Here is a 72,089-nt window from a genome sequence, read left to right as displayed (position 1 = left end):
CCAGCACGGGGATATTGAGTTCTATAAGATAAAACCATAAACATGTTTGTCTGAGTCTTCTATCAAAAGTTACAGCGATTTATATGAAGTTGTTCAAAAACGCTTTATTTCGCCAAGACAATGCGTTTCTCACTGTTACATGCATTTGAATGGGAAACTCGCCTGAGACAAAGTATAGGTTTTCATTATGTGAATAATTTTAAAATCTTAGCTCAAACGGCTGCAAAACCTGTTTGCCCAGCACAGGGATATTGAGTTCTATAAGATAAAGCCATAAACATGTTTGTCTGAGTCTTCTATCAAAAGTTACAGCGATTTATATGAAGTTGTTCAAAAACGCTTTATTTCGCCAAGACAATGCGTTTCTCACTGTTACATGCATTTGAATGGGAAACTCGCCTGAAACAAAGTATAGGTTTTCATTATGTGAATAATTTTAAAATCTTAGCTCAAACGGCTGCAAAACCTGTTTGCCCAGCACGGGCATATTGAGTTCTATAAGATAAAGCCATAAACATGTTTGTCTGAGTCTTCTATCAAAAGTTACAGCGATTTATATGAAGTTGTTCAAAAACGCTTTATTTCGCCAAGACAATGCGTTTCTCACTGTTACATGCATTTGAATGGGAAACGCCTGAAACAAAGTATAGGTTTTCATTATGTGAATAATTTTAAAATCTTAGCTCAAACAGCTGCAAAACCTGTTTGCCCAGCACGGGGATATTGAGTTCTATAAGATAAAACCATAAACATGTTTGTCTGAGTCTTCTATCAAAAGTTACAGCGATTTATATGAAGTTGTTCAAAAACGCTTTATTTCGCCAAGACAATGCGTTTCTCACTGTTACATGCATTTGAATGGGAAACTCGCCTGAAACAAAGTATAGGTTTTCATTATGTGAATAATTTTAAAATCTTAGCTCAAACGGCTGCAAAACCTGTTTGCCCAGCACGGGCATATTGAGTTCTATAAGATAAAGCCATAAACATGTTTGTCTGAGTCTTCTATCAAAAGTTACAGCGATTTATATGAAGTTGTTCAAAAACGCTTTATTTCGCCAAGACAATGCGTTTCTCACTGTTACATGCATTTGAATGGGAAACTCGCCTGAAACAAAGTATAGGTTTTCATTATGTGAATAATTTTAAAATCTTAGCTCAAACGGCTGCAAAACCTGTTTGCCCAGCACGGGCATATTGAGTTCTATAAGATAAAGCCATAAACATGTTTGTCTGAGTCTTCTATCAAAAGTTACAGCGATTTATATGAAGTTGTTCAAAAATGCTTTATTTCGCCAAGACAATGCGTTTCTCACTGTTACATGCATTTGAATGGGAAACTCGCCTGAGACAAAGTATAGGTTTTCATTATGTGAATAATTTTAAAATCTTAGCTCAAACAGCTGCAAAACCTGTTTGCCCAGCACGGGGATATTGAGTTCTATAAGATAAAGCCATAAACATGTTTGTCTGAGTCTTCTATCAAAAGTTACAGCGATTTATATGAAGTTGTTCAAAAACGCTTTATTTCGCCAAGACAATGCGTTTCTCACTGTTACATGCATTTGAATGGGAAACTCGCCTGAAACAAAGTATAGGTTTTCATTATGTGAATAATTTTAAAATCTTAGCTCAAACGGCTGCAAAACCTGTTTGCCCAGCACGGGCATATTGAGTTCTATAAGATAAAGCCATAAACATGTTTGTCTGAGTCTTCTATCAAAAGTTACAGCGATTTATATGAAGTTGTTCAAAAACGCTTTATTTCGCCAAGACAATGCGTTTCTCACTGTTACATGCATTTGAATGGGAAACTCGCCTGAGACAAAGTATAGGTTTTCATTATGTGAATAATTTTAAAATCTTAGCTCAAACGGCTGCAAAACCTGTTTGCCCAGCACGGGCATATTGAGTTCTATAAGATAAAGCCATAAACATGTTTGTCCAGTCTTCTATCAAAAGTTACAGCGATTTATATGAAGTTGTACAAAAACGCTTTATTTCGCCAAGACAGTGCGTTTCTCACTGTTACATGAATTTGAATGGGAAACTCGCCTGAAACAAAGTATAGGTTTTCATTATGTGAATAATTTTAAAATCTTAGCTCAAACGGCTGCAAAACCTGTTTGCCCAGCACAGGGATATTGAGTTCTATAAGATAAAGCCATAAACATGTTTGTCTGAGTCTTCTATCAAAAGTTACAGCGATTTATATGAAGTTGTTCAAAAACGCTTTCTTTCGCCAAGACAGTGCATTTCTCACTGTTACATGCATTTGAATGGGAAACTCGCCTGAGACAAAGTATAGGTTTTCATTATGTGAATAATTTTAAAATCTTAGCTCAAACGGCTGCAAAACCTGTTTGCCCAGCACAGGGATATTGAGTTCTATAAGATAAAGCCATAAACATGTTTGTCTGAGTCTTCTATCAAAAGTTACAGCGATTTATATGAAGTTGTTCAAAAACGCTTTATTTCGCCAAGACAATGCGTTTCTCACTGTTACATGCATTTGAATGGGAAACTCGCCTGAAACAAAGTATAGGTTTTCATTATGTGAATAATTTTAAAATCTTAGCTCAAACGGCTGCAAAACCTGTTCTGTTTGCCCAGCACGGGGATATTGAGTTCTATAAGATAAAGCCATAAACATGTTTGTCTGAGTCTTCTATCAAAAGTTACAGCGATTTATATGAAGTTGTTCAAAAACGCTTTATTTCGCCAAGACAATGCGTTTCTCACTGTTACATGCATTTGAATGGGAAACTCGCCTGAAACAAAGTATAGGTTTTCATTATGTGAATAATTTTAAAATCTTAGCTCAAACGGCTGCAAAACCTGTTCTGTTTGCCCAGCACGGGGATATTGAGTTCTATAAGATAAAGCCATAAACATGTTTGTCTGAGTCTTCTATCAAAAGTTACAGCGATTTATATGAAGTTGTTCAAAAACGCTTTATTTCGCCAAGACAATGTGTTTCTCACTGTTACATGCATTTGAATGGGAAACTCGCCTGAAACAAAGTATAGGTTTTCATTATGTGAATAATTTTAAAATCTTAGCTCAAACGGCTGCAAAACCTGTTTGCCCAGCACGGGCATACAGAGTTCTATAAGATAAAGCCATAAACATGTTTGTCTGAGTCTTCTATCAAAAGTTACAGCGATTTATATGAAGTTGTACAAAAACGCTTTCTTTCGCCAAGACAGTGCATTTCTCACTGTTACATGCATTTGAATGGGAAACTCGCCTGAGACAAAGTATAGGTTTTCATTATGTGAATAATTTTAAAATCTTAGCTCAAACAGCTGCAAAACCTGTTTGCCCAGCACAGGGATATTGAGTTCTATAAGATAAAGCCATAAACATGTTTGTCTGAGTCTTCTATCAAAAGTTACAGCGATTTATATGAAGTTGTACAAAAACGCTTTATTTCGCCAAGACAGTGCGTTTCTCACTGTTACATGAATTTGAATGGGAAACTCGCCTGAAACAAAGTATAGGTTTTCATTATGTGAATAATTTTAAAATCTTAGCTCAAACGGCTGCAAAACCTGTTTGCCCAGCACAGGGATATTGAGTTCTATAAGATAAAGCCATAAACATGTTTGTCTGAGTCTTCTATCAAAAGTTACAGCGATTTATATGAAGTTGTTCAAAAACGCTTTCTTTCGCCAAGACAGTGCATTTCTCACTGTTACATGCATTTGAATGGGAAACTCGCCTGAGACAAAGTATAGGTTTTCATTATGTGAATAATTTTAAAATCTTAGCTCAAACGGCTGCAAAACCTGTTTGCCCAGCACAGGGATATTGAGTTCTATAAGATAAAGCCATAAACATGTTTGTCTGAGTCTTCTATCAAAAGTTACAGCGATTTATATGAAGTTGTTCAAAAACGCTTTATTTCGCCAAGACAATGCGTTTCTCACTGTTACATGGATTTGAATGGGAAACTCGCCTGAAACAAAGTATAGGTTTTCATTATGTGAATAATTTTAAAATCTTAGCTCAAACGGCTGCAAAACCTGTTCTGTTTGCCCAGCACGGGGATATTGAGTTCTATAAGATAAAGCCATAAACATGTTTGTCTGAGTCTTCTATCAAAAGTTACAGCGATTTATATGAAGTTGTTCAAAAACGCTTTATTTCGCCAAGACAATGCGTTTCTCACTGTTACATGCATTTGAATGGGAAACTCGCCTGAAACAAAGTATAGGTTTTCATTATGTGAATAATTTTAAAATCTTAGCTCAAACGGCTGCAAAACCTGTTCTGTTTGCCCAGCACGGGGATATTGAGTTCTATAAGATAAAGCCATAAACATGTTTGTCTGAGTCTTCTATCAAAAGTTACAGCGATTTATATGAAGTTGTTCAAAAACGCTTTATTTCGCCAAGACAATGTGTTTCTCACTGTTACATGCATTTGAATGGGAAACTCGCCTGAAACAAAGTATAGGTTTTCATTATGTGAATAATTTTAAAATCTTAGCTCAAACGGCTGCAAAACCTGTTTGCCCAGCACGGGCATACAGAGTTCTATAAGATAAAGCCATAAACATGTTTGTCTGAGTCTTCTATCAAAAGTTACAGCGATTTATATGAAGTTGTACAAAAACGCTTTCTTTCGCCAAGACAGTGCATTTCTCACTGTTACATGCATTTGAATGGGAAACTCGCCTGAGACAAAGTATAGGTTTTCATTATGTGAATAATTTTAAAATCTTAGCTCAAACAGCTGCAAAACCTGTTTGCCCAGCACAGGGATATTGAGTTCTATAAGATAAAGCCATAAACATGTTTGTCTGAGTCTTCTATCAAAAGTTACAGCGATTTATATGAAGTTGTTCAAAAACGCTTTATTTCGCCAAGACAATGCGTTTCTCACTGTTACATGCATTTGAATGGGAAACTCGCCTGAAACAAAGTATAGGTTTTCATTATGTGAATAATTTTAAAATCTTAGCTCAAACGGCTGCAAAACCTGTTTGCCCAGCACAGGGATATTGAGTTCTATAAGATAAAGCCATAAACATGTTTGTCTGAGTCTTCTATCAAAAGTTACAGCGATTTATATGAAGTTGTTCAAAAACGCTTTATTTCGCCAAGACAATGCGTTTCTCACTGTTACATGCATTTGAATGGGAAACTCGCCTGAAACAAAGTATAGGTTTTCATTATGTGAATAATTTTAAAATCTTAGCTCAAACGGCTGCAAAACCTGTTTGCCCAGCACGGGCATATTGAGTTCTATAAGATAAAGCCATAAACATGTTTGTCTGAGTCTTCTATCAAAAGTTACAGCGATTTATATGAAGTTGTTCAAAAACGCTTTATTTCGCCAAGACAATGCGTTTCTCACTGTTACATGCATTTGAATGGGAAACTCGCCTGAAACAAAGTATAGGTTTTCATTATGTGAATAATTTTAAAATCTTAGCTCAAACGGCTGCAAAACCTGTTTGCCCAGCACGGGCATATTGAGTTCTATAAGATAAAGCCATAAACATGTTTGTCTGAGTCTTCTATCAAAAGTTACAGCGATTTATATGAAGTTGTTCAAAAACGCTTTATTTCGCCAAGACAATGCGTTTCTCACTGTTACATGCATTTGAATGGGAAACTCGCCTGAGACAAAGTATAGGTTTTCATTATGTGAATAATTTTAAAATCTTAGCTCAAACAGCTGCAAAACATGTTTGCCCAGCACGGGCATATTGAGTTCTATAAGATAAAGCCATGAACATGTTTGTCTGAGTCTTCTATCAAAAGTTACAGCGATTTATATGAAGTTGTTCAAAAACGCTTTATTTCGCCAAGACAATGCGTTTCTCACTGTTACATGCATTTGAATGGGGAACTCGACCGAAACAAAGTATAGGTTTTCATTACGTGAATAACTTGGAAATCTTAGCTCAAACAGCTGCAAAACCTGTTTTCCCAGCACGGGGACCTTGAGTTCTATAAGATAAAGCCATAAACATGTTTGTCTGAGTCTTCTATCAAAAGTTACAGCTATTTATATGAAGTTGTACAAAAACGCTTTCTTTCGCCAAGACAGTGCGTTTCTCACTGTTACATGCATTTGAATGGGGAACTCGACCGAAACAAAGTATAGGTTTTCATTATGTGTATAACTTGGAAATCTTAGCTCAAACAGCTGCAAAACCTGTTTTCCCAGCACGGGGACCTTGAGTTCTATAAGATAAAGCCATAAACATATTTGTCTGAGTCTTCTATCAAAAGTTACAGCTATTTATATGAAGTTGTACAAAAACGCTTTCTTTCGCCAAGACAGTGCGTTTCTCACTGTTACATGCATTTGAATGGGAAACTCGCCTGAAACAAAGTATAGGTTTTCATTATGTGAATAATTTTAAAATCTTAGCTCAAACGGCTGCAAATCCTGTTTTCACAGCACGGGGACCTTGAGTTCTATAAGATAAAGCCATAAACATGTTTGTCTGAGTCTTCTATCAAAAGTTACAGCGATTTATATGAAGTTGTTCAAAAACGCTTTATTTCGCCAAGACAATGCGTTTCTCACTGTTACATGCATTTGAATGGGGAACTCGACCGAAACAAAGTATAGGTTTTCATTACGTGAATAACTTGGAAATCTTAGCTCAAACAGCTGCAAAACCTGTTTTCCCAGCACGGGGACCTTGAGTTCTATAAGATAAAGCCATAAACATGTTTGTCTGAGTCTTCTATCAAAAGTTACAGCTATTTATATGAAGTTGTACAAAAACGCTTTCTTTCGCCAAGACAGTGCGTTTCTCACTGTTACATGCATTTGAATGGGGAACTCGACCGAAACAAAGTATAGGTTTTCATTATGTGTATAACTTGGAAATCTTAGCTCAAACAGCTGCAAAACCTGTTTTCCCAGCACGGGGACCTTGAGTTCTATAAGATAAAGCCATAAACATATTTGTCTGAGTCTTCTATCAAAAGTTACAGCTATTTATATGAAGTTGTACAAAAACGCTTTCTTTCGCCAAGACAGTGCGTTTCTCACTGTTACATGCATTTGAATGGGAAACTCGCCTGAAACAAAGTATAGGTTTTCATTATGTGAATAATTTTAAAATCTTAGCTCAAACGGCTGCAAATCCTGTTTTCACAGCACGGGGACCTTGAGTTCTATAAGATAAAGCCATAAACATGTTTGTCTGAGTCTTCTATCAAAAGTTACAGCTATTTATATGAAGTTGTACAAAAACGCTTTCTTTCGCCAAGACAGTGCGTTTCTCACTGTTACATGCATTTGAATGGGGAACTCGACCGAAACAAAGTATAGGTTTTCATTACGTGAATAACTTGGAAATCTTAGCTCAAACAGCTGCAAAACCTGTTTTCCCAGCACGGGGACCTTGAGTTCTATAAGATAAAGCCATAAACATGTTTGTCTGAGTCTTCTATCAAAAGTTACAGCTATTTATATGAAGTTGTACAAAAACGCTTTCTTTCGCCAAGACAGTGCGTTTCTCACTGTTACATGCATTTGAATGGGGAACTCGACTGAAACAAAGTATAGGTTTTCATTATGTGTATAACTTGGAAATCTTAGCTCAAACAGCTGCAAAACCTGTTTTCTCAGCACGGGGACCTTGAGTTCTATAAGATAAAGCCATAAAAATATTTGTCTGAGTCTTCTATCAAAAGTTACAGCTATTTATATGAAGTTGTACAAAAACGCTTTCTTTCGCCAAGACAGTGCGTTTCTCACTGTTACATGCATTTGAATGGGAAACTCGCCTGAAACAAAGTATAGGTTTTCATTATGTGAATAATTTTAAAATCTTAGCTCAAACGGCTGCAAAACCTGTTTGCCCAGCACAGGGATATTGAGTTCTATAAGATAAAGCCATAAACATGTTTGTCTGAGTCTTCTATCAAAAGTTACAGCGATTTATATGAAGTTGTTCAAAAACGCTTTATTTCGCCAAGACAATGCGTTTCTCACTGTTACATGCATTTGAATGGGAAACTCGCCTGAAACAAAGTATAGGTTTTCATTATGTGAATAATTTTAAAATCTTAGCTCAAACGGCTGCAAAACCTGTTTGCCCAGCACGGGCATATTGAGTTCTATAAGATAAAGCCATAAACATGTTTGTCTGAGTCTTCTATCAAAAGTTACAGCGATTTATATGAAGTTGTTCAAAAACGCTTTATTTCGCCAAGACAATGCGTTTCTCACTGTTACATGCATTTGAATGGGAAACTCGCCTGAAACAAAGTATAGGTTTTCATTATGTGAATAATTTTAAAATCTTAGCTCAAACGGCTGCAAAACCTGTTTGCCCAGCACGGGCATATTGAGTTCTATAAGATAAAGCCATAAACATGTTTGTCTGAGTCTTCTATCAAAAGTTACAGCGATTTATATGAAGTTGTTCAAAAACGCTTTATTTCGCCAAGACAATGCGTTTCTCACTGTTACATGCATTTGAATGGGAAACTCGCCTGAAACAAAGTATAGGTTTTCATTATGTGAATAATTTTAAAATCTTAGCTCAAACGGCTGCAAAACCTGTTTGCCCAGCACAGGGATATTGAGTTCTATAAGATAAAGCCATAAACATGTTTGTCTGAGTCTTCTATCAAAAGTTACAGCGATTTATATGAAGTTGTTCAAAAACGCTTTATTTCGCCAAGACAATGCGTTTCTCACTGTTACATGCATTTGAATGGGAAACTCGCCTGAAACAAAGTATAGGTTTTCATTATGTGAATAATTTTAAAATCTTAGCTCAAACGGCTGCAAATCCTGTTTTCACAGCACGGGGACCTTGAGTTCTATAAGATAAAGCCATAAACATGTTTGTCTGAGTCTTCTATCAAAAGTTACAGCGATTTATATGAAGTTGTACAAAAACGCTTTCTTTCGCCAAGACAGTGCGTTTCTCACTGTTACATGCATTTGAATGGGAAACTCGCCTGAAACAAAGTATAGGTTTTCATTATGTGAATAATTTTAAAATCTTAGCTCAAACGGCTGCAAAACCTGTTTGCCCAGCACAGGGATATTGAGTTCTATAAGATAAAGCCATAAACATGTTTGTCTGAGTCTTCTATCAAAAGTTACAGCGATTTATATGAAGTTGTTCAAAAACGCTTTCTTTCGCCAAGACAGTGCGTTTCTCACTGTTACATGCATTTGAATGGGGAACTCGACCGAAACAAAGTATAGGTTTTCATTACGTGAATAACTTGGAAATCTTAGCTCAAACAGCTGCAAAACCTGTTTGCCCAGCACGGGGATATTGAGTTCTATAAGATAAAGCCATAAACATGTTTGTCTGAGTCTTCTATCAAAAGTTACAGCTATTTATATGAAGTTGTACAAAAACGCTTTCTTTCGCCAAGACAGTGCGTTTCTCACTGTTACATGCATTTGAATGGGGAACTCGACCGAAACAAAGTATAGGTTTTCATTACGTGAATAACTTGGAAATCTTAGCTCAAACAGCTGCAAAACCTGTTTTCCCAGCACGGGGACCTTGAGTTCTATAAGATAAAGCCATAAACATATTTGTCTGAGTCTTCTATCAAAAGTTACAGCTATTTATATGAAGTTGTACAAAAACGCTTTCTTTCGCCAAGACAGTGCGTTTCTCACTGTTACATGCATTTGAATGGGGAACTCGACCGAAACAAAGTATAGGTTTTCATTATGTGTATAACTTGAAAATCTTAGCTCAAACAGCTGCAAATCCTGTTTTCCCAGCACGGGGACCTTGAGTTCTATAAGATAAAGCCATAAACATGTTTGTCTGAGTCTTCTATCAAAAGTTACAGCTATTTATATGAAGTTGTTCAAAAACGCTTTATTTCGCCAAGACAATGCGTTTCTCACTGTTACATGCATTTGAATGGGAAACTCGCCTGAAACAAAGTATAGGTTTTCATTATGTGAATAATTTTAAAATCTTAGCTCAAACGGCTGCAAAACCTGTTTGCCCAGCACGGGGATATTGAGTTCTATAAGATAAAGCCATAAACATGTTTGTCTGAGTCTTCTATCAAAAGTTACAGCGATTTATATGAAGTTGTTCAAAAACGCTTTATTTCGCCAAGACAATGCGTTTCTCACTGTTACATGCATTTGAATGGGAAACTCGCCTGAAACAAAGTATAGGTTTTCATTATGTGAATAATTTTAAAATCTTAGCTCAAACGGCTGCAAATCCTGTTTTCACAGCACGGGGACCTTGAGTTCTATAAGATAAAGCCATAAACATGTTTGTCTGAGTCTTCTATCAAAAGTTACAGCTATTTATATGAAGTTGTACAAAAACGCTTTCTTTCGCCAAGACAGTGCGTTTCTCACTGTTACATGCATTTGAATGGGGAACTCGACCGAAACAAAGTATAGGTTTTCATTATGTGTATAACTTGGAAATCTTAGCTCAAACAGCTGCAAAACCTGTTTTCTCAGCACGGGGACCTTGAGTTCTATAAGATAAAGCCATAAAAATATTTGTCTGAGTCTTCTATCAAAAGTTACAGCTATTTATATGAAGTTGTACAAAAACGCTTTCTTTCGCCAAGACAGTGCGTTTCTCACTGTTACATGCATTTGAATGGGAAACTCGCCTGAAACAAAGTATAGGTTTTCATTATGTGAATAATTTTAAAATCTTAGCTCAAACGGCTGCAAAACCTGTTTGCCCAGCACAGGGATATTGAGTTCTATAAGATAAAGCCATAAACATGTTTGTCTGAGTCTTCTATCAAAAGTTACAGCGATTTATATGAAGTTGTTCAAAAACGCTTTATTTCGCCAAGACAATGCGTTTCTCACTGTTACATGCATTTGAATGGGAAACTCGCCTGAAACAAAGTATAGGTTTTCATTATGTGAATAATTTTAAAATCTTAGCTCAAACGGCTGCAAAACCTGTTTGCCCAGCACGGGCATATTGAGTTCTATAAGATAAAGCCATAAACATGTTTGTCTGAGTCTTCTATCAAAAGTTACAGCGATTTATATGAAGTTGTTCAAAAACGCTTTATTTCGCCAAGACAATGCGTTTCTCACTGTTACATGCATTTGAATGGGAAACTCGCCTGAAACAAAGTATAGGTTTTCATTATGTGAATAATTTTAAAATCTTAGCTCAAACGGCTGCAAAACCTGTTTGCCCAGCACGGGCATATTGAGTTCTATAAGATAAAGCCATAAACATGTTTGTCTGAGTCTTCTATCAAAAGTTACAGCGATTTATATGAAGTTGTTCAAAAACGCTTTATTTCGCCAAGACAATGCGTTTCTCACTGTTACATGCATTTGAATGGGAAACTCGCCTGAAACAAAGTATAGGTTTTCATTATGTGAATAATTTTAAAATCTTAGCTCAAACGGCTGCAAAACCTGTTTGCCCAGCACAGGGATATTGAGTTCTATAAGATAAAGCCATAAACATGTTTGTCTGAGTCTTCTATCAAAAGTTACAGCGATTTATATGAAGTTGTTCAAAAACGCTTTATTTCGCCAAGACAATGCGTTTCTCACTGTTACATGCATTTGAATGGGAAACTCGCCTGAAACAAAGTATAGGTTTTCATTATGTGAATAATTTTAAAATCTTAGCTCAAACGGCTGCAAATCCTGTTTTCACAGCACGGGGACCTTGAGTTCTATAAGATAAAGCCATAAACATGTTTGTCTGAGTCTTCTATCAAAAGTTACAGCTATTTATATGAAGTTGTACAAAAACGCTTTCTTTCGCCAAGACAGTGCGTTTCTCACTGTTACATGCATTTGAATGGGGAACTCGACCGAAACAAAGTATAGGTTTTCATTACGTGAATAACTTGGAAATCTTAGCTCAAACAGCTGCAAAACCTGTTTTCCCAGCACGGGGACCTTGAGTTCTATAAGATAAAGCCATAAACATATTTGCCTGAGTCTTCTATCAAAAGTTACAGCTATTTATATGAAGTTGTACAAAAACGCTTTCTTTCGCCAAGACAGTGCGTTTCTCACTGTTACATGCATTTGAATGGGGAACTCGACCGAAACAAAGTATAGGTTTTCATTATGTGTATAACTTGAAAATCTTAGCTCAAACAGCTGCAAATCCTGTTTTCCCAGCACGGGGACCTTGAGTTCTATAAGATAAAGCCATAAACATGTTTGTCTGAGTCTTCTATCAAAAGTTACAGCTATTTATATGAAGTTGTACAAAAACGCTTTCTTTCGCCAAGACAGTGCGTTTCTCACTGTTACATGCATTTGAATGGGGAACTCGACCGAAACAAAGTATAGGTTTTCATTATGTGAATAACTTGGAAATCTTAGCTCAAACAGCTGCAAAACCTGTTTGCCCAGCACGGGCATACTGAGTTCTATAAGATAAAGCCATAAACATGTTTGTCTGAGTCTTCTATCAAAAGTTACAGCGATTTATATGAAGTTGTACAAAAACGCTTTCTTTCGCCAAGACAGTGCATTTCTCACTGTTACATGCATTTGAATGGGAAACTCGCCTGAGACAAAGTATAGGTTTTCATTATGTGAATGATTTTAAAATCTTAGCTCAAACAGCTGCAAAACCTGTTTGCCCAGCACGGGGATATTGAGTTCTATAAGATAAAACCATAAACATGTTTGTCTGAGTCTTCTATCAAAAGTTACAGCGATTTATATGAAGTTGTTCAAAAACGCTTTATTTCGCCAAGACAATGCGTTTCTCACTGTTACATGCATTTGAATGGGAAACTCGCCTGAAACAAAGTATAGGTTTTCATTATGTGAATAATTTTAAAATCTTAGCTCAAACGGCTGCAAAACCTGTTTGCCCAGCACGGGCATATTGAGTTCTATAAGATAAAGCCATAAACATGTTTGTCTGAGTCTTCTATCAAAAGTTACAGCGATTTATATGAAGTTGTTCAAAAACGCTTTATTTCGCCAAGACAATGCGTTTCTCACTGTTACATGCATTTGAATGGGAAACTCGCCTGAAACAAAGTATAGGTTTTCATTATGTGAATAATTTTAAAATCTTAGCTCAAACGGCTGCAAAACCTGTTTGCCCAGCACAGGGATATTGAGTTCTATAAGATAAAGCCATAAACATGTTTGTCTGAGTCTTCTATCAAAAGTTACAGCGATTTATATGAAGTTGTTCAAAAACGCTTTATTTCGCCAAGACAATGCGTTTCTCACTGTTACATGCATTTGAATGGGAAACTCGCCTGAAACAAAGTATAGGTTTTCATTATGTGAATAATTTTAAAATCTTAGCTCAAACGGCTGCAAATCCTGTTTTCACAGCACGGGGACCTTGAGTTCTATAAGATAAAGCCATAAACATGTTTGTCTGAGTCTTCTATCAAAAGTTACAGCTATTTATATGAAGTTGTACAAAAACGCTTTCTTTCGCCAAGACAGTGCGTTTCTCACTGTTACATGCATTTGAATGGGGAACTCGACCGAAACAAAGTATAGGTTTTCATTACGTGAATAACTTGGAAATCTTAGCTCAAACAGCTGCAAAACCTGTTTTCCCAGCACGGGGACCTTGAGTTCTATAAGATAAAGCCATAAACATATTTGCCTGAGTCTTCTATCAAAAGTTACAGCTATTTATATGAAGTTGTACAAAAACGCTTTCTTTCGCCAAGACAGTGCGTTTCTCACTGTTACATGCATTTGAATGGGGAACTCGACCGAAACAAAGTATAGGTTTTCATTATGTGTATAACTTGAAAATCTTAGCTCAAACAGCTGCAAATCCTGTTTTCCCAGCACGGGGACCTTGAGTTCTATAAGATAAAGCCATAAACATGTTTGTCTGAGTCTTCTATCAAAAGTTACAGCTATTTATATGAAGTTGTACAAAAACGCTTTCTTTCGCCAAGACAGTGCGTTTCTCACTGTTACATGCATTTGAATGGGGAACTCGACCGAAACAAAGTATAGGTTTTCATTATGTGAATAACTTGGAAATCTTAGCTCAAACAGCTGCAAAACCTGTTTGCCCAGCACGGGCATACTGAGTTCTATAAGATAAAGCCATAAACATGTTTGTCTGAGTCTTCTATCAAAAGTTACAGCGATTTATATGAAGTTGTACAAAAACGCTTTCTTTCGCCAAGACAGTGCATTTCTCACTGTTACATGCATTTGAATGGGAAACTCGCCTGAGACAAAGTATAGGTTTTCATTATGTGAATGATTTTAAAATCTTAGCTCAAACAGCTGCAAAACCTGTTTGCCCAGCACGGGGATATTGAGTTCTATAAGATAAAACCATAAACATGTTTGTCTGAGTCTTCTATCAAAAGTTACAGCGATTTATATGAAGTTGTTCAAAAACGCTTTATTTCGCCAAGACAATGCGTTTCTCACTGTTACATGCATTTGAATGGGAAACTCGCCTGAAACAAAGTATAGGTTTTCATTATGTGAATAATTTTAAAATCTTAGCTCAAACGGCTGCAAAACCTGTTTGCCCAGCACGGGCATATTGAGTTCTATAAGATAAAGCCATAAACATGTTTGTCTGAGTCTTCTATCAAAAGTTACAGCGATTTATATGAAGTTGTTCAAAAACGCTTTATTTCGCCAAGACAATGCGTTTCTCACTGTTACATGCATTTGAATGGGAAACTCGCCTGAAACAAAGTATAGGTTTTCATTATGTGAATAATTTTAAAATCTTAGCTCAAACGGCTGCAAAACCTGTTTGCCCAGCACGGGCATATTGAGTTCTATAAGATAAAGCCATAAACATGTTTGTCTGAGTCTTCTATCAAAAGTTACAGCGATTTATATGAAGTTGTTCAAAAACGCTTTATTTCGCCAAGACAATGCGTTTCTCACTGTTACATGCATTTGAATGGGAAACTCGCCTGAAACAAAGTATAGGTTTTCATTATGTGAATAATTTTAAAATCTTAGCTCAAACGGCTGCAAAACCTGTTTGCCCAGCACAGGGATATTGAGTTCTATAAGATAAAGCCATAAACATGTTTGTCTGAGTCTTCTATCAAAAGTTACAGCGATTTATATGAAGTTGTTCAAAAACGCTTTATTTCGCCAAGACAATGCGTTTCTCACTGTTACATGCATTTGAATGGGAAACTCGCCTGAAACAAAGTATAGGTTTTCATTATGTGAATAATTTTAAAATCTTAGCTCAAACGGCTGCAAATCCTGTTTTCACAGCACGGGGACCTTGAGTTCTATAAGATAAAGCCATAAACATGTTTGTCTGAGTCTTCTATCAAAAGTTACAGCTATTTATATGAAGTTGTACAAAAACGCTTTCTTTCGCCAAGACAGTGCGTTTCTCACTGTTACATGCATTTGAATGGGGAACTTGACTGAAACAAAGTATAGGTTTTCATTACGTGAATAACTTGGAAATCTTAGCTCAAATAGCTGCAAAACCTGTTTGCCCAGCACGGTGATATTGAATTCTATAAGATAAAGCCATGAATACGTATATCTGAATCTTCTATCAAAAGTTACACCGATTTATATGAAGTTGTGCAAAAACGCTTTATTTCGCCAAGACAGTGCGTTTCTGACGATTACATGCATTTGAATGGGGAACTCGCCCGACACAAAGTATAGGTTTTCATTATGTGTATAACTCTAAAATCTTAGCTCAAACAGCTGCAAAACCTGTTTGCCCAGCACGGGGATATTGAATTTTATAAGATAAAGCCATAAATATGCATTTCTGAGTCTTCTATCAAAAGTTACAGCTGTCTTTATGAAGACCATGAAAAACTCTTTATTTCACCACGTTAGTGCGTTTCTCGCTATTACATGCATTTGAATGGAGTTCTGGCCCGAAACAAAGTATAGGTTTTCATTATGTAACTTGAAAATCTTAGCTCAAATAGCTGCAAAACCTGTTTGCATAGCACGGGGATATTGAATTCTATGAGATAAAGCCATAAATATGTATTTCTGAGTCTTCTATCAAAAGTTACAGCTGTCTTTATGAAGACCATGAAAAAGGCTTTATTTCACTACGTTAGTGCGTTTCTCGCTATTACATGCATTTGAATGGAGTTCTCGCCCGAAACAAAGTATGGGTTTTCATTATGTAACTTGAAAATCTTAGCTCAAATAGCTGCAAAACCTGTTTGCATAGCACGGGGATATTGAATTCTACAAGATAAAGCCATGAAAACGTATATCTGAATCTTCTATCAAAAGTTACACCGATTTATATGAAGTTGTGCAAAAACGCTTTCTTTCGCCAAGACAGTGCGTTTCTGACGATTACATGCATTTGAATGGGGAACCCGCACGACACAAAGTATGGGTTTTCATTATGTGAATAACTTGAAAATCTTAGCTCAAACAGCTGCAAAACCTGTTTGCCCAGCACGGGGATATTGAATTTTATAAGATAAAGCCATATATATGCATTTCTGAGTCTTATATCAAAAGTTACAGCTGTCTTTATGAAGACCATGAAAAAGGCTTTATTTCACCACGTTAGTGCGTTTCTCGCTATTACATGCATTTGAATGGAGTTCTCGCCCGAAACAAAGTATAGGTTTTCATTATGTAACTTGAAAATCTTAGCTCAAATAGCTGCAAAACCTGTTTGCATAGCACGGGGATATTGAATTCTACAAGATAAAGCCATGCATACGTATATCTGAATCTTCTATCAAAAGTTACACCGATTTATATGAAGTTGTGCAAAAACGCTTTCTTTCGCCAAGACAGTGCGTTTCTGACGATTACATGCATTTGAATGGGGAACCCGCACGACACAAAGTATGGGTTTTCATTATGTGAATAACTTGAAAATCTTAGCTCAAACAGCTGCAAAACATGTTTGCCCAGCACGGGGATATTGAATTTTATAAGATAAAGCCATAAATATGCATTTCTGAGTCTTCTATCAAAAGTTACAGCTGTCTTTATGAAGACCATGAAAAACGCTTTATTTCACCACGTTAGTGCGTTTCTCGCTATTACATGCATTTGAATGGAGTTCTGGCCCGAAACAAAGTATAGGTTTTCATTATGTAACTTGAAAATCTTAGCTCAAATAGCTGCAAAACCTGTTTGCATAGCACGGGGATATTGAATTCTACAAGATAAAGCCATGAAAACGTATATCTGAATCTTCTATCAAAAGTTACACCGATTTATATGAAGTTGTGCAAAAATGCTTTATTTCGCCAAGACAGTGCGTTTCTGACGATTACATGCATTTGAATGGGGAACTCGCACGAAACAAAGTATAGGTTTTTATTATGTGAATAACTTGAAAATCTTAGCTCAAACAGCTGCAAAACCTGTTTTCCCAGCACGGGGACCTTGAGTTCTATAAGATAAAGCCATGAATACGCATATCTGAGTTTCCTATCAAAAGTTACAGCTATATATATGAAGTTGTGCAAAAACGCTTTCTTTCGCCAAGACAGTGCGTTTCTGACGATTACATGCATTTGAATGGGGAACTCGACCGAAACAAAGTATAGGGTTTCATTATGTGAATAACTTGGAAATCTTAGCTCAAACAGCTGCAAAACCTGTTTTCCCAGCACGAGGACCTTGAGTTCTATAAGATAAAGCCATAAATATGTATTTCTGAGTCTTCTATCAAAAGTTACAGCTGTCTTTATGAAGACCATGAAAAAGGCTTTATTTCACCACGTTAGTGCGTTTCTCGCTATTACATGCATTTGAATGGAGTTCTGGCCCGAAACAAAGTATAGGTTTTCATTATGTAACTTGAAAATCTTAGCTCAAACAGATGCAAAACCTGTTTGCCCAGCACGCGGATATTGAATTCTATAAGATAAACCATGAATACGTATATCTGAATCTTCTATCAAAAGTTACACCGATTTATATGAAGTTGTGCAAAAACGCTTTATTTCGCCAAGACAGTGCGTTTCTGACGATTACATGCATTTGAATGGGGAACTGCCCAAAACAAAGTATAGGTTTTCATTATGTGAATAACTTGAAAATCTTAGCTCAAACAGCTGCAAAACCTGTTTGCATAGCACGGGGATATTGAATTCTATAAGATAAAGCCATAAATATGTATTTCTGAGTCTTCTATCAAAAGTTACAGCTGTCTTTATGAAGACCATGAAAAAGGCTTTATTTCACTACGTTAGTGCGTTTCTCGCTATTACATGCATTTGAATGGAGTTCTCGCCCGAAACAAAGTATGGGTTTTCATTATGTAACTTGAAAATCTTAGCTCAAATAGCTGCAAAACCTGTTTGCATAGCACGGGCATATTGAGTTCTATAAGATAAAGCCATAAACATGTTTGTCTGAGTCTTCTATCAAAAGTTACAGCGATTTATATGAAGTTGTTCAAAAACGCTTTATTTCGCCAAGACAATGCGTTTCTCACTGTTACATGCATTTGAATGGGAAACTCGCCTGAAACAAAGTATAGGTTTTCATTATGTGAATAATTTTAAAATCTTAGCTCAAACGGCTGCAAATCCTGTTTTCACAGCACGGGGACCTTGAGTTCTATAAGATAAAGCCATAAACATGTTTGTCTGAGTCTTCTATCAAAAGTTACAGCTATTTATATGAAGTTGTACAAAAACGCTTTCTTTCGCCAAGACAGTGCGTTTCTCACTGTTACATGCATTTGAATGGGGAACTCGACCGAAACAAAGTATAGGTTTTCATTACGTGAATAACTTGGAAATCTTAGCTCAAACAGCTGCAAAACCTGTTTTCCCAGCACGGGGACCTTGAGTTCTATAAGATAAAGCCATAAACATATTTGTCTGAGTCTTCTATCAAAAGTTACAGCTATTTATATGAAGTTGTACAAAAACGCTTTCTTTCGCCAAGACAGTGCGTTTCTCACTGTTACATGCATTTGAATGGGGAACTCGACCGAAACAAAGTATAGGTTTTCATTATGTGTATAACTTGAAAATCTTAGCTCAAACAGCTGCAAATCCTGTTTTCCCAGCACGGGGACCTTGAGTTCTATAAGATAAAGCCATAAACATGTTTGTCTGAGTCTTCTATCAAAAGTTACAGCTATTTATATGAAGTTGTACAAAAACGCTTTCTTTCGCCAAGACAGTGCGTTTCTCACTGTTACATGCATTTGAATGGGGAACTCGACCGAAACAAAGTATAGGTTTTCATTATGTGAATAACTTGGAAATCTTAGCTCAAACAGCTGCAAAACCTGTTTGCCCAGCACGGGCATACTGAGTTCTATAAGATAAAGCCATAAACATGTTTGTCTGAGTCTTCTATCAAAAGTTACAGCGATTTATATGAAGTTGTACAAAAACGCTTTCTTTCGCCAAGACAGTGCATTTCTCACTGTTACATGCATTTGAATGGGAAACTCGCCTGAGACAAAGTATAGGTTTTCATTATGTGAATGATTTTAAAATCTTAGCTCAAACAGCTGCAAAACCTGTTTGCCCAGCACGGGGATATTGAGTTCTATAAGATAAAACCATAAACATGTTTGTCTGAGTCTTCTATCAAAAGTTACAGCGATTTATATGAAGTTGTTCAAAAACGCTTTATTTCGCCAAGACAATGCGTTTCTCACTGTTACATGCATTTGAATGGGAAACTCGCCTGAAACAAAGTATAGGTTTTCATTATGTGAATAATTTTAAAATCTTAGCTCAAACGGCTGCAAAACCTGTTTGCCCAGCACGGGCATATTGAGTTCTATAAGATAAAGCCATAAACATGTTTGTCTGAGTCTTCTATCAAAAGTTACAGCGATTTATATGAAGTTGTTCAAAAACGCTTTATTTCGCCAAGACAATGCGTTTCTCACTGTTACATGCATTTGAATGGGAAACTCGCCTGAAACAAAGTATAGGTTTTCATTATGTGAATAATTTTAAAATCTTAGCTCAAACGGCTGCAAAACCTGTTTGCCCAGCACAGGGATATTGAGTTCTATAAGATAAAGCCATAAACATGTTTGTCTGAGTCTTCTATCAAAAGTTACAGCGATTTATATGAAGTTGTTCAAAAACGCTTTATTTCGCCAAGACAATGCGTTTCTCACTGTTACATGCATTTGAATGGGAAACTCGCCTGAAACAAAGTATAGGTTTTCATTATGTGAATAATTTTAAAATCTTAGCTCAAACGGCTGCAAATCCTGTTTTCACAGCACGGGGACCTTGAGTTCTATAAGATAAAGCCATAAACATGTTTGTCTGAGTCTTCTATCAAAAGTTACAGCTATTTATATGAAGTTGTACAAAAACGCTTTCTTTCGCCAAGACAGTGCGTTTCTCACTGTTACATGCATTTGAATGGGGAACTCGACTGAAACAAAGTATAGGTTTTCATTACGTGAATAACTTGGAAATCTTAGCTCAAATAGCTGCAAAACCTGTTTGCCCAGCACGGTGATATTGAATTCTATAAGATAAAGCCATGAATACGTATATCTGAATCTTCTATCAAAAGTTACACCGATTTATATGAAGTTGTGCAAAAACGCTTTATTTCGCCAAGACAGTGCGTTTCTGACGATTACATGCATTTGAATGGGGAACTCGCCCGACACAAAGTATAGGTTTTCATTATGTGTATAACTCTAAAATCTTAGCTCAAACAGCTGCAAAACCTGTTTGCCCAGCACGGGGATATTGAATTTTATAAGATAAAGCCATAAATATGCATTTCTGAGTCTTCTATCAAAAGTTACAGCTGTCTTTATGAAGACCATGAAAAACGCTTTATTTCACCACGTTAGTGCGTTTCTCGCTATTACATGCATTTGAATGGAGTTCTGGCCCGAAACAAAGTATAGGTTTTCATTATGTAACTTGAAAATCTTAGCTCAAATAGCTGCAAAACCTGTTTGCATAGCACGGGGATATTGAATTCTATGAGATAAAGCCATAAATATGTATTTCTGAGTCTTCTATCAAAAGTTACAGCTGTCTTTATGAAGACCATGAAAAAGGCTTTATTTCACTACGTTAGTGCGTTTCTCGCTATTACATGCATTTGAATGGAGTTCTCGCCCGAAACAAAGTATGGGTTTTCATTATGTAACTTGAAAATCTTAGCTCAAATAGCTGCAAAACCTGTTTGCATAGCACGGGGATATTGAATTCTACAAGATAAAGCCAAGAAAACGTATATCTGAATCTTCTATCAAAAGTTACACCGATTTATATGAAGTTGTGCAAAAACGCTTTCTTTCGCCAAGACAGTGCGTTTCTGACGATTACATGCATTTGAATGGGGAACCCGCACGACACAAAGTATGGGTTTTCATTATGTGAATAACTTGAAAATCTTAGCTCAAACAGCTGCAAAACCTGTTTACCCAGCACGGGGATATTGAATTTTATAAGATAAAGCCATATATATGCATTTCTGAGTCTTATATCAAAAGTTACAGCTGTCTTTATGAAGACCATGAAAAAGGCTTTATTTCACCACGTTAGTGCGTTTCTCGCTATTACATGCATTTGAATGGAGTTCTCGCCCGAAACAAAGTATAGGTTTTCATTATGTAACTTGAAAATCTTAGCTCAAATAGCTGCAAAACCTGTTTGCATAGCACGGGGATATTGAATTCTACAAGATAAAGCCATGCATACGTATATCTGAATCTTCTATCAAAAGTTACACCGATTTATATGAAGTTGTGCAAAAACGCTTTCTTTCGCCAAGACAGTGCGTTTCTGACGATTACATGCATTTGAATGGGGAACCCGCACGACACAAAGTATGGGTTTTCATTATGTGAATAACTTGAAAATCTTAGCTCAAACAGCTGCAAAACATGTTTGCCCAGCACGGGGATATTGAATTTTATAAGATAAAGCCATAAATATGCATTTCTGAGTCTTCTATCAAAAGTTACAGCTGTCTTTATGAAGACCATGAAAAACGCTTTATTTCACCACGTTAGTGCGTTTCTCGCTATTACATGCATTTGAATGGAGTTCTGGCCCGAAACAAAGTATAGGTTTTCATTATGTAACTTGAAAATCTTAGCTCAAATAGCTGCAAAACCTGTTTGCATAGCACGGGGATATTGAATTCTATAAGATAAAGCCATAAATATGTATTTCTGAGTCTTCTATCAAAAGTTACAGCTGTCTTTATGAAGACCATGAAAAAGGCTTTATTTCACCACGTTAGTGCGTTTCTGGCTATTACATGCATTTGAATGGAGTTCTCGCCCGAAACAAAGTATAGGTTTTCATTATGTAACTTGAAAATCTTAGCTCAAACAGCTGCAAAACCTGTTTGGCCAGCACGGGGATATTGAATTCTATAAGATAAAGCCATAAATATGCATTTCTGAGTCTTCTATCAAAAGTTACAGCTGTCTTTATGAAGACCATGAAAAAGGCTTTATTTCACCACGTTAGTGCGTTTCTCGCTATTACATGCATTTGAATGGAGTTCTCGCCCGAAACAAAGTATGGGTTTTCATTATGTAACTTGAAAATCTTAGCTCAAATAGCTGCAAAACCTGTTTGCATAGCACGGGGACCTTGAGTTCTATAAGATAAAGCCATGAATACGCATATCTGAGTTTCCTATCAAAAGTTACAGCTATTTATATGAAGTTGTGCAAAAACGCTTTCTTTCGCCAAGACAGTGCGTTTCTGATGATTACATGCATTTGAATGGGGAACTCGACTGAAACAAAGTATAGGTTTTCATTATGTAAATAACTTGGAAATCTTAGCTCAAACAGCTGCAAAACCTGTTTTCCCAGCACGGGGACCTTGAGTTCTATAAGATAAAGCCATGAATACGCATATCTGAGTTTCCTATCAAAAGTTACAGCTATTTATATGAAGTTGTGCAAAAACGCTTTCTTTCGCCAAGACATTGCGTTTCTGACTATTACATGCATTTGAATGGGGAACTCGACCGAAACAAAGTATAGGTTTTCATTATGTGAATAACTTGGAAATCTTAGCTCAAACAGCTGCAAAACCTGTTTTCCCAGCACGGGGACCTTGAGTTCTATAAGATAAAGCCATGAATACGCATATCTGAGTTTCCTATCAAAAGTTACAGCTATTTATATGAAGTTGTGCAAAAACGCTTTCTTTCGCCAAGACAGTGCGTTTCTGATGATTACATGCATTTGAATGGGGAACTCGACTGAAACAAAGTATAGGTTTTCATTATGTAAATAACTTGGAAATCTTAGCTCAAACAGCTGCAAAACCTGTTTTCCCAGCACGGGGACCTTGAGTTCTATAAGATAAAGCCATGAATACGCATATCTGAGTTTCCTATCAAAAGTTACAGCTATTTATATGAAGTTGTGCAAAAACGCTTTCTTTCGCCAAGACATTGCGTTTCTGACTATTACATGCATTTGAATGGGGAACTCGACCGAAACAAACTATAGGGTTTCATTATGTGAATAACTTGGAAATCTTAGCTCAAACAGCTCCAAAACCTGTTTTCCCAGCACGGGGACCTTGAGTTCTATAAGATAAAGCCATGAATACGCATATCTGAGTTTCCTATCAAAAGTTACAGCTATTTATATGAAGTTGTGCAAAAACGCTTTCTTTCGCCAAGACAGTGCGTTTCTGACTATTACATGCATTTGAATGGGGAACTCGACCGAAACAAAGTATAGGGTTTCATTATGTGAATAACTTGGAAATCTTAGCTCAAACAGCTGCAAAACCTGTTTTCCCAGCACGGGGACCTTGAGTTCTATAAGATAAAGCCATGAATACGCATATCTGAGTTTCCTATCAAAAGTTACAGCTATTTATATGAAGTTGTGCAAAAACGCTTTCTTTCGCCAAGACAGTGCGTTTCTGACTATTACATGCATTTGAATGGGGAACTCGACCGAAACAAACTATAGGGTTTCATTATGTGAATAACTTGGAAATCTTAGCTCAAACAGCTGCAAAACCTGTTTTCCCAGCACGGGGACCTTGAGTTCTATAAGATAAAGCCATGAATACGCATATCTGAGTTTCCTATCAAAAGTTACAGCTATTTATATGAAGTTGTGCAAAAACGCTTTCTTTCGCCAAGACAGTGCGTTTCTGACTATTACATGCATTTGAATGGGGAACTCGACCGAAACAAACTATAGGGTTTCATTATGTGAATAACTTGGAAATCTTAGCTCAAATAGCTGCAAAACCTGTTTTCCCAGCACGGGGACCTTGAGTTCTATAAGATAAAGCCATGAATACGCATATCTGAGTTTCCTATCAAAAGTTACAGCTATTTATATGAAGTTGTGCAAAAACGCTTTATTTCGCCAAGACATTGCGTTTCTGATGATTACATGCATTTGAATGGGGAACTCGACTGAAACAAAGTATAGGGTTTCATTATGTGAATAACTTGGAAATCTTAGCTCAAACAGCTGCAAAACCTGTTTGCCCAGCACGGGGACCTTGAGTTCTATCAGATAAAGCCATGAATACGCATATCTGAGTTTCCTATCAAAAGTTACAGCTATTTATATGAAGTTGTGCAAAAACGCTTTCTTTCGCCAAGACAGTGCGTTTCTGACTATTACATGCATTTGAATGGGGAACTCGACCAAAACAAACTATAGGGTTTCATTATGTGAATAACTTGGAAATCTTAGCTCAAACAGCTGCAAAACCTGTTTTCCCAGCACGGGGACCTTGAGTTCTATAAGATAAAGCCATGAATACGCATATCTGAGTTTCCTATCAAAAGTTACAGCTATTTATATGAAGTTGTGCAAAAACGCTTTCTTTCGCCAAGACAGTGCGTTTCTGACTATTACATGCATTTGAATGGGGAACTCGACCGAAACAAACTATAGGGTTTCATTATGTGAATAACTTGGAAATCTTAGCTCAAACAGCTGCAAAACCTGTTTTCCCAGCACGGGGACCTTGAGTTCTATAAGATAAAGCCATGAATACGCATATCTGAGTTTCCTATCAAAAGTTACAGCTATTTATATGAAGTTGTGCAAAAACGCTTTATTTCGCCAAGACATTGCGTTTCTGATGATTACATGCATTTGAATGGGGAACTCGACTGAAACAAAGTATAGGGTTTCATTATGTGAATAACTTGGAAATCTTAGCTCAAACAGCTGCAAAACCTGTTTGCCCAGCACGGGGACCTTGAGTTCTATAAGATAAAGCCATGAATACGCATATCTGAGTTTCCTATCAAAAGTTACAGCTATTTATATGAAGTTGTGCAAAAACGCTTTCTTTCGCCAAGACAGTGCGTTTCTGACTATTACATGCATTTGAATGGGGAACTCAACCGAAACAAACTATAGGGTTTCATTATGTGAATAACTTGGAAATCTTAGCTCAAACAGCTGCAAAACCTGTTTTCCCAGCACGGGGACCTTGAGTTCTATAAGATAAAGCCATGAATACGCATATCTGAGTTTCCTATCAAAAGTTACAGCTATTTATATGAAGTTGTGCAAAAACGCTTTCTTTCGCCAAGACAGTGCGTTTCTGACTATTACATGCATTTGAATGGGGAACTCGACCGAAACAAACTATAGGGTTTCATTATGTGAATAACTTGGAAATCTTAGCTCAAACAGCTGCAAAACCTGTTTTCCCAGCACGGGGACCTTGAGTTCTATAAGATAAAGCCATGAATACGCATATCTGAGTTTCCTATCAAAAGTTACAGCTATTTATATGAAGTTGTGCAAAAACGCTTTATTTCGCCAAGACATTGCGTTTCTGATGATTACATGCATTTGAATGGGGAACTCGACTGAAACAAAGTATAGGTTTTCATTATGTGAATAACTTGGAAATCTTAGCTCAAACAGCTGCAAAACCTGTTTTCCCAGCACGGGGACCTTGAGTTCTATAAGATAAAGCCATGAATACGCATATCTGAGTTTCCTATCAAAAGTTACAGCTATTTATATGAAGTTGTGCAAAAACGCTTTCTTTCGCCAAGACATTGCGTTTCTGATAATTACATGCATTTGAATGGGGAACTCGACTGAAACAAAGTATAGGTTTTCATTATGTGAATAACTTGGAAATCTTAGCTCAAACAGCTGCAAAACCTGTTTGCCCAGCACGGGGACCTTGAGTTCTATCAGATAAAGCCATGAATACGCATATCTGAGTTTCCTATCAAAAGTTACAGCTATTTATATGAAGTTGTGCAAAAACGCTTTCTTTCGCCAAGACATTGCGTTTCTGATGATTACATGCATTTGAATGGGGAACTCGACTGAAACAAAGTATAGGTTTTCATTATGTAAATAACTTGGAAATCTTAGCTCAAACAGCTGCAAAACCTGTTTTCCCAGCACGGGGACCTTGAGTTCTATAAGATAAAGCCATGAATACGCATATCTGAGTTTCCTATCAAAAGTTACAGCTATTTATATGAAGTTGTGCAAAAACGCTTTATTTCGCCAAGACATTGCGTTTCTGATGATTACATGCATTTGAATGGGGAACTCGACTGAAACAAAGTATAGGTTTTCATTATGTGAATAACTTGGAAATCTTAGCTCAAACAGCTGCAAAACCTGTTTTCCCAGCACGGGGACCTTGAGTTCTATAAGATAAAGCCATGAATACGCATATCTGAGTTTCCTATCAAAAGTTACAGCTATTTATATGAAGTTGTGCAAAAACGCTTTCTTTCGCCAAGACAGTGCGTTTCTGACTATTACATGCATTTGAATGGGGAACTCGACCGAAACAAACTATAGGGTTTCATTATGTGAATAACTTGGAAATCTTAGCTCAAACAGCTGCAAAACCTGTTTTCCCAGCACGGGGACCTTGAGTTCTATAAGATAAAGCCATGAATACGCATATCTGAGTTTCCTATCAAAAGTTACAGCTATTTATATGAAGTTGTGCAAAAACGCTTTATTTCGCCAAGACATTGCGTTTCTGATGATTACATGCATTTGAATGGGGAACTCGACTGAAACAAAGTATAGGTTTTCATTATGTGAATAACTTGGAAATCTTAGCTCAAACAGCTGCAAAACCTGTTTTCCCAGCACGGGGACCTTGAGTTCTATAAGATAAAGCCATGAATACGCATATCTGAGTTTCCTATCAAAAGTTACAGCTATTTATATGAAGTTGTGCAAAAACGCTTTATTTCGCCAAGACATTGCGTTTCTGATAATTACATGCATTTGAATGGGGAACTCGACTGAAACAAAGTATAGGTTTTCATTATGTGAATAACTTGGAAATCTTAGCTCAAACAGCTGCAAAACCTGTTTGCCCAGCACGGGGACCTTGAGTTCTATCAGATAAAGCCATGAATACGCATATCTGAGTTTCCTATCAAAAGTTACAGCTATTTATATGAAGTTGTGCAAAAACGCTTTCTTTCGCCAAGACATTGCGTTTCTGATGATTACATGCATTTGAATGGGGAACTCGACTGAAACAAAGTATAGGTTTTCATTATGTGAATAACTTGGAAATCTTAGCTCAAACAGCTGCAAAACCTGTTTTCCCAGCACGGGGACCTTGAGTTCTATAAGATAAAGCCATGAATACGCATATCTGAGTTTCCTATCAAAAGTTACAGCTATTTATATGAAGTTGTGCAAAAACGCTTTCTTTCGCCAAGACATTGCGTTTCTGATGATTACATGCATTTGAATGGGGAACTCGACTGAAACAAAGTATATGTTTTCATTATGTAAATAACTTGGAAATCTTAGCTCAAACAGCTGCAAAACCTGTTTTCCCAGCACGGGGACCTTGAGTTCTATAAGATAAAGCCATGAATACGCATATCTGAGTTTCCTATCAAAAGTTACAGCTATTTATATGAAGTTGTGCAAAAACGCTTTCTTTCGCCAAGACAGTGCGTTTCTGACTATTACATGCATTTGAATGGGGAACTCGACTGAAACAAAGTATAGGTTTTCATTATGTGAATAACTTGGAAATCTTAGCTCAAACAGCTGCAAAACCTGTTTTCCCAGCACGGGGACCTTGAGTTCTATAAGATAAAGCCATGAATACGCATATCTGAGTTTCCTATCAAAAGTTACAGCTATTTATATGAAGTTGTGCAAAAACGCTTTATTTCGCCAAGACATTGCGTTTCTGATGATTACATGCATTTGAATGGGGAACTCGACTGAAACAAAGTATAGGTTTTCATTATGTGAATAACTTGGAAATCTTAGCTCAAACAGCTGCAAAACCTGTTTGCCCAGCACGGGGACCTTGAGTTCTATAAGATAAAGCCATGAATACGCATATCTGAGTTTCCTATCAAAAGTTACAGCTATTTATATGAAGTTGTGCAAAAACGCTTTCTTTCGCCAAGACAGTGCGTTTCTGACTATTACATGCATTTGAATGGGGAACTCGACCGAAACAAACTATAGGGTTTCATTATGTGAATAACTTGGAAATCTTAGCTCAAACAGCTGCAAAACCTGTTTTCCCAGCACGGGGACCTTGAGTTCTATAAGATAAAGCCATGAATACGCATATCTGAGTTTCCTATCAAAAGTTACAGCTATTTATATGAAGTTGTGCAAAAACGCTTTATTTCGCCAAGACATTGCGTTTCTGATGATTACATGCATTTGAATGGGGAACTCGACTGAAACAAAGTATAGGTTTTCATTATGTGAATAACTTGGAAATCTTAGCTCAAACAGCTGCAAAACCTGTTTTCCCAGCACGGGGACCTTGAGTTCTATAAGATAAAGCCATGAATACGCATATCTGAGTTTCCTATCAAAAGTTACAGCTATTTATATGAAGTTGTGCAAAAACTTTTTATTTCGCCAAGACATTGCGTTTCTGATGATTACATGCATTTGAATGGGGAACTCGACTGAAACAAAGTATAGGTTTTCATTATGTGAATAACTTGGAAATCTTAGCTCAAACAGCTGCAAAACCTGTTTGCCCAGCACAGGGACCTTAAGTTCTATAAGATAAAGCCATGAATACGTATATCTGAATCTTCTATCAAAAGTTACAGCGATTTATATGAAGTTGTGCAAAAACGCTTTATTTCGCCAAGACAGTGCGTTTCTGACGATTACATGCATTTGAATGGGGAACTCGCACGAAACAAAGTATGGGTTTTCATTATGTGAATAACTTGAAAATCTTAGCTCACACAGCTGCAAAACCTGTTTGCCCAGCACGGGGATATTGAATTCTATAAGATAAAGCCATAAATATGCATTTCTGAGTCTTCTATCAAAAGTTACAGCTGTCTTTATGAAGACCATGAAAAAGGCTTTATTTCACCACGTTAGTGCGTTTCTCGCTATTACATGTATTTGAATGGAGTTCTCGCCCGAAACAAAGTATAGGTTTTCATTATGTAACTTGAAAATCTTAGCTCAAATATCTGCAAAACCTGTTTGCATAGCACGGGGATATTGAATTCTATAAGATAAAGCCATGAATACGTATATCTGAATCTTCTATCAAAAGTTATACCGATTTATATGAAGTTGTGCAAAAACGCTTTATTTCGCCAAGACAGTGCGTTTCTCGCTATTACATGCATTTGAATGGGTAACTCGCCCGAAACAAAGTATAGGTTTTCATTATGTGTATAACTTGAAAATCTTAGCTCACACAGCTGCAAAACCTGTTTGCCCTGCACGGGGATATTGAATTTTATAAGCTAAAGCAATAAATATGCATTTCTGAGTCTTCTATCAAAAGTTACAGCTGTCTTTATGAAGACCATGAAAAAGGCTTTATTTCACCACGTTAGTGCGTTTCTCGCTATTACATGCATTTGAATGGAGTTCTCGCCCGACACAAAGTATAGGTTTTCATTATGTGAATAACTTGAAAATCTTAGCTCAAATAGCTGCAAAACTTGTTTGCCCAGCACGGGGATATTGAATTCTATAAGATAAAGCCATGAATACGTATATCTGAATCTTCTATCAAAAGTTACACCGATTTATATGAAGTTGTGCAAAAACGCTTTATTTCGCCAAGACAGTGCGTTTCTGACGATTACATGCATTTGAATGGGGAACTCGCACGAAACAAAGTATAGGTTTTCATTATGTGAATAACTTGAAAATCTTAGCTCAAACAGCTGCAAAACCTTTTTGTCCAGCACTGCGAAATTGAATTCTATAAAATGAAGCCATAAACATGTGTGTCTGAGTCGTCTATCAAAAGTTACACCGCTTTATATGAAGTTGTGCAAAAACGCTTTATTTCGCCAAGACAGTGCGTTTCTGACGATTACATGCATTTGAATGGGGAACTCGCACGAAACAAAGTATAGGTTTTCATTATGTGAATAACTTGAAAATCTTAGCTCACACAGCTGCATAACCTATTTGCCCATCACGGGGATATTGAATTCTATAAGATAAAGCCATCAATATGTATTTCTGAGTCTTCTATCAAAAGTTACAGCTGTCTTTATGAAGACCATGAAAAAGGCTTTATTTCACCACGTTAGTGCGTTTCTCGCTATTACATGCATTTGAATGGAGTTCTCGCCCGACACAAAGTATAGGTTTTCATTATGTAACTTGAAAATCTTAGCTCAAATAGCTGCAAAACCTGTTTGCATAGCACGGGGATATTGAATTCTATAAGATAAAGCCATAAATATGTATTTCTGAGTCTTCTATCAAAAATTACAGCTGTCTTTATGAAGACCATGAAAAACGCTTTATTTCACCACGTTAGAGCGTTTCTCGCTATTACATGCATTTGAATGGAGTTCTCGCCCGAAACAAAGTATAGGTTTTCATTATGTGAATAACTTGGAAATCTTAGCTCAAACAGCTGCAAAACCTTTTTGCCCAGCACGGGGATATTGAATTCTATAAGAAAAAGCCATGAATACGTATATCTGAATCTTCTATCAAAAATTACACCGATTTATATGAAGTTGTGCAAAAACGCTTTATTTCGCCAAGACAGTGCGTTTCTGACGATTACATGCATTTGAATGGGGAACCCGCACGACACAAAGTATGGGTTTTCATTATGTGAATAACTTGAAAATCTTAGCTCAAATAGCTGCAAAACCTGTTTGCCCTGCACGGGGATATTGAATTCTATAAGATAAAGCCATGAATATGTATTTCTGAGTCTTCTATCAAAAGTTACAGCTGTCTTTATGTTAAAGATATTCTATTTTAACAAGTACTCAGATGCAATGAAATATCAGTCAGACAGAGCAGTTTTAAACGTGCACAGGTGAGAGACTCAGGGAGAGACTCACACACCTCCTTGGTGCAGTCTGGCTTTATTTATACACATCATGAAGCATACAAAAAAGGAAATATCATCCTTATCTTGTCAAGAACGCAGGTGTGGTTTCTCAAAAACTTTGTGTTTTCTACAAGGTTGTTTCTTACTCTTGGGTGGCGGTTTCCTGCTGCTGACAATTAATGTGAAGGCAAACAGTGACAATGTGAAGGCAAAAGAGTGATTATGTGAAAGCAAACAGTTTCCGTTATAAAGTTGGGAGCCAGCAATTAAAATATACAGCTGGTTGAGTACAGAAGAGAAATATAAACACTCTTAGTTGATTATTATTTGAATAATAAAACCTTTAAAAACAAAAATACTCTCCTGTTGTTTAGATTTCTCACATGACAGTACTGTTATTTTTGTCAGTTCATAACCTCTTGTCTAAACATTTTCGGTTTGAACGTCATAAAACAGTCCTGTGTTCAATTAAACTAAACATTACTGTATGGATCATCTTTCAAAATTTCTTCCATTTGAGACGTCATCACATAAGCATTGATAGAAGTTGTCACCATGTTTGATACCATTTTCTTCAGACAGGGTACTACACATGTTGTGAAAACACATAACAGTAAAAGCAAAAATGCAATTCCAACAAGTCCTTTAATCAGTAGGGACTTCCATGAACCACCTAGTAACCATGTCAACCAATCATCAGTGCTTGTGACATAGTCTTGTTGTTCAGCATCTTTAATCTTTCTCAAGGTGTTCAAAGCGTCGGTCATGTTTTGTGAGTGTATGTTGTCTGGGATGTATGTACAACATGTGGTGTCAAACAATACACACAAACCTCCTTTTTCAGCTAGAATCATGTCTAGTGCGACTCTGTGTTGCATCACTACAATGCGTATTGCGTCGATTTCTTCATTTTGCGCTTTGTTGATCTTCATTGAAGCATTTAGGAACAGTCCAAATCGATAGTCAAGTGTCTCGATCCTCAGCATGTTTTTCCCAGCTCCTACCCAAGGGAACAAGGAGTGGAGGACTTTCTGACCATCCATAGTTTGAAGTTCTTGGGCACATCTGATCCATAGATTGGGTCATGTGGCATTACTTCAGCGACTTCAGCAACTTCACGTTTTGCTCTTGACGTGTGTGTCTCTGCTGTGATCTTGAAGGTGTGGTCTGAAATTAGTACTGGTGCACACAGACTGGTGGAGTTCGGTGGGAGCATGAAGTAGGTTTTAGGCCCGCAGGCCCAAGCGGCTCCCTGGACCCAGAAAGTTCCATTTTTGAAGGTGTTTATTCCTTTGGATTGGGTCAGGTCAAGTGTCTGTGTGCAGTTGCGGTTTCGTCCAAGTTTCCTGTTTCCATCAGAGAAGTTGAAACACATTGGGTGGGTGCTGTATGTCCGGCGGCAAAACTATGGCGAATGATTTGTTTTTTGTGTTGTTGGCTTTGACGTTTACCCAATGTTTTTCGTTGCAGGTGTAGTTCCAGTTCGTCAGATTGTAGGCACAAGGGGTTGTCTGTTCAATTAGGATCCGTCGTTGTGAAAGTGGTTTCGTGACACGTTTGACGTCTGTGTCACTACACCATGGAATTAGGTCTTCTTTCTTTGTGCTTTGACCTTTTAGGGTCAGTCCTGTTGCCATCAAATCTCTGCGTGTGCCAGTTGTTGCTTTGTTGAACACACACATCGCTTCGTCAAGTTCAGGTGCCTTTCCATATATTGTTGCGTGTACGGCTGTTGTTGGCATATGTGAACACACATAGCATTCCGTGCTGTTGTCGGTGCGTGTTCTATCATACACATATCTATACCACGCGTTGTTCATCCATGGGTGGTTATGGTCTTGGTTCAGGTCACGCAGATGCGAATTGTCATGTGTCCATCTTTTTTGCAGGTGGTGTTGTTTATTTCCTCTCATCTGGGTGAGTGTTAGTAGGCTCACTAGGAGCGCAATGCTGGCCACTAGGAGGACAAGTGTCTTCATGATGACCAGGCACACCTAGACCTCTGGTGAGTAGACTATTGGCGAGAAGTAAAAAAAAAAGGGCGGGATATACCCAATCAGCCCTTCCCTTCACCAATAGATCACCTAGAAGCCAGGGGAGCCGGCGTCTAAGCGTCTGGATTGTCACTCACTTTTTTACAGTGGCTTTGGTGGATCCAAGATGGTCTTTCTGCTATTTTGCAGGCGGTGGGTGTGGTAAGTAGGACTTGGTATGGGCCCTCCCACCTTGGTGAACTCCAATTCTTTCTCTGGAGTACTTTGATCAGGATCCAATCACCTGGTTGTAACCTGCAAGACACTGGAAAGATATTACTCGGCAGTTTGTTGTATAACACAATCTCTTTATTTTCAAACAGCTTAGTCATCCATTCTGCTAGGGTGGTTTCCCTTATTGATTTGTTAATAGGCTCACTAGTGATTGGCAATGGAAACGCTCTCCCGTGGATGATTTCAAAAGGTATAAGTTTCTGAGAACCTTGTGTTATTCTCATCCACATTTTTACTAGGCCAATGCACTCGGGCCATTTTGAAAATACATCTATAATTACTAGAGCATATTTCGATGCTTGGCATTCGTTAAGTTCAATGAAATCCATGTGGATTGTATGGAAAACTAGCCTCTCTTAGGTCTTAAGTTTCCTTGTGAGTTGTGTTGTTTTTTTTGTTTTGTTTTTTTTTGACAGAATAGTTTGTAAGAACATGCGTTCTTACAAATTATTCGCTAAAGTTTCAAAATTTATAGTGTGTATTGTATTGTTTATCTATACTATATCTCCCTCCTGTTGACACAGGTGTTTACCTCATGTGTCACTACAACCGCTGTCCTGTGTAATGACTCTGTTAATATAGGTTTTCCATCACAGACCATTAAGTCATCTTTCAGTTTACTCCACATTTCAGCCACTTGTTTTGTTCAGTGATTGTTGCAGCTTGTTGTTCGGTTTTTAGTACATCAAGTGGTATTTGTAGGCAGTAGTTGGTTTCTAGTAGCTCTGCCGATTGTTTGCAGCCTGTTTTGCTGCTTGTTCTGCAAAATTATTTCCTTTTGTGACAATATAATTGTCTTTTTGATGTGCTCCACATGTGCACAGTGCCAATTGTTTTGGCAAGGTGATCACTTCCAGCAAGATTTTTTTTTTCTTCTCTATAGATGGAACATTACATTCTCACTTGAGGCATTTTTAGATAATTTCTAGTTTTTCAAAGAATTCACACATCTCACACATCTTACATATTTTAAACAAGTATTGTCACAAATTTGTTTCCAAATCAACAAAATAAAATAATCAAACAAAACCGAAAACATACATGAGTCAGGACCCAAAAAGAAAAATGCTGCTACTGAAACAGAGCAGACATGTGAGGGAAAACTGAGCTCACAGACAGCTGCATGTGTTGGCTTTTATGCAGCTTCTGCTCTAAAAACAAATAAATAAAAAATAAAAGAAAATGTGTAACATGCTCATCAACTTAGCGGTGTCCACATATTTAATTCAGCTTCACAATCCTGTAACTTTAGCTGTTGTCTACAGGGTTTGGCTTATTAGTTGTTACTATAGATGTGCTCTATATCTCAGTAATATTTTATCCAGGTTTTCAAGCATGTCAAGTGCCTCTATGCACCTAAGTAGTTTAGATATTTCCTTTATTTTCTTCATCTCCTATGTCATTATACTGAGTTTGAGCAAACCTTAAGCTTGATGCAGACTACTTCATAACAATTGTCCATCTCACATCATACTGACTAGGTTACTTCTTATTATTATCATCTTTTTCTTTCCATATAATAACAACAGTATATTACAACATTTTATCAGTGTATATAAAAGTGTATATTACTATACTACTACTGAGCCAATTTAATAGTTGGGATCATCTTACTCAGCAAACAGATAACTTAGAATTCATCCAATCTGTACAAATTTGCTTCTTCTCTGAACAGGTTTGTGCCTACTTTTTAGACTGGTCTTCTGTTTGCCTCATCTCAGATCCAACCTTCGGTCACTTTCATTCTTTCTGTTGCATGTCTAACCAAGCAATTTATTATTATATATTTTATATTTTATTTTGTGTCCATCAAGGGCTTCGGGTGATCTGCAGCTTCACCTTTTCCCAAGCTGGAGACATTTACCTTTTCACACACTTTCCTTGGCTGACCAATGACACAGCCTTAATGTACCTTATGCATCTCTCTATTTTATTTAAAAGGTTTTCGTGTGAATTATTTCCTTTTATTTATTTTATACATTCTGGGCATGAACGTCTTGCCAACTATGTTTCATTGTTAATATAAGTTTACAGGTTGTTATCCTTCCTATTATTAGTTTCAATACATTAAAAATAAGTTCTAATGTAATTTTGTCTTTATTTATTTTATTTTTGTACTTCTTATATTTATATCTATTCGTTGAGGTCTGTTTCCAACCTTTTTAAACTACTTTGATCTCTAGTTTTCACTTAATAAGGGTTTTATCAGTCACTGCAGTTTGTCCGGCGCCTGGACATTTTTTCTCTAGCCACTGCTCGTCAGCAGTGAGTTTTGTTGATTTATTACCCATTTTTCTTTCTTATTATTTTTATTAGCTCATAGATATATTTACGTTTACACACACACATACACACCCGTGATGCTTTCTCTGGCACGAGGAATGGGAGAGGCTATTGACACGGCCTTCTACTTTCAAGCTAGCCTTGAAAGCGGTGTCAATTTTATGTGATGAAACACAACCTTTTCCCGTTCCACCAGAACTCGAGCAACCAACGGTAAACAATTCGGTGGAGTAGTTCAGCCTCCTTAATGTGCTGTAAAATCAACTTACTCCACCAACAAAACAGTAAAACAACAGATCATACGCGTAATGAGTATTGTTCTGGGCAACACTGTGTCTTTCTACATTGCTCCGAGCCCTTTTTCAGGCGAGCTGCGTAACTCTCTACCAGTCCTTTTTCAGACGAGACTGTTATACTATCCTGTCGTATTTTGACATAAAGCTTGCTCCAAGCCCTTTTTCAGGCGAGCTGCGTAACTTTTCTACCAGTCCTTTTTCAGACGAGACTGTTACTAAGCTGTCATATTTTGACGGGAAACTATTTTATGTACAGACCACAGGTTGCCTCAGTCGTTTTGCGCAAGATGTGAGTGAGTTCACCTGAGTTATTGTGTGGTTGCTTTGGTTTCCTTCATCAACCCCTGAAGTCGTGGACCTCTTATAAGAACGCTGGCCAAAACCCGAACGTCACGTCTCTGGACTTTATCCTCTGCCTGGAGAGGAGTTGACAGCGTGAGCTTCTCACGACGTCAGGACTTGATGAAGGTTTCCTATTGGAGCATTGAAAAAATATCAATGTCCACTCCGGCTCAGAAGGACCAATTAAATGTTAAAGATATTCTATTTTAACAAGTACTCAGATGCAATGAAATATCACTCAGACACTTAGAGCAGTTTTAAACGTGCACGGGTGAGAGACTCAGGGAGAGACTCACACACCTTCTTGGTGCAGTCTGGCTTTATTTATACACATCATGAAGCATACAAAAAAGGAAATATCATCCTTATCTTGTCAAGAACGCAGGTGTGGTTTCTCAAAAACTTTGTGTTTTCTACAAGGTTGTTTCTTACTCTTGGGTGGCGTTTTCCTGTTGCTGAAAATTAATGTGAAGGCAAAGAGTGACAATGTGAAGGCAAAAGAGTGATTATGTGAAAGCAAACCGTTTCCGTTATAAAGTAGGGAGCCAGCAATTAAAATATACAGCTGGTTGAGTACAGAAGAGAAATATAAACACTCTTAGTTGATTATTATATGAATAATAAAACCTTTAAAAAAGACAATACTCTGACACTTTATGAAGACCATGAAAAAGGCTTTATTTCACCACGTTAGTGCGTTTCTAGCTATTACATGCATTTGAATGGAGTTCTCTCACGAAACAAAGTAGAGGTTTTCATTATGTGAATAACTTGAAAATCTTAGCACATATAGCTGCAAAACCTGTTTGCATAGCACGGGGATATTGAATTCTATAAGATAAAGCCATGAATACGTATATCTGAATCTTCTATCAAAAGTTACACCGATTTATATGAAGTTGTGCAAAAACGCTTTATTTCACCACGTTAGTGCGTTTCTCGCTATTACATGCATTTGAATGGAGTTCTCGCCCGACACAAAGTATAGCTTTTCATTATGTGAATAACTTGAAAATCTTAGCTCAAATAGCTGCAAAACCTGTTTGCATAGCACGGGGATATTGAATTCTATAAGATAAAGCCATGAATACGTATATCTGAATCTTCTATCAAAAGTTACACCAATTTATATGAAGTTGTGCAAAAACGCTTTATTTCGCCAAGACAGTGCGTTTCTGACGATTACATGCATTTGAATGGGGAACTCGCACGAAACAAAGTATAGGTTTTCATTATGTGAATAACTTGAAAATCTTAGCTCAAACAGCTGCAAAACCTGTTTGACCAGCACGGGGATATTGAATTCTATAAGATAAAGCCATGAATATGTATTTCTGAGTCTTCTATCAAAAGTTACAGCTGTCTTTATGAAGACCATGAAAAAGGCTTTATTTCACCACGTTAGAGCGTTTCTCGCTATTACATGCATTTGAATGGGGAACTCGCACGAAACAAAGTATAGGTTTTCATTATGTGAATAACTTGAAAATCTTAGCTCAAACAGCTGCAAAACCTGTTTGCATAGCACGGGGATATTGAATTCTATAAGATAAAGCCATGAATACGTATATCTGAATCTTCTATCAAAAGTTACACCGATTTATATGAAGTTGTGCAAAAACGCTTTATTTCGCCAAGACAGTGCGTTTCTGACGATTACATGTATTTGAATGAGGAACTCGCACGAAACAAAGTATAGGTTTTCATTATGTGAATAACTTGAAAATCTTAGCTCAAACAGCTGCAAAACCTTTTTGCCCAGTACGGGGATATTGAATTCTATAAGATAAAGCCATGAATATGTATTTCTGAGTCTTCTATCAAAAGTTACAGCTGTCTTTATGAAGACCATGAAAAACGCTTTATTTCACCACGTTAGTGCGTTTCTCGCTATTACATGCATTTGAATGGAGTTCTCGCCCGACACAAAGTATAGGTTTTCATTATGTGAATAACTTGAAAATCTTAGCTCAAATAGCTGCAAAACCTGTTTGCATGGCACGGGGATATTGAATTCTATAAGATAAAGCCATGAATACGTATATCTGAATCTTCTATCAAAAGTTACACCGATTTATATGAAGTTGTGCAAAAACGCTTTATTTCGCCAAGACAGTGCGTTTCTGACGATTACATGCATTTGAATGGGGAACTCGCACGAAACAAAGTATAGGTTTTCATTATGTGAATAACTTGAAAATCTTAGCTCAAACAGCTGCAAAACCTTTTTGCCCAGCACGGGGATATTGAATTCTATAAGATAAAGCCATAAATATGTATTTCTGAGTCTTCTATCAAAAGTTACAGCTGTCTTTATGAAGACCATGAAAAAGGCTTTATTTCACCACGTTAGTGCGTTTCTCGCTATTACATGCATTTGAATGGAGTTCTCGCCCATCACAAAGTATTGGTTTTCATTATGTGTATAACTTGAAAATCTTAGCTCAAACAGCTGCAAAACCTTTTTGCCCAGCACGGGGATATTGAATTCTATAAGATAAAGCCATAAATATGTATTTCTGAGTCTTCTATCAAAAGTTACAGCTGTCTTTATGAAGACCATGAAAAACGCTTTATTTCACCACGTTAGAGCGTTTCTCGCTATTACATGCATTTGAATGGGGAACTCGCACGAAACAAAGTATAGGTTTTCATTATGTGAATAACTTGAAAATCTTAGCTCAAACAGCTGCAAAACCTGTTTGCCCAGCACGGGGATATTGAATTCTATAAGATAAAGCCATGAATACGTATATCTGAATCTTCTATCAAAAGTTACACCGATTTATATGAAGTTGTGCAAAAACGCTTTATTTCGCCAAGACAGTGCGTTTCTGACGATTACATGTATTTGAATGGGGAACTCGCACGAAACAAAGTATAGGTTTTCATTATGTGAATAACTTGAAAATCTTAGCTCAAACAGCTGCAAAACCTTTTTGCCCAGTACGGGGATATTGAATTCTATAAGATAAAGCCATGAATATGTATTTCTGAGTCTTCTATCAAAAGTTACAGCTGTCTTTATGAAGACCATGAAAAACGCTTTATTTCACCACGTTACTGCGTTTCTCGCTATTACATGCATTTGAATGGAGTTCTCGCCCGACACAAAGTATAGGTTTTCATTATGTGAATAACTTGAAAATCTTAGCTCAAATAGCTGCAAAACCTGTTTGCATAGCACGGGGATATTGAATTCTATAAGATAAAGCCATGAATACGTATATCTGAATCTTCTATCAAAAGTTACAGCTATTTATATGAAGTTGTGCAAAAACGCTTTATTTCGCCAAGACAGTGCGTTTCTGACGATTACATGCATTTGAATGGAGTTCTCGCCCAACACAAAGTATAGGTTTTCATTATGTGTATAACTTGAAAATCTTAGCTCAAACAGCTGCAAAACCTGTTTTCCCAGCACGGGGATATTGAATCCTATATGATAAAGCCATAAATATGTATTTCTGAGTCTTCTATCAAAAGTTACAGCTGTCTTTATGAAGACCATGAAAAAGGCTTTATTTCACCACGTTAGTGCGTTTCTCGCTATTACATGCATTTGAATGGAGTTCTTGCCCATCACAAAGTATAGGTTTTCATTATGTGTATAACTTGAAAATCTTAGCTCAAACAGCTGCAAAACCTTTTTGCCCAGCACGGGGATATTGAATTCTATATGATAAAGCCATAAATATGTATTTCTGAGTCTTCTATCAAAAGTTACAGCTGTCTTTATGAAGACCATGAAAAACGCTTTATTTCACCACGTTAGAGCGTTTCTCGCTATTACATGCATTTGAATGGGGAACTCGCACGAAACAAAGTATAGGTTTTCATTATGTGAATAACTTGAAAATCTTAGCTCAAACAGCTGCAAAACCTTTTTGCCCAGCACGGGGAAATTGAATTCTATAAGATGAAGCCATAAACATGTGTGTCTGAGTCGTCTATCAAAAGTTACACCGATTTATATGAAGTTGTGCAAAAACGCTTTATTTCGCCAAGACAGTGCGTTTCTGACGATTACATCCATTTGAATGGAGTTCTCGCCCGACACAAAGTATAGGTTTTCATTATGTGAATATCTTGAAAATCTTAGCTCAAACAGCTACAAAACCTGTTTGCCCAGCACGGGGATATTGAATTCTATAAGATAAAGCCATGAATACGTATATCTGAATCTTCTATCAAAAGTTACACCGATTTATATGAAGTTGTGCAAAAACGCTTTATTTCGCCAAGACAGTGCGTTTCTGACGATCACATGAATTTGAATGGGGAACTCGCACGAAACAAAGTATAGGTTTTCATTATGTGAATAACTTGAAAATCTTAGCTCAAACAGCTGCAAAACCTTTTTGCCCAGCACGGGGAAATTGAATTCTATAAGATGAAGCCATAAACATGTGTGTCTGAGTCGTCTATCAAAAGTTACACCGATTTATATGAAGTTGTGCAAAAACGCTTTATTTCGCCAAGACAGTGCGTTTCTGACGATTACATGCATTTGAATGGGGAACTCGACCGAAACAAAGTATAGGTTTTCATTATGTGAATAACTTGAAAATCTTAGCTCACACAGCTGCAAAACCTTTTTGCCCAGCACGGGGATATTGAATTCTATAAGATAAAGCCATAAATATGTATTTCTGAGTCTTCTATCAAAAGTTACAGCTGTCTTTATGAAGACCATGAAAAAGGCTTTATTTCACCACGTTAGTGCGTTTCTCGCTATTACATGCATTTGAATGGAGTTCTCGCCCGACACAAAGTATAGGTTTTCATTATGTGAATAACTTGGAAATCTTAGCTCAAACAGCTGCAAAACCTGTTTCCCCAGCACGGGGATATTGAATTCTATAAGATAAAGCCATGAATACGTATATCTGAATCTTCTATCAAAAGTTACACCGATTTATATGAAGTTGTGTAAAAACGCTTTATTTCGCCAAGACAGTTGAATGGGGAACTCGCACGAAACAAAGTATAGGTTTTAATTTGTGAATAACTTGAAAATCTTAGCTCAAACAGCTGCAAAACCTATTTCCTCAGCACTGAGATGCTGAATTGTATAAGGCAAAGCCATAAATATATATGTGTGTGTGATTCTTCTATCAACAGTTACAGCTATCTTCTTGAAGTTGATACTGGCCCAGGGTCAGTGTAAAATACAATCCTAGCTGTGTGAACAAAGCTTGGCTCCTTTAATCCTGCATGACAAACCTCAGGATGCAGGTTATTATTGCTCTTTCCTGCTGGCACACCTGAGAGTCAGCTAGAAACTTACAGTGACGTGGACATCATGCAAAGACTGCCAGACTCTGTAATATTGTGAATGATCAGTGACTCAAGTTAACACTAAACTTTAAACAGTACCTCTGTGTCTCTGTGTGCTGAACATTTAGGATTGAGTCTGCATTGACTTTATTTATTGAGACTTTAATGTGTTAAAAGCAGGTTGAAGACGGCTCAGAAACATTTGAAGATTAAAATTTAGCATTTTAGCTTCTGGTGGTTTGTAAAGCCTCTACTCAGCTGTAGTTTTTGTTATTAATTTATGTTTGTTGTTGTTTAACACAGATTTCAGAAGAACAAATATGCTTAATAGTTTAACTAGATTTCATCTGTCAGTGTGGGACTGCTGAGTCACCTGAAGAACTCATTTCATTCATTCTCCACATGATGTTCATTTACAGAAATGTTTCACAGGAACTGATTCCTCCCAAAAGGGTGAACTAGTGTGTTTCCATAGATTATCTCTGTATGAATGTACTTTTAAATGAAGGCAAGTGTCTGTCCTTTTTTGTTCCTCAGTTACAGTACGTGATATCTTGATATCAGGCGGTCAACACTGGGGGAAGACAAGAAGCAGACGTACTTCCAAGAGGGAGCTGCAGTGAGGACACAGCCAGGTCACTGAGGTCAGAGGTCAGAATCTGAAACAGCTCAGGTTTATATTTTAGGGGTTATAAAAAATCTAAATGTATTTATGAAGAAACCTTTAAATAATAGTCATAATTATGATTATTATAAGAAATATCAAACATTTAAGTGGATTTTCTGTTACACATATTGTGTTAGCCCTGCAAGGTATCTCAAGGTATCTAATCAAAATGTAAGTAATAATTATAAAATGGGAAAGCAGAAATAAGTGTGACATAAATGTAAATGTGTGAGCTGACATAGAGGACAGCTACATGTAGTCTGAAAAACCTTTGTTGTCAAGTTTGCAGGTATATCAGCACGAGACATTCTTACATAGAAGAGTCTGTTAAAGTCTCTAACTCAGCGAAGCATTATTGGTCCCATCTGTTTGGATAAATATAGTAAGTTAATGTATGTCCATTTATTGACACATTTTCTTAAGTGCTTATCCAGTTCAGGATCACAGTGGAGCTGCAGCTGGATATGTTCACTAAATAAACCTTACAAAAGTTAACAATAAACCTGCATCCATGTACGTTGTTGTCCACAGGATGAGAAAATCAAACTGGAACACTGTGGAACATGTTAATAAATGTTTGTGTGTTTATGCCTGTGTCTTTCACAGGAGGCGCTGGAAGGTTTCCCTAATAGTTCCTGGTGAATCAAAGCAGAACCATAAAGGTTGCTGGACTGCATGATGGCCTTACCCCTGAGCAGTCATCCTGTTAAAGGAGGAACCAGTTAGAAGCTGTTTTCAAAGTAGCTGAGCAGATTTCATCTCAAGTAAGCGATTAACTGTTTGTTCATCTGTTCTGCCACTTAAAGAGCATTTAAGGACGTCTTTCGAGTGTCCAGCTGAATTAATTCTACTGGCTCTCATGGTCATTTGTTATTATAGACATATTTTTCATGTTCATCCAGCTATTTAGTAAATTCTATCTATTTAGTAATATCCGTCAGCTATAAAATGTAATATAAATATAAAAAATATCTAAATATCTCCTGCACTTTATATTTTAATGATGTAAGTCTGTTATCGTGTTATATTAGCATTCCTCACATATCAGTGAGATGCTGTACAGTACAATCTTACTGACGCAGCAGAGGGATAACGACGGCTATTCAACATCGTTACACGACACATTCAAGCTGCATGACACAGACAAAGTGACTAAATCATCTTTTTTGTGGTTTATTGTCTTCAAACCAGCAGACAAAGCCAATTGCAGAAGATGTCGGAGAAGAACTTCAGGCCGTGGACTGAAAATATATTTTTTTCTTGTTATCAAAAGACATTTGGAGTGGCAGCTTCTGCAACTGGTTGCACTAAAGTAAAGCTTACAGTCTAAGAAACCACAGTGTTGATATTCAGCACAAAGAGAAAAGCTCACTTGTTTGAATTTATTTACAATCATAGTTTTATAAATTCTGACTGTAAACATCTTTTACAGCTTTGATATTGTTTGACACTAGATATCAGGTTTAATTTAAAGGTTTCTGTGTCCCAATGAGCCATTTACACTGACCAGTGTTTCACTTTAACTGTAACACATTCATTATTTAGTTCCAACATTTCTAAGAGAAATAACTGAATGTAAAAAATGGCAGCCCTCAGGCCAGGTTTAATTGATAGAGATATATGCATGCATTGTGAAATTTATGTAGCCCATATAATTGTTATTCACCTAATCATGGCATACCCACCCCTTCCTCCCTAGTTAACTGCAACCCAAAAGAACTAGTGGGGCTATTTACACACTCACAACCAGTGTGGGGTAAAAAGAGCCACCAAAATGCTGTCAGCCACAGATGTGCTAGAAGAGTTAGAAACTCTACTTATGGAGAAACTTTCTAAGTCTAACAGGGGACAGGAACTCCTGCCCAAATAACATGATATAACCCCACATACAGCCCAGCCATAAAATGAACCAAGTCATTTAATTAAAGACAGCATGGGACCAAATGCATGTAACCAGCCTGCACCAACCTGGCATTTCTTCCTCCTGAATTAAATGAATGAATGGATGAAAGTTAAATGACTACAAACCTAAAGCCACTAGTTCCCACACTGGAGCTCCCTGACACTGTGTGTTAACCGTATTTAGCTTGAATCAACAGTTGTAACAGGCTAAGCCACTTGAAACACTGCATTGAATTTGTTCCTGTCTTAATGATTTCAGCTGACTGGTTTCAACTCAGATGTTCTGCTTTGTCCTTTCAGTAGATCAAATCAGCTCGTGCTGCTTCTGCTTCCAATTTAATGGCAAGAAGAAGAAGAAGAATGCTTCAGTGAAGTGGCGTTCATGGTCTCAGTGAACAGTCACGGTCACACACTGCATGTGGTTTTAAAAGCAACATGTCTGTTCAGTACAACGATCGAGATGTGTAATATTAGTGCAGCTACGGTTTGTTCTTGAACATCAGTTCTGTTTTCTACTTTGATCACTTAGACCAAAAAAGTGTTGTTTTCAGATTCTTTCTTTTAAATCTCATTTTTTATTACAATTAGTTTCACATAAATGTTAGTGTTTCCTTTATGATCTTTTAATGCTTACACTACACTGTACACATTAGAGACATTTCTGTTACCTGTTTCTGTTGACTCAGAGTTGTGAAATGTTCTTTTATTTAATGCACAATATGAAGTTCATAATTTTCTTACAAATAAAACTCTAATGACAAACATGAACAGCTGTGCTTATTTCTGAGACATGAGTTTTTGAATGTGTTCATATTTACACAGTGTGCATTTGTATGCTGAAACTGTAATGGTGAACCTGAGGTGATGGTCAACAGAAGGCAAATATATATCAATATAAAACAATATTGAAGTAATGTCTTTACCCCCTGCAGAGTGTGGACGCTGTGCACTCAATCACCTTATTCACTGTAGTAAACATGCACCGCTAGCTCACGTGACTGACTGTCTACATGGTTACATCGTATATTATTAGCTATGTAAACAGCTTCCATAGATACCGCCATAGCTCTCTGCAGCTGTAACACTTTCACACTTTGCAAATCATTTCACGATTTTGATAGTTATGAAGACAGAATATGTTTTTAAGGTAAAGCTAGGCGGTTGCTATGGTGGTTGCTGTGGACTTGGCTGGACCGCGTCCGATTCCTGTTATTAGCTGTCCGCCGTAGGAAGGCTGCATTCCATTTACAAGTAGTGACATTCTGCCGCAACTCGAACTCAAACCCCACTTTGTTCTTTAATTATAGGCCTTTTATAGCCGTTCATGACACGCACACACACACATAAAGCACTTTGCCTCACCATGAGAATGGAACTTTACCTAAGCTAACCTTTAAAATATCTGATAAAGGATAGAAAAATGAAGCAACCAGAGATTTAATGATGAAGACTCTGGGTTCTGTAGTGACCTGAATGACTCTTTGCATACAATTTATTGAAGAGGACTTTAGAATGCACTTTACATTTAGACTGTTGCTGTTTAATTTTTTACATTGTTGCGGTGTTATGTCATGAATAAGGTTCACCTGCTGGGGGTTTGATGGATCAGATCATCATAATCAATGGGTCCTGAGGTGGGCGGGACTGTCTCTGGTGATGTCACCATGAAGGAACAGCATCTGGCACGTGTTGCTGAAACATCCCAGTACACTGGTGTAGTTTCCTCTCCAGCTGTTTGACATTTGACACTTCAACATTAAGGGGAAGAAGAAGAAACAGTGTTAGGTCAGGTGACCACATGGTTTCTAAAGTAACTGACAGGAAGTAACCAGGCCGTTAGAAATGGATGGCATGTGTTTAGAGTTACTGGAGTTGGGTAACTCTACTTACCAAAAGCAGAAGCACACAGATGACAGATCAGATGCTGAATGCTGCAGGAACATGCTCGTGCGGTGGTCATTCAGTGCTGCTCCGGCAGGTTAGACAGTCCAAAACTGATATGCTGCCCATCTGAGAGTTTGAAAACACACATGCAAAGATTTATTTTGTATTACAGTCAAAGTTGGATGTTCATTTTTGTCCTTTAAAAATGTTTGTGTATTTGAAAGCACTAACATTTAAGGATGACTTGGATCGTCTCCTTTAAAGGGGAGACAAGTGTATCCACTGATCTACGTCACTTTACCTGGATGATGACTCCTCTCCCCCTCACTCAGAAACACTCCTAATATAACCAAGCAAATAAATAATATTGAAGATTTACTTACATCATTACAAAAACATCAAAAACATCTCCCTTTGATTCTATTTCTCCATTCCTGCTGAACATCAGGCAACAAATATCTCAATAAATCACAGTAAAATGTAAAGCACATGTTTTCTCTGCTTTGTCTAACCTCAGCAGAGCCTCTGTCAAGAAAAACATATATGTAAGCATAAAACAAATATACATTTCATAACACGTCACTGGACAAACCTCGGTCAGTTGATTTCCTCTGTGCAGTGCAGATGAACATCAGTCAGCAAGTCAAGGTGGTGAGATGGACTGGTGTCCTTTGTGACTCTGCTGGTTCTTCTGAGGAAACACCACCGTCTCTCCACACCGTCACCATCTGTGAGCACAAACTGCTGCTCTGCTCTGCCAGCATGTAGGAAATCACATATCACACACACAGGGGTGAAGAAACATTAGAGCTCAACTTTGGATACTTTAGATCTAAACAGATCAAAGTCGCTCTTAGCTTCAACAATCAGTGAATAGACAAACAATGATACCATACTGATTCTGTATGAATACAATATGGTATTTTCAATACAGGTGTCAAATTAATTCATTAAAACTAATACAGATATATGTATATATATTTTTTTTTTTGATAAATTCGTTTGCTAAATTATAAGAATTTTTTTTTTTTCATTTAACAATTGCAACTGAAAGAAATTAAATATTGAACAAAAATATTTTGTCACATTCTGAGCATGCTCAGCATGCTGAAAGACTTGAAGTTGCTACAGATTTTAAGAAGTGATAATTATAGGAAAAAAACTTCTCTTTTTCATCCGTTTAATCAAACATTTGATGCCTTAGATGTCTCAGTCTATAGCGTTCTGCAACTACAACTAACCTGAGGCTTGGATTTGGCTGCAGGTGCCCCTGTACATCCTTCTCAGCAGCACACATGTGGGTACCATTTAATCACACTTCTTCCTGAGCTTTGCTTCATCACAAGACCAAAGGTGGCATCCCGTGTCACGGTCATATCATCATCCAGAAGAAACATTTGAAGAAACATCATGGAGAAGAAACATTTACGCGCCTCCTGGTTTTGTTTTCTGATCCTGCAAAAAGACTGAGGACAACAAAGCCCAGAGAACACGAGATACACAATATCCAACATTCAGACTCAACAGCCTCCATAAATGAAGAGCACCAGGTTGGTTCAGTTATAGTAGATATGAGCATACTTCACATTACTGGGTATGAATAATAATCAAGAGACAAACTTTAAAGATGCAGAGCATGATGTCCCATCATCAGACTGTAAACAAACATCCACCAGGCTTCTTTGCTGGCAAAATTGATGATTCTCCTATCAGGGATCAGTAGAGTGTATTAACCTGTGGTATAAGCAGCAGTCACTGAAATATTACTGTTTCAGATAAGAAATCTAGCACATAAAAGCCAGGGTGGGAGGGATCTCTGCAAACTGACTTACCTCTGCAAGTGTGAAGCTCAACAAAAATCTGACTCTCCAGTCACAGACAAACAAAAACTCCAGCTGGGAGATAGAAAATGCTGTCTGGGTCTTGCTGGATGTTGCTGGTCAGAGTCCACACATTAGCAGAGTGCTTCTTGGTCCCACTGACCCATATGGACAGTGACTGTGGAGAACTGTTCTGGAAAACAGAAAAGAGAATTAAAATAACAAAAAGCCAAAGAGGATTTCCACAAAGACTCTCTTGGAATCAGCAATCAAAAAATCACTGGTTCATATTTCAATTAAATATGAACAGGTTCCTTAAATGTACATTCAGATCTGATTTAATTTAATTTCCTTCACACAGCACATTCGTCCAGGCTGACAGGTAAACATAGAATTAATCTCAGGTAACATGACTCATAGTAGAGGTTCAGTAAGAAAGATTGTTAGCTCTAATATTATTACCACACAATCGAGGGACACACCAACAGCTCAGATTTCTAGAACTATTTAAACAAATGTCTTCTGAATATTCAATTCAGGTTCACAGTGGGTGGGGGGGGGGGGGGGGGGGGGTGTCATGGAATTTTTAAAATAAAGTCTGCAACACAGAAAGAGCTGTGATCATGCTATTTATTACTGCGCACAGGAGAGCAAACACACATCAAACATCACAGTTCAGTCATGTCAGCTCTGCCACTTCACGTGTCTCGCTATGAAACCTAACGGATCAATGGTTTTGTGCCCTTGGCGTTATCAGCACCTGTAAAGGGAGTTGTTTTCTCAAACTGCTGAAGTAAGTTCATCTAGTTTTAGAAACTTTCATTGAACAGTCTATAACAGTGTCACAACTAAGCATATGCGTAAGCACTTAAATGCTTTAAATGAGAATAACATAAAATTTCTATTACAGTAGTCATAGGTAGAGCACACCTGGACAGGTCACCAGTCTGTTAGAGGACTAACACAGATGCAGCCTGACTCAATCCTAAATGTTCAGCACACAGAGACACAGAGGTACCGTTTAAAGTTTAGTGTTAACTTGAGTCACTGATCAGTCACTGATCTTGAGTCACTTAAGCTTAATTTATAACAGTATTTATAACAGTATTATAACAGTATATAACAGTATTTATAACAGTATGTTTGCACTGAAGCACCGCAGCAATTTCCTAATGTTGTAAACCCGCTCAACATTTGGCAATAAAATCCTTTCTGATTCTGATTCTGATTTGCAGTATTACAGAGTCTGGCAGTCTTTGCATGATGTCCACGTCACTGTACGTTTCTAGCTGACTCTCAGGTGTGACAGGTGTGCCAGCAGGAAAGAGTAATAATAGCCTGCATTCTGAGGTTTTTCATGCAGGATTAAAGGAGGCTTTGTTCACACAGCTAGGATTGTATTTTACACTGACCCTGGGTCAGTATAAGTATCATACAGTTTAAACGAAGCACTGAAACTTGCACATATTTATTACAGATGCACTGAAGCTAATCGAGATATTTGCTGTCAGTCTGTGGCTGCGATTAATAATAATAATATAGTAATGGATTGGATTTATATAGCGCTTTTCAAGGCACCCAAAGCGCTTTACAATACCACTATTCATTCACTCTCACATTCATACACTGGTGGAGGCAGCTAAAGTTGTAGCCACAGCTGCCCTGGGGCAGACTGACAGAAGGGAGGCTGCCATATCTCGCCATCGGCCCCTCTGATTAAACACTTTACTGGAAACTTTATTAACTAGTAACTTCATCAGTCATGACAGAAACTAATATTTCTGTGCTAACATCGTTTAAAATGTAACAGCTTTACTCCAATATAAGCTAACGTTTACACCGTAACTTTAAGCTAGCACCATAAAGACGGTAAAACACGTAATAACATCTACAAATGCATCTTAAAGCTGTTATATTAGCACTCGGTGTATTACTAACATAACCACATTAACATTATTGACACTCGCTGACTTTTAATAGTCATTCTATAAATGCTGTCCGTTTAAACGGTATTACCTGTAAACACTGCTGTATCTACCGGATTGCAGCCAGAGTGGATTCTGGAGTCTTCCCACGCTCCTGTTAGTGGTCCTCCATCTGGATGGATGATAACAACCTTCTGAACAATCTAGCAGGAGATGGTCAATATCTATGGGACTGATTTGTGCTAATAACGCCCATTGTATGGACTGATAACAGCCGAAGCGGGTGAATAAAGTCACCCAGTCGCTAGCTGTGCCATTACCCAGCATACACCAGCACAATATTAGGCACAGCACCACCATAGACATTTTCAGTGGTTTTGAATGCAGGACATGGTTATCTTACCTTGTAAAATGCATGACAATAAAACAGCTAACCACCATAAAATGGTATTGTGTGTGTATGTATGTGCATGTGTGTGTGTGTGTGTGTGTGTGTGAGAGAGAGAGAGAGAGAGAGAGAGAGAGAGAGAGGGGGGGGGAGATCAAAGGCGTGCGTTTATGTTTTTTCTTGATCAAGAGTGTGCCTCCTCTCTCTTATTGGATGTATGGTATAGCATGTTTATTCAGGTGCACCTTTGAAGTCTATGAGAATACTTTGCAGCCTGGTCTGAGTGGTCATTTCTGCACAGACACAATGAAGCGTGCACTCAGTTTAGAGGAGGCTGTTGCTGCAGTTTTGCACTCTCCACAAGCAGTGGAGATACTTCTGACAGCGAAGAAGAATTTTTGCCAGGCACCGAGGAGCTTTGCAGCTCATGTGCGGAGGAGGAGAAGGAGAAGGAGGAAGAAGAGCAGGAGGAAGAGACAAGGCTGGAGGATGGCCAGTGGAGATCTAAAAATGGAGAAATCATGTGGCAACCCACACACGAAGAGGTCCTGCCATTTTTTCCTCCCCCCATTTTAACCCCAGGACCAACCCATTATGCAATTCGTATAGGATCAGCAGACCTGTGAGCACTTTCCATCTTTTTTTGCAGAGGACATTATGCAGCTAATCCTGCATTTCACCAACCTTTGAGCAAATTAATCGGGCAGTAAGATTCGATGATCGTCTCTCCCGTCCAGGTCGCTACAGGTGGGGGCAAGGCTGTGGTTTCCTACATCCCCAAGCAAAGAAAAAAGGTTGTCTTATTGAGCACCAGGCACAAGTCCAGGACTCTGGGAAGAGAAAGCCCCACATCATCCTGGATTATAACAAATGCAAAGGGACTGTGGATTATCTGGACCAGGTAAGCACAATTATAAGTCATTTATTTGCCAAATTGTTTACCGTTTCTCATTGTTATAACTGATAAAGTCAGATAATGTGATTATAATAGTTTTGATATGAGATGATAGTTTTAGACTATGATAGTTTTGATAGTTACAGTAGGGGGGGGGGGGGGGGGGGTCCAGTTTGACGCCCACAGGCAGGAAGAATCTCTTGCTTATGGCTGTATAAATCTGTTCATGTCAACTGATCATTTCTTTTTGTTTTGCAGGTTTGTGGCAACTACTCCTGCCGTAGGAGGACACGTAGGTGGCCCATGTGTCTGTTCTACCACATGATCGAGGTAAGCTGCTATAATGCTTTCATTCAAGACAGCTGTAACTTTTGATAGAAGACGCATATACACATATTTATGGCTTTATCTTAGAGAATTCTATGTCCCCGTGTTGAGCAAACAGGTTTTGCAGCTGTTTGATCTAAGATTTCCAAGTTATTCACAAAATGAATACCTATACTTTGTTTCGTGCGACAACTCCATTCAAATGCATGTAATAGTCAGAAACGCACTGTCTTGGCGAAATAAAGCGTTTACAACTTCATGAAGACAGCTCTAACTTTTGATAGGAGACTCAGATATGCATATTTATGGCTTTATCTTATACAATTCAGCATCTCCGTGCTGGGCAAACAGGTTTTGCAGCTGTGTGAGCTACGATCTTCCAGTTATTGAAAAAATGAAAACCTATACTTTGTTTCGTGCGAGAACTCCATTCAAATGCATGTAATAGTCAGAAACGAACTATCTTTGAAAAATAAAGCCTTTTTGTACAACTTCATGAAGTTAGCTGTAACTTTTGATAGAAGGTTCAGATTTACGTATTTATGGCTTTATCTTATAATATTCAATATGCGTATTCATGAAAGCCATGAATACGCATATCTGAGTTTCCTATCAAAAGTTACAGCTACTTATATGAAGTTGTGCAAAAACGCTTTCTTTCGCCAAGACAGTGCGAGTTCTTATAGAACTCAAGGTCCCCGTGCTGGGAAAACAGGTTTTGCAGCTGTTTGAGCTAAGATTTCCAAGTTATTGACATAATGAAAACCTATACTTTGTTTCGGTCAGTTCCCCATTCAAATGCATGTAATAGTCAGAAACGCACTGTCTTGGCGAAAGAAAGCGTTTTTGCACAACTTCATATAAATAACTGTAACTTTTGATAGGAAACTCAGATATGCGTATTCATGGCTTTATCTTATAGAACTTAAGGTCCCCGTGCTGGGAAAACAGGTTTTGCAGCTGTTTGAGCTAAGATTTCCAAGTTATTCACATAATGAAACCCTATACTTTGTTTCAGTCGAGTTCCCCATTCAAATGCATGTAATCGTCAGAAACGCACTGTCTTGGCGAAAGAAAGTGTTTTTGCACAACTTCATATAAATAGCTGTAACTTTTGATAGGAAACTCAGATATGCGTATTCATGGCTTTATCTTATAGAACTTAAGGTCCCCGTGCTGGGAAAACAGGTTTTGCAGCTGTTTGAGCTAAGATTTCCAAGTTATTCACATAATGAAAACCTATACTTTGTTTCGGTCGAGTTCCCCATTCAAATGCATGTAATCGTCAGAAACGCACTGTCTTGGCGAAATAAAGCGTTTTTGCACAACTTCATATAAATAGCTGTAACTTTTGATAGAAGACTCAGACAAACATGTTTATGGCTTTATCTTATAGAACTCAAGGTCCCCGTGCTGGGAAAACAGGATTTGCAGCTGTTTGAGCTAAGATTTCCAAGTTATACACATAATGAAACCTATACTTTGTTTCGGTCGAGTTCCCCATTCAAATGCATGTAACAGTGAGAAACGCACTGTCTTGGCGAAAGAAAGCGTTTTTGTACAACTTCATATAAATAGCTGTAACTTTTGATAGAAGACTCAGACAAACATGTTTATGGCTTTATCTTATAGAACTCAAGGTCCCCGTGCTGGGAAAACAGGTTTTGCAGCTGTTTGAGCTAAGATTTCCAAGTTATTAACATAATAAAACCCTATAGTTTGTTTCGGTCGAGTTCCCCATTCAAATGCATGTAATAGTCAGAAACGCACTGTCTTGGCGAAAGAAAGCGTTTTTGCACAACTTCATATAAATAGCTGTAACTTTTGATAGGAAACTCAGATATGCGTATTCATGGCTTTATCTTATAGAACTCAAGGTCCCCGTGCTGGGAAAACAGGTTTTGCAGCTGTTTGAGCTAAGATTTCCAAGTTATTCACATAATGAAACCCTATACTTTGTTTCGGTCGAGTTCCCCATTCAAATGCATGTAATCGTCAGAAATGCACTGTCTTGGCGAAAGAAAGCGTTTTTGCACAACTTCATATAAATAGCTGTAACTTTTGATAGGAAACTCAGATATGCGTATTCATGGCTTTATCTTATAGAACTCAAGGTCCCCGTGCTGGGAAAACAGGTTTTGCAGCTGTTGGAGCTAAGATTTTCAAGTTATTCACATAATGAAACCCTCTACTTTGTTTCGGTCGAGTTCCCCATTCAAATGCATGTAACAGTGAGAAACGCACTGTCTTGGCGAAAGAAAGCGTTTTTGTACAACTTCATATAAATAGCTGTAACTTTTGATAGGAAACTCAGATATGCGTATTCATGGCTTTATCTTTTAGAACTCAAGGTCCCCGTGCTGGGAAAACAGGTTTTGCAGCTGTTTGAGCTAAGATTTCCAAGTTATTCACATAATGAAACCCTATAGTTTGTTTCGGTCGAGTTCCCCATTCAAATGCATGTAATCGTCAGAAACGCACTGTCTTGGCGAAAGAAAGCGTTTTTGCACAACTTCATATAAATAGCTGTAACTTTTGATAGGAAACTCAGATATGCGTATTCATGGCTTTATCTTATAGAACTCAAGGTCCCCGTGCTGGGAAAACAGGTTTTGCAGCTGTTTGAGCTAAGATTTCCAAGTTATACACATAATGAAAACCTATACTTTGTTTCGGTCGAGTTCCCCATTCAAATGCATGTAACAGTGAGAAACGCACTGTCTTGGCGAAAGAAAGCGTTTTTGTACAACTTCATATAAATAGCTGTAACTTTTGATAGAAGACTCAGACAAACATGTTTATGGCTTTATCTTATAGAACTCAAGGTCCCCGTGCTGGGAAAACAGGATTTGCAGCTGTTTGAGCTAAGATTTCCAAGTTATTCACATAATGAAACCCTATACTTTGTTTCGGTCGAGTTCCCCATTCAAATGCATGTAACAGTGAGAAACGAACTGTCTTGGCGAAAGAAAGCGTTTTTGTACAACTTCATATAAATAGCTGTAACTTTTGATAGAAGACTCAGACAAACATGTTTATGTCTTTATCTTATAGAACTCAAGGTCCCCGTGCTGGGAAAACAGGATTTGCAGCTGTTGGAGCTAAGATTTTCAAGTTATACACATAATGAAAACCTATACTTTGTTTCGGTCGAGTTCCCCATTCAAATGCATGTAACAGTGAGAAACGCACTGTCTTGGCGAAAGAAAGCGTTTTTGTACAACTTCATATAAATAGCTGTAACTTTTGATAGAAGACTCAGACAAACATGTTTATGGCTTTATCTTATAGAACTCAAGGTCCCCGTGCTGGGAAAACAGGTTTTGCAGCTGTTTGAGCTAAGATTTCCAAGTTATACACATAATGAAAACCTATACTTTGTTTCGGTCGAGTTCCCCATTCAAATGCATGTAACAGTGAGAAACGCACTGTCTTGGCGAAAGAAAGCGTTTTTGTACAACTTCATATAAATAGCTGTAACTTTTGATAGAAGACTCAGACAAACATGTTTATGGCTTTATCTTATAGAACTCAAGGTCCCCGTGCTGGGAAAACAGGTTTTGCAGCTGTTGGAGCTAAGATTTTCAAGTTATACACATAATGAAAACCTATACTTTGTTTCGGTCGAGTTCCCCATTCAAATGCATGTAACAGTGAGAAACGCACTGTCTTGGCGAAAGAAAGCGTTTTTGTACAACTTCATATAAATAGCTGTAACTTTTGATAGAAGACTCAGACAAACATGTTTATGTCTTTATCTTATAGAACTCAAGGTCCCCGTGCTGGGAAAACAGGATTTGCAGCTGTTTGAGCTAAGATTTTCAAGTTATACACATAATGAAAACCTATACTTTGTTTCGGTCGAGTTCCCTATTCAAATGCATGTAACAGTGAGAAACGCACTGTCTTGGCGAAAGAAAGCGTTTTTGTACAACTTCATATAAATAGCTGTAACTTTTGATAGGAAACTCAGATATGCGTATTCATGGATTTATCTTATAGAACTCAAGGTCCCCGTGCTGGGAAAACAGGTTTTGCAGCTGTTTGAGCTAAGATTTCCAAGTTATACACATAATGAAAACCTATACTTTGTTTCGGTCGAGTTCCCCATTCAAATGCATGTAACAGTGTGAAACGCACTGTCTTGGCGAAAGAAAGCGTTTTTGTACAACTTCATATAAATAGCTGTAACTTTTGATAGAAGACTCAGACAAACATGTTTATGGCTTTATCTTATAGAACTCAAGGTCCCCGTGCTGGGAAAACAGGTTTTGCAGCTGTTTGAGCTAAGATTTCCAAGTTATACACATAATGAAAACCTATACTTTGTTTCGGTCGAGTTCCCCATTCAAATGCATGTAACAGTGAGAAACGCACTGTCTTGGCGAAAGAAAGCGTTTTTGTACAACTTCATATAAATAGCTGTAACTTTTGATAGAAGACTCAGACAAACATGTTTATGGCTTTATCTCATAGAACTCAAGGTCCCCGTGCTGGGAAAACAGGATTTGCAGCTGTTTGAGCTAAGATTTCCAAGTTATACACATAATGAAAACCTATACTTTGTTTCGGTCGAGTTCCCCATTCAAATGCATGTAACAGTGAGAAACGCACTGTCTTGGCGAAAGAAAGCGTTTTTGTACAACTTCATATAAATAGCTGTAACTTTTGATAGAAGACTCAGACAAACATGTTTATGGCTTTATCTTATAGAACTCAAGGTCCCCGTGCTGGGAAAACAGGTTTTGCAGCTGTTTGAGCTAAGATTTCCAAGTTATACACATAATGAAAACCTATACTTTGTTTCGGTCGAGTTCCCCATTCAAATGCATGTAACAGTGAGAAACGCACTGTCTTGGCGAAAGAAAGCGTTTTTGTACAACTTCATATAAATAGCTGTAACTTTTGATAGGAAACTCAGATATGCGTATTCATGGCTTTATCTTATAGAACTCAAGGTCCCCGTGCTGGGAAAACAGGTTTTGCAGCTGTTTGAGCTAAGATTTCCAAGTTATTCACATAATGAAACCCTATACTTTGTTTCGGTCGAGTTCCCCATTCAAATGTATGTAATCGTCAGAAACGCACTGTCTTGGCGAAAGAAAGCGTTTTTGCACAACTTCATATAAATAGCTGTAACTTTTGATAGAAGACTCAGACAAACATGTTTATGGCTTTATCTTATAGAACCCAAGGTCCCCGTGCTGGGAAAACAGGTTTTGCAGCTGTTTGAGCTAAGATTTCCAAGTTATTCACATAATGAAACCCTATACTTTGTTTCGGTCGAGTTCCCCATTCAAATGCATGTAATCGTCAGAAACGCACTGTCTTGGCGAAAGAAAGCGTTTTTGCACAACTTCATATAAATAGCTGTAACTTTTGATAGAAGACTCAGACAAACATGTTTATGGCTTTATCTTATAGAACTCAAGGTCCCCGTGCTGGGAAAACGGGTTTTGCAGCTGTTTGAGCTAAGATTTCCAAGTTATTCACATAATGAAAACTTATACTTTGTTTCGGTCGAGTTCCCCATTCAAATGCATGTAACAGTGAGAAACGCACTGTCTTGGCGAAAGAAAGCGTTTTTGTACAACTTCATATAAATAGCTGTAACTTTTGATAGAAGACTCAGACAAACATGTTTATGTCTTTATCTTATAGAACTCAAGGTCCCCGTGCTGGGAAAACAGGATTTGCAGCTGTTGGAGCTAAGATTTTCAAGTTATACACATAATGAAAACCTATACTTTGTTTCGGTCGAGTTCCCCATTCAAATGCATGTAACAGTGAGAAACGCACTGTCTTGGCGAAAGAAAGCGTTTTTGTACAACTTCATATAAATAGCTGTAACTTTTGATAGAAGACTCAGACAAACATGTTTATGGCTTTATCTTATAGAACTCAAGGTCCCCGTGCTGGGAAAACAGGTTTTGCAGCTGTTTGAGCTAAGATTTCCAAGTTATACACATAATGAAAACCTATACTTTGTTTCGGTCGCGTTCCCCATTCAAATGCATGTAACAGTGAGAAACGCACTGTCTTGGCGAAAGAAAGCGTTTTTGTACAACTTCATATAAATAGCTGTAACTTTTGATAGGAAACTCAGATATGCGTATTCATGGCTTTATCTTATAGAACTCAAGGTCCCCGTGCTGGGAAAACAGGTTTTGCAGCTGTTTGAGCTAAGATTTCCAAGTTATACACATAATGAAAACCTATACTTTGTTTCGGTCGAGTTCCCCATTCAAATGCATGTAACAGTGAGAAACGCACTGTCTTGGCGAAAGAAAGCGTTTTTGTACAACTTCATATAAATAGCTGTAACTTTTGATAGAAGACTCAGACAAACATGTTTATGGCTTTATCTTATAGAACTCAAGGTCCCCGTGCTGGGAAAACAGGTTTTGCAGCTGTTGGAGCTAAGATTTTCAAGTTATACACATAATGAAAACCTATACTTTGTTTCGGTCGAGTTCCCCATTCAAATGCATGTAACAGTGAGAAACGCACTGTCTTGGCGAAAGAAAGCGTTTTTGTACAACTTCATATAAATAGCTGTAACTTTTGATAGAAGACTCAGACAAACATGTTTATGGCTTTATCTTATAGAACTCAAGGTCCCCGTGCTGGGAAAACAGGTTTTGCAGCTGTTGGAGCTAAGATTTTCAAGTTATACACATAATGAAAACCTATACTTTGTTTCGGTCGAGTTCCCCATTCAAATGCATGTAACAGTGAGAAACGCACTGTCTTGGCGAAAGAAAGCGTTTTTGTACAACTTCATATAAATAGCTGTAACTTTTGATAGAAGACTCAGACAAACATGTTTATGTCTTTATCTTATAGAACTCAAGGTCCCCGTGCTGGGAAAACAGGATTTGCAGCTGTTTGAGCTAAGATTTTCAAGTTATACACATAATGAAAACCTATACTTTGTTTCGGTCGAGTTCCCTATTCAAATGCATGTAACAGTGAGAAACGCACTGTCTTGGCGAAAGAAAGCGTTTTTGTACAACTTCATATAAATAGCTGTAACTTTTGATAGAAGACTCAGACAAACATGTTTATGGCTTTATCTTATAGAACTCAAGGTCCCCGTGCTGGGAAAACAGGATTTGCAGCTGTTGGAGCTAAGATTTTCAAGTTATACACATAATGAAAACCTATACTTTGTTTCGGTCGAGTTCCCCATTCAAATGCATGTAACAGTGAGAAACGCACTGTCCTGGCGAAAGAAAGCGTTTTTGTACAACTTCATATAAATAGCTGTAACTTTTGATAGAAGACTCAGACAAACATGTTTATGGCTTTATCTTATAGAACTCAAGGTCCCCGTGCTGGGAAAAGTGGTTTTGCAGCTGTTTGAGCTAAGATTTCCAAGTTATTCACATAATGAAAACCTATACTTTGTTTCGGTCGAGTTCCCCATTCAAATGCATGTAATAGTCAGAAACGCAATGTCTTGGCGAAAGAAAGCGTTTTTGCACAACTTCATATAAATAGCTGTAACTTTTGATAGGAAACTCAGATATGCGTATTCATGGCTTTATCTTATAGAACTCAAGGTCCCCGTGCTGGGAAAACAGGTTTTGCAGCTGTTTGAGCTAAGATTTTAAAATTATTCACATAATGAAACCCTATAGTTTGTTTCGGTCGAGTTCCCCATTCAAATGCATGTAACAGTGAGAAACGCACTGTCTTGGCGAAAGAAAGCGTTTTTGTACAACTTCATATAAATAGCTGTAACTTTTGATAGAAGATTCAGACAAACATGTTTATGGCTTTATCTTATAGAACTCAAGGTCCCCGTGCTGGGAAAACAGGTTTTGGAGCTGTTGGAGCTAAGATTTTCAAGTTATACACATAATGAAAACCTATACTTTGTTTCGGTCGAGTTCCCCATTCAAATGCATGTAACAGTGAGAAACGCACTGTCTTGGCGAAAGAAAGCGTTTTTGTACAACTTCATATAAATAGCTGTAACTTTTGATAGAAGACTCAGACAAACATGTTTATGTCTTTATCTTATAGAACTCAAGGTCCCCGTGCTGGGAAAACAGGATTTGCAGCTGTTGGAGCTAAGATTTTCAAGTTATACACATAATGAAAACCTATACTTTGTTTCGGTCGAGTTCCCCATTCAAATGCATGTAACAGTGAGAAACGCACTGTCTTGGCGAAAGAAAGCGTTTTTGTACAACTTCATATAAATAGCTGTAACTTTTGATAGGAAACTCAGATATGCGTATTCATGGCTTTATCTTTTAGAACTCAAGGTCCCCGTGCTGGGAAAACAGGTTTTGCAGCTGTTTGAGCTAAGATTTCCAAGTTATTCACATAATGAAACCCTATACTTTGTTTCAGTCGAGTTCCCCATTCAAATGCATGTAATCGTCAGAAACGCACTGTCTTGGCGAAAGAAAGCGTTTTTGCACAACTTCATATAAATAGCTGTAACTTTTGATAGGAAACTCAGATATGCGTATTCATGGCTTTATCTTATAGAACTCAAGGTCCCCGTGCTGGGAAAACAGGTTTTGCAGCTGTTTGAGCTAAGATTTCCAAGTTATACACATAATGAAAACCTATACTTTGTTTCGGTCGAGTTCCCCATTCAAATGCATGTAACAGTGAGAAACGCACTGTCTTGGCGAAAGAAAGCGTTTTTGTACAACTTCATATAAATAGCTGTAACTTTTGATAGAAGACTCAGACAAACATGTTTATGGCTTTATCTTATAGAACTCAAGGTCCCCGTGCTGGGAAAACAGGATTTGCAGCTGTTTGAGCTAAGATTTCCAAGTTATTCACATAATGAAACCCTATACTTTGTTTCGGTCGAGTTCCCCATTCAAATGCATGTAACAGTGAGAAACGAACTGTCTTGGCGAAAGAAAGCGTTTTTGTACAACTTCATATAAATAGCTGTAACTTTTGATAGAAGACTCAGACAAACATGTTTATGTGTTTATCTTATAGAACTCAAGGTCCCCGTGCTGGGAAAACAGGATTTGCAGCTGTTGGAGCTAAGATTTTCAAGTTATACACATAATGAAAACCTATACTTTGTTTCGGTCGAGTTCCCCATTCAAATGCATGTAACAGTGAGAAACGCACTGTCTTGGCGAAAGAAAGCGTTTTTGTACAACTTCATATAAATAGCTGTAACTTTTGATAGAAGACTCAGACAAACATGTTTATGGCTTTATCTTATAGAACTCAAGGTCCCCGTGCTGGGAAAACAGGTTTTGCAGCTGTTTGAGCTAAGATTTCCAAGTTATACACATAATGAAAACCTATACTTTGTTTCGGTCGAGTTCCCCATTCAAATGCATGTAACAGTGAGAAACGCACTGTCTTGGCGAAAGAAAGCGTTTTTGTACAACTTCATATAAATAGCTGTAACTTTTGATAGGAAACTCAGATATGCGTATTCATGGCTTTATCTTATAGAACTCAAGGTCCCCGTGCTGGGAAAACAGGTTTTGCAGCTGTTTGAGCTAAGATTTCCAAGTTATACACATAATGAAAACCTATACTTTGTTTCGGTCGAGTTCCCCATTCAAATGCATGTAACAGTGAGAAACGCACTGTCTTGGCGAAAGAAAGCGTTTTTGTACAACTTCATATAAATAGCTGTAACTTTTGATAGAAGACTCAGACAAACATGTTTATGGCTTTATCTTATAGAACTCAAGGTCCCCGTGCTGGGAAAACAGGTTTTGCAGCTGTTGGAGCTAAGATTTTCAAGTTATACACATAATGAAAACCTATACTTTGTTTCGGTCGAGTTCCCCATTCAAATGCATGTAACAGTGAGAAACGCACTGTCTTGGCGAAAGAAAGCGTTTTTGTACAACTTCATATAAATAGCTGTAACTTTTGATAGAAGACTCAGACAAACATGTTTATGGCTTTATCTTATAGAACTCAAGGTCCCCGTGCTGGGAAAACAGGTTTTGCAGCTGTTTGAGCTAAGATTTTCAAGTTATACACATAATGAAAACCTATACTTTGTTTCGGTCGAGTTCCCTATTCAAATGCATGTAACAGTGAGAAACGCACTGTCTTGGCGAAAGAAAGCGTTTTTGTACAACTTCATATAAATAGCTGTAACTTTTGATAGGAAACTCAGATATGCGTATTCATGGATTTATCTTATAGAACTCAAGGTCCCCGTGCTGGGAAAACAGGTTTTGCAGCTGTTTGAGCTAAGATTTCCAAGTTATACACATAATGAAAACCTATACTTTGTTTCGGTCGAGTTCCCCATTCAAATGCATGTAACAGTGTGAAACGCACTGTCTTGGCGAAAGAAAGCGTTTTTGTACAACTTCATATAAATAGCTGTAACTTTTGATAGAAGACTCAGACAAACATGTTTATGGCTTTATCTTATAGAACTCAAGGTTCCCGTGCTGGGAAAACAGGTTTTGCAGCTGTTTGAGCTAAGATTTCCAAGTTATACACATAATGAAAACCTATACTTTGTTTCGGTCGAGTTCCCCATTCAAATGCATGTAACAGTGAGAAACGCACTGTCTTGGCGAAAGAAAGCGTTTTTGTACAACTTCATATAAATAGCTGTAACTTTTGATAGAAGACTCAGACAAACATGTTTATGGCTTTATCTTATAGAACTCAAGGTCCCCGTGCTGGGAAAACAGGATTTGCAGCTGTTGGAGCTAAGATTTTCAAGTTATACACATAATGAAAACCTATACTTTGTTTCGGTCGAGTTCCCCATTCAAATGCATGTAACAGTGAGAAACGCACTGTCTTGGCGAAAGAAAGCGTTTTTGTACAACTTCATATAAATAGCTGTAACTTTTGATAGAAGACTCAGACAAACATGTTTATGGCTTTATCTTATAGAACTCAAGGTCCCCGTGCTGGGAAAACAGGTTTTGCAGCTGTTTGAGCTAAGATTTCCAAGTTATACACATAATGAAAACCTATACTTTGTTTCGGTCGAGTTCCCCATTCAAATGCATGTAACAGTGAGAAACGCACTGTCTTGGCGAAAGAAAGCGTTTTTGTACAACTTCATATAAATAGCTGTAACTTTTGATAGAAGACTCAGACAAACATGTTTATGGCTTTATCTTATAGAACTCAAGGTCCCCGTGCTGGGAAAACAGGTTTTGCAGCTGTTTGAGCTAAGATTTCCAAGTTATACACATAATGAAAACCTATACTTTGTTTCGGTCGAGTTCCCTATTCAAATGCATGTAACAGTGAGAAACGCACTGTCTTGGCGAAAGAAAGCGTTTTTGTACAACTTCATATAAATAGCTGTAACTTTTGATAGGAAACTCAGATATGCGTATTCATGGCTTTATCTTATAGAACTCAAGGTCCCCGTGCTGGGAAAACAGGTTTTGCAGCTGTTTGAGCTAAGATTTCCAAGTTATTCACATAATGAAACCCTATACTTTGTTTCGGTCGAGTTCCCCATTCAAATGCATGTAATCGTCAGAAACGCACTGTCTTGGCGAAAGAAAGCGTTTTTGCACAACTTCATATAAATAGCTGTAACTTTTGATAGAAGACTCAGACAAACATGTTTATGTCTTTATCTTATAGAACTCAAGGTCCCCGTGCTGGGAAAACAGGTTTTGCAGCTGTTTGAGCTAAGATTTCCAAGTTATTCACATAATGAAACCCTATACTTTGTTTCGGTCGAGTTCCCCATTCAAATGCATGTAATCGTCAGAAACGCACTGTCTTGGCGAAAGAAAGCGTTTTTGCACAACTTCATATAAATAGCTGTAACTTTTGATAGAAGACTCAGACAAACATGTTTATGGCTTTATCTTATAGAACTCAAGGTCCCCGTGCTGGGAAAACGGGTTTTGCAGCTGTTTGAGCTAAGATTTCCAAGTTATTCACATAATGAAAACTTATACTTTGTTTCGGTCGAGTTCCCCATTCAAATGCATGTAACAGTGAGAAACGCACTGTCTTGGCGAAAGAAAGCGTTTTTGTACAACTTCATATAAATAGCTGTAACTTTTGATAGAAGACTCAGACAAACATGTTTATGTCTTTATCTTATAGAACTCAAGGTCCCCGTGCTGGGAAAACAGGATTTGCAGCTGTTGGAGCTAAGATTTTCAAGTTATACACATAATGAAAACCTATACTTTGTTTCGGTCGAGTTCCCCATTCAAATGCATGTAACAGTGAGAAACGCACTGTCTTGGCGAAAGAAAGCGTTTTTGTACAACTTCATATAAATAGCTGTAACTTTTGATAGAAGACTCAGACAAACATGTTTATGGCTTTATCTTATAGAACTCAAGGTCCCCGTGCTGGGAAAACAGGTTTTGCAGCTGTTTGAGCTAAGATTTCCAAGTTATACACATAATGAAAACCTATACTTTGTTTCGGTCGAGTTCCCCATTCAAATGCATGTAACAGTGAGAAACGCATTGTCTTGGCGAAAGAAAGCGTTTTTGTACAACTTCATATAAATAGCTGTAACTTTTGATAGGAAACTCAGATATGCGTATTCATGGCTTTATCTTATAGAACTCAAGGTCCCCGTGCTGGGAAAACAGGTTTTGCAGCTGTTTGAGCTAAGATTTCCAAGTTATACACATAATGAAAACCTATACTTTGTTTCGGTCGAGTTCCCCATTCAAATGCATGTAACAGTGAGAAACGCACTGTCTTGGCGAAAGAAAGCGTTTTTGTACAACTTCATATAAATAGCTGTAACTTTTGATAGAAGACTCAGACAAACATGTTTATGGCTTTATCTTATAGAACTCAAGGTCCCCGTGCTGGGAAAACAGGTTTTGCAGCTGTTGGAGCTAAGATTTTCAAGTTATACACATAATGAAAACCTATACTTTGTTTCGGTCGAGTTCCCCATTCAAATGCATGTAACAGTGAGAAACGCACTGTCTTGGCGAAAGAAAGCGTTTTTGTACAACTTCATATAAATAGCTGTAACTTTTGATAGAAGACTCAGACAAACATGTTTATGGCTTTATCTTATAGAACTCAAGGTCCCCGTGCTGGGAAAACAGGATTTGCAGCTGTTTGAGCTAAGATTTTCAAGTTATACACATAATGAAAACCTATACTTTGTTTCGGTCGAGTTCCCTATTCAAATGCATGTAACAGTGAGAAACGCACTGTCTTGGCGAAAGAAAGCGTTTTTGTACAACTTCATATAAATAGCTGTAACTTTTGATAGAAGACTCAGACAAACATGTTTATGGCTTTATCTTATAGAACTCAAGGTCCCCGTGCTGGGAAAACAGGATTTGCAGCTGTTGGAGCTAAGATTTTCAAGTTATACACATAATGAAAACCTATACTTTGTTTCGGTCGAGTTCCCCATTCAAATGCATGTAACAGTGAGAAACGCACTGTCCTGGCGAAAGAAAGCGTTTTTGTACAACTTCATATAAATAGCTGTAACTTTTGATAGAAGACTCAGACAAACATGTTTATGGCTTTATCTTATAGAACTCAAGGTCCCCGTGCTGGGAAAACAGGTTTTGCAGCTGTTTGAGCTAAGATTTCCAAGTTATTCACATAATGAAAACCTATACTTTGTTTCGGTCGAGTTCCCCATTCAAATGCATGTAATAGTCAGAAACGCAATGTCTTGGCGAAAGAAAGCGTTTTTGCACAACTTCATATAAATAGCTGTAACTTTTGATAGGAAACTCAGATATGCGTATTCATGGCTTTATCTTATAGAACTCAAGGTCCCCGTGCTGGGAAAACAGGTTTTGCAGCTGTTTGAGCTAAGATTTTAAAATTATTCACATAATGAAACCCTATAGTTTGTTTCGGTCGAGTTCCCCATTCAAATGCATGTAACAGTGAGAAACGCACTGTCTTGGCGAAAGAAAGCGTTTTTGTACAACTTCATATAAATAGCTGTAACTTTTGATAGAAGACTCAGACAAACATGTTTATGGCTTTATCTTATAGAACTCAAGGTCCCCGTGCTGGGAAAACAGGTTTTGCAGCTGTTGGAGCTAAGATTTTCAAGTTATACACATAATGAAAACCTATACTTTGTTTCGGTCGAGTTCCCCATTCAAATGCATGTAACAGTGAGAAACGCACTGTCTTGGCGAAAGAAAGCGTTTTTGTACAACTTCATATAAATAGCTGTAACTTTTGATAGAAGACTCAGACAAACATGTTTATGTCTTTATCTTATAGAACTCAAGGTCCCCGTGCTGGGAAAACAGGATTTGCAGCTGTTGGAGCTAAGATTTTCAAGTTATACACATAATGAAAACCTATACTTTGTTTCGGTCGAGTTCCCCATTCAAATGCATGTAACAGTGAGAAACGCACTGTCTTGGCGAAAGAAAGCGTTTTTGTACAACTTCATATAAATAGCTGTAACTTTTGATAGGAAACTCAGATATGCGTATTCATGGCTTTATCTTTTAGAACTCAAGGTCCCCGTGCTGGGAAAACAGGTTTTGCAGCTGTTTGAGCTAAGATTTCCAAGTTATACACATAATGAAAACCTATACTTTGTTTCGGTCGAGTTCCCCATTCAAATGCATGTAACAGTGAGAAACGCACTGTCTTGGCGAAAGAAAGCGTTTTTGTACAACTTCATATAAATAGCTGTAACTTTTGATAGAAGACTCAGACAAACATGTTTATGGCTTTATCTTATAGAACTCAAGGTCCCCGTGCTGGGAAAACAGGTTTTGCAGCTGTTGGAGCTAAGATTTTCAAGTTATACACATAATGAAAACCTATACTTTGTTTCGGTCGAGTTCCCCATTCAAATGCATGTAACAGTGAGAAACGCACTGTCTTGGCGAAAGAAAGCGTTTTTGTACAACTTCATATAAATAGCTGTAACTTTTGATAGAAGACTCAGACAAACATGTTTATGGCTTTATCTTATAGAACTCAAGGTCCCCGTGCTGGGAAAACAGGATTTGCAGCTGTTTGAGCTAAGATTTTCAAGTTATACACATAATGAAAACCTATACTTTGTTTCGGTCGAGTTCCCTATTCAAATGCATGTAACAGTGAGAAACGCACTGTCTTGGCGAAAGAAAGCGTTTTTGTACAACTTCATATAAATAGCTGTAACTTTTGATAGAAGACTCAGACAAACATGTTTATGGCTTTATCTTATAGAACTCAAGGTCCCCGTGCTGGGAAAACAGGATTTGCAGCTGTTGGAGCTAAGATTTTCAAGTTATACACATAATGAAAACCTATACTTTGTTTCGGTCGAGTTCCCCATTCAAATGCATGTAACAGTGAGAAACGCACTGTCCTGGCGAAAGAAAGCGTTTTTGTACAACTTCATATAAATAGCTGTAACTTTTGATAGAAGACTCAGACAAACATGTTTATGGCTTTATCTTATAGAACTCAAGGTCCCCGTGCTGGGAAAACAGGTTTTGCAGCTGTTTGAGCTAAGATTTCCAAGTTATTCACATAATGAAAACCTATACTTTGTTTCGGTCGAGTTCCCCATTCAAATGCATGTAATAGTCAGAAACGCAATGTCTTGGCGAAAGAAAGCGTTTTTGCACAACTTCATATAAATAGCTGTAACTTTTGATAGGAAACTCAGATATGCGTATTCATGGCTTTATCTTATAGAACTCAAGGTCCCCGTGCTGGGAAAACAGGTTTTGCAGCTGTTTGAGCTAAGATTTTAAAATTATTCACATAATGAAACCCTATAGTTTGTTTCGGTCGAGTTCCCCATTCAAATGCATGTAACAGTGAGAAACGCACTGTCTTGGCGAAAGAAAGCGTTTTTGTACAACTTCATATAAATAGCTGTAACTTTTGATAGAAGACTCAGACAAACATGTTTATGTCTTTATCTTATAGAACTCAAGGTCCCCGTGCTGGGAAAACAGGATTTGCAGCTGTTGGAGCTAAGATTTTCAAGTTATACACATAATGAAAACCTATACTTTGTTTCGGTCGAGTTCCCCATTCAAATGCATGTAACAGTGAGAAACGCACTGTCTTGGCGAAAGAAAGCGTTTTTGTACAACTTCATATAAATAGCTGTAACTTTTGATAGGAAACTCAGATATGCGTATTCATGGCTTTATCTTTTAGAACTCAAGGTCCCCGTGCTGGGAAAACAGGTTTTGCAGCTGTTTGAGCTAAGATTTCCAAGTTATTCACATAATGAAACCCTATACTTTGTTTCAGTCGAGTTCCCCATTCAAATGCATGTAATCGTCAGAAACGCACTGTCTTGGCGAAAGAAAGCGTTTTTGCACAACTTCATATAAATAGCTGTAACTTTTGATAGGAAACTCAGATATGCGTATTCATGGCTTTATCTTATAGAACTCAAGGTCCCCGTGCTGGGAAAACAGGTTTTGCAGCTGTTTGAGCTAAGATTTCCAAGTTATACACATAATGAAAACCTATACTTTGTTTCGGTCGAGTTCCCCATTCAAATGCATGTAACAGTGAGAAACGCACTGTCTTGGCGAAAGAAAGCGTTTTTGTACAACTTCATATAAATAGCTGTAACTTTTGATAGAAGACTCAGACAAACATGTTTATGGCTTTATCTTATAGAACTCAAGGTCCCCGTGCTGGGAAAACAGGATTTGCAGCTGTTTGAGCTAAGATTTCCAAGTTATTCACATAATGAAACCCTCTACTTTGTTTCGGTCGAGTTCCCCATTCAAATGCATGTAACAGTGAGAAACGCACTGTCTTGGCGAAAGAAAGCGTTTTTGTACAACTTCATATAAATAGCTGTAACTTTTGATAGGAAACTCAGATATGCGTATTCATGGCTTTATCTTTTAGAACTCAAGGTCCCCGTGCTGGGAAAACAGGTTTTGCAGCTGTTTGAGCTAAGATTTCCAAGTTATTCACATAATGAAACCCTATACTTTGTTTCAGTCGAGTTCCCCATTCAAATGCATGTAATCGTCAGAAACGCACTGTCTTGGCGAAAGAAAGCGTTTTTGCACAACTTCATATAAATAGCTGTAACTTTTGATAGGAAACTCAGATATGCGTATTCATGGCTTTATCTTATAGAACTCAAGGTCCCCGTGCTGGGAAAACAGGTTTTGCAGCTGTTTGAGCTAAGATTTCCAAGTTATACACATAATGAAAACCTATACTTTGTTTCGGTCGAGTTCCCCATTCAAATGCATGTAACAGTGAGAAACGCACTGTCTTGGCGAAAGAAAGCGTTTTTGTACAACTTCATATAAATAGCTGTAACTTTTGATAGAAGACTCAGACAAACATGTTTATGGCTTTATCTTATAGAACTCAAGGTCCCCGTGCTGGGAAAACAGGATTTGCAGCTGTTTGAGCTAAGATTTCCAAGTTATTCACATAATGAAACCCTATACTTTGTTTCGGTCGAGTTCCCCATTCAAATGCATGTAACAGTGAGAAACGAACTGTCTTGGCGAAAGAAAGCGTTTTTGTACAACTTCATATAAATAGCTGTAACTTTTGATAGAAGACTCAGACAAACATGTTTATGTGTTTATCTTATAGAACTCAAGGTCCCCGTGCTGGGAAAACAGGATTTGCAGCTGTTTGAGCTAAGATTTCCAAGTTATTCACATAATGAAACCCTCTACTTTGTTTCGGTCGAGTTCCCCATTCAAATGCATGTAACAGTGAGAAACGCACTGTCTTGGCGAAAGAAAGCGTTTTTGTACAACTTCATATAAATAGCTGTAACTTTTGATAGGAAACTCAGATATGCGTATTCATGGCTTTATCTTTTAGAACTCAAGGTCCCCGTGCTGGGAAAACAGGTTTTGCAGCTGTTTGAGCTAAGATTTCCAAGTTATTCACATAATGAAACCCTATACTTTGTTTCAGTCGAGTTCCCCATTCAAATGCATGTAATCGTCAGAAACGCACTGTCTTGGCGAAAGAAAGCGTTTTTGCACAACTTCATATAAATAGCTGTAACTTTTGATAGGAAACTCAGATATGCGTATTCATGGCTTTATCTTATAGAACTCAAGGTCCCCGTGCTGGGAAAACAGGTTTTGCAGCTGTTTGAGCTAAGATTTCCAAGTTATTCACATAATGAAACCCTATACTTTGTTTCGGTCGAGTTCCCCATTCAAATGCATGTAACAGTGAGAAACGAACTGTCTTGGCGAAAGAAAGCGTTTTTGTACAACTTCATATAAATAGCTGTAACTTTTGATAGAAGACTCAGACAAACATGTTTATGTGTTTATCTTATAGAACTCAAGGTCCCCGTGCTGGGAAAACAGGATTTGCAGCTGTTGGAGCTAAGATTTTCAAGTTATACACATAATGAAAACCTATACTTTGTTTCGGTCGAGTTCCCCATTCAAATGCATGTAACAGTGAGAAACGCACTGTCTTGGCGAAAGAAAGCGTTTTTGTACAACTTCATATAAATAGCTGTAACTTTTGATAGAAGACTCAGACAAACATGTTTATGGCTTTATCTTATAGAACTCAAGGTCCCCGTGCTGGGAAAACAGGTTTTGCAGCTGTTTGAGCTAAGATTTCCAAGTTATACACATAATGAAAACCTATACTTTGTTTCGGTCGAGTTCCCCATTCAAATGCATGTAACAGTGAGAAACGCACTGTCTTGGCGAAAGAAAGCGTTTTTGTACAACTTCATATAAATAGCTGTAACTTTTGATAGGAAACTCAGATATGCGTATTCATGGCTTTATCTTATAGAACTCAAGGTCCCCGTGCTGGGAAAACAGGTTTTGCAGCTGTTTGAGCTAAGATTTCCAAGTTATACACATAATGAAAACCTATACTTTGTTTCGGTCGAGTTCCCCATTCAAATGCATGTAACAGTGAGAAACGCACTGTCTTGGCGAAAGAAAGCGTTTTTGTACAACTTCATATAAATAGCTGTAACTTTTGATAGAAGACTCAGACAAACATGTTTATGGCTTTATCTTATAGAACTCAAGGTCCCCGTGCTGGGAAAACAGGTTTTGCAGCTGTTGGAGCTAAGATTTTCAAGTTATACACATAATGAAAACCTATACTTTGTTTCGGTCGAGTTCCCCATTCAAATGCATGTAACAGTGAGAAACGCACTGTCTTGGCGAAAGAAAGCGTTTTTGTACAACTTCATATAAATAGCTGTAACTTTTGATAGAAGACTCAGACAAACATGTTTATGGCTTTATCTTATAGAACTCAAGGTCCCCGTGCTGGGAAAACAGGTTTTGCAGCTGTTGGAGCTAAGATTTTCAAGTTATACACATAATGAAAACCTATACTTTGTTTCGGTCGAGTTCCCCATTCAAATGCATGTAACAGTGAGAAACGCACTGTCTTGGCGAAAGAAAGCGTTTTTGTACAACTTCATATAAATAGCTGTAACTTTTGATAGAAGACTCAGACAAACATGTTTATGTGTTTATCTTATAGAACTCAAGGTCCCCGTGCTGGGAAAACAGGATTTGCAGCTGTTGGAGCTAAGATTTTCAAGTTATACACATAATGAAAACCTATACTTTGTTTCGGTCGAGTTCCCCATTCAAATGCATGTAACAGTGAGAAACGCACTGTCTTGGCGAAAGAAAGCGTTTTTGTACAACTTCATATAAATAGCTGTAACTTTTGATAGAAGACTCAGACAAACATGTTTATGGCTTTATCTTATAGAACTCAAGGTCCCCGTGCTGGGAAAACAGGTTTTGCAGCTGTTTGAGCTAAGATTTCCAAGTTATACACATAATGAAAACCTATACTTTGTTTCGGTCGAGTTCCCCATTCAAATGCATGTAACAGTGAGAAACGCACTGTCTTGGCGAAAGAAAGCGTTTTTGTACAACTTCATATAAATAGCTGTAACTTTTGATAGGAAACTCAGATATGCGTATTCATGGCTTTATCTTATAGAACTCAAGGTCCCCGTGCTGGGAAAACAGGTTTTGCAGCTGTTTGAGCTAAGATTTCCAAGTTATACACATAATGAAAACCTATACTTTGTTTCGGTCGAGTTCCCCATTCAAATGCATGTAACAGTGAGAAACGCACTGTCTTGGCGAAAGAAAGCGTTTTTGTACAACTTCATATAAATAGCTGTAACTTTTGATAGAAGACTCAGACAAACATGTTTATGGCTTTATCTTATAGAACTCAAGGTCCCCGTGCTGGGAAAACAGGTTTTGCAGCTGTTGGAGCTAAGATTTTCAAGTTATACACATAATGAAAACCTATACTTTGTTTCGGTCGAGTTCCCCATTCAAATGCATGTAACAGTGAGAAACGCACTGTCTTGGCGAAAGAAAGCGTTTTTGTACAACTTCATATAAATAGCTGTAACTTTTGATAGAAGACTCAGACAAACATGTTTATGGCTTTATCTTATAGAACTCAAGGTCCCCGTGCTGGGAAAACAGGTTTTGCAGCTGTTGGAGCTAAGATTTTCAAGTTATACACATAATGAAAACCTATACTTTGTTTCGGTCGAGTTCCCCATTCAAATGCATGTAACAGTGAGAAACGCACTGTCTTGGCGAAAGAAAGCGTTTTTGTACAACTTCATATAAATAGCTGTAACTTTTGATAGAAGACTCAGACAAACATGTTTATGTCTTTATCTTATAGAACTCAAGGTCCCCGTGCTGGGAAAACAGGATTTGCA

The 72,089-nt window shown here is 37.6% G+C and overlaps 1 long non-coding RNA gene across 4 annotated transcripts; it reads right to left on the bottom strand.

Annotated features, from left to right (window-relative positions):
* Positions 1-31,150: 31,150 nt before the first annotated feature.
* Positions 31,151-50,232, bottom strand: LOC113013835 (uncharacterized). 4 transcript variants are annotated; one of them, XR_013901395.1, is made up of 9 exons: positions 49,942-50,232; positions 47,938-48,118; positions 47,347-47,839; positions 46,698-46,859; positions 46,337-46,445; positions 46,112-46,231; positions 45,808-45,969; positions 36,334-36,503; positions 31,151-33,482 (listed from the first exon to the last, which is right to left on the bottom strand). It is a non-coding gene; the product is annotated as an uncharacterized LOC113013835 (long non-coding RNA). The 4 variants fall into 4 exon arrangements; XR_013901396.1 differs by having other exon boundaries at positions 46,407-46,445; positions 49,942-50,231; XR_013901393.1 differs by having other exon boundaries at positions 46,112-46,445; positions 49,942-50,229.
* Between the last annotated feature and the right edge of the window lie 21,857 nt (positions 50,233-72,089).

The sequence above is a fragment of the Astatotilapia calliptera genome, chromosome 14, assembly GCF_964374335.1.
Source record: "Astatotilapia calliptera chromosome 14, fAstCal68.1, whole genome shotgun sequence".
NCBI lineage: Eukaryota > Metazoa > Chordata > Actinopteri > Cichliformes > Cichlidae > Astatotilapia > Astatotilapia calliptera.
This window is presented reverse-complemented; position numbering and strand designations above follow the sequence as displayed.